This window comes from Pinus tabuliformis, chromosome 6, assembly GCF_031772625.1.
Source record: "Pinus tabuliformis cultivar Carrire ecotype Pingquan chromosome 6, CPIR1, whole genome shotgun sequence".
Classification (NCBI taxonomy): domain Eukaryota; kingdom Viridiplantae; phylum Streptophyta; class Pinopsida; order Pinales; family Pinaceae; genus Pinus; species Pinus tabuliformis.
Window position 1 is genome coordinate 459,433,799 of NC_142292.1, and position 72,089 is coordinate 459,505,887.

The 72,089-nt window shown below is 38.5% G+C and overlaps 1 pseudogene; it reads right to left on the minus strand.

Annotated features, from left to right (window-relative positions):
• Window positions 1-17,066: 17,066 nt before the first annotated feature.
• Window positions 17,067-26,682, minus strand: LOC149259293 (26S proteasome non-ATPase regulatory subunit 1 homolog A-like; annotated as a pseudogene).
• Window positions 26,683-72,089: the final 45,407 nt, after the last annotated feature.

The window sequence follows — 72,089 nt, forward strand, 5'->3', positions numbered from 1 at the left end:
GCCGCTTGGAATTTAGGGACGTGTAATAGCTCTTTGGAAATAAAAAAATTATTCTATTTAATATGGTGTAGGTCTCATGGAATAATTCTGCCTCTAAGGCAGCAAAAAGTATTTTTTAATGTGATTGATATTTATTAGTGCAGAAATATAGGACAACAACAGTCTTTCATAGATGGGCTTCTTCTTCATGGATGATTCCTTTGTTAATTGTCTTCACAATTCATGTCCTTGTCTTCTTCAATGTAGGGCCACCATCATTATGCCCTTGATCATGTCCTTGTCTTCATGTCATTATGTATTTTCCCTCTTCATGTTCTTGATTTCCTTATTACTTAACTTCTTCAACATAGGGCCATCATCATAGTCTCGTCTTTCAATGTAAGATAAGTCATCATAGTCTCAGCATAGAGGGTAGTCTTCCAATTATTAATCATCATCATGGTCCATATTAGAAGTAGAACATGTCATCATGTATATTTTCTAGACCTTCATCAAGTGTAGTGATATGGTAATCCTTTATTATGATCATCAAGGTACAATATTGTTACTTCATTTGTCTTCATATATTAACAAGAGCTATAGTCATCCTTTGGCATCTTCAAGAATATTTGGCATCTCGGTCACTGCCATATTGATGATCAACTATTGACATCAATGAAAACCTAGATTAACAAGCTTTGGTTGGCCCATCTCCCATCTTTAGCTAGTGTAAGAAAGCTTGAATTTCAGCATCTTAACCTATAGAAATTTTCAATTTTAAGAGATTATCTCAACTTTGTTTCCCTAACTTGAGTATATTAAAAGAGTTTCCTTGCAATTGTGTAAAACCTTGTTACAACTGCTTCATTATAACCTTGTGTTTTTTTATTTTAAAATTTAATATCAAACCTCACATAGCCTTGCACTCAAACAATGACTCTTGTCTTAACATCTCTCTTAAGTGCATACAACTTTCATTTTCTCTTGGTCAAGGAATCAAATTCCAATTACACTTAATAATGTCAAGAAGGTTGCTTCTTTTGAGATATATTCAACATAAGTCCTAAATTTTGAATCTTTTCCTTCATTAGAATCCAAGAAATGGGAAAAATAATATGTTGGTGATTCAAAAGGGTGAGCTCACATAAACCATGCATCGACTTTATATGCCCATGGTTGAAGAAGGAAAAAACTTTGCTTTGATAGTGTGGCTCTATCTAGCCTTTTCAAACTCTTTTAGACCAAGTGAACCATGTTGTAGGTGAGTCCATATAACATTACAATCATACATATTGAGTATAACCTTAAGGACATTATATGCCATATGTTCCCTTGGTGGAATGCAATTAGATAGTATATCATTTTTATGGTCTCTATTTTTCCACTAGTGCCTAAACATTATGGGGATCCCGAAGACAGTGCCATTCAACCTCTTGAAACTATTGAATTTAAGGTGTTGTATTGAGACTGTTAGTACAGTTTCACACTTCTATTAAACAACCACAAAATTCATATCTACAATGCTTCTTGCATCTCTTGAAAGCTGGTATTAGATATGTTGTATGTGTTGCTTGTGAGTTGTCCAAGTAATTGACCTCTAAATCATGATTCCATAACTTCATTTAAAAAAAAATACATTCATTGAGACAACATCGCACTTGTTTTGCAACATTTCAGATTGGGTTAGGTCAATTTTGAAGCCATATATAAGTCACTAGTTGATGATGAGGCATGATACTCTTTTGATAGAATCAGGGATCAAAATTATCATTATCATTGGATAGTAACAACCGTAACTTTCCACATAAAGTAGGGTAGATTGTGGATAAAGGTGTAACATGTTTCTTCATAAGATGAATACCCCTATTCTACATAAGATGAATCACATTTTCAACCTTTATTGATTAATAATAATCTCCAAATTTTGATCCACCAGAAGAAGGACATTACTATTTACAAAAAACACAAGAAAAATAGTGAAAAAAGAAACAAATAAACACATATCACCATTCTCCACATATTAAATGCCACCAATATGTTCATCAGTACTTTTATAATTCATTTTTAATAGAAGCTTATCCTGACAAAACACACCTTAATTGTTGGCATTATGAGACAAGCGTTGTACTTGATGGCAACCCTTTCATAGAAGAACATCTCAATTACATATAACTAGATCAATCTACAGATGTGACTAAATGCATGGGATGCAGGACAGCTCAAAGGAACAAGAAGATCAAGTTCTAAGTGTGACAAGTTAGCTTTGCCATCAAGTCCAAAGGGGGAGATTGTTGGCATTATGAGACAAGTGTTGTCCTTGATGGCAAATCACACTGATGACAAATCATATTGCAGAAGGATTGTTATAGACATTTTTGTGCCTTACAACTATAAGCATGAAATGTCCATAATCTAAGGGATCCAAAGTCCTTAAACATGTTGTTCCTACCCCTAGAGGAACAAGGCTAACAAACCAAACAATTCACAGAAGTTCTCCACCAGAAACTGCTAAAAAACAAGTCAATTCAGGATCAATTCAGAGGCTCCACTAGCTGTCTGTGCTGAAATGCAAAGTCTGCACTGGCTACCTGCACTGCAACGCAGGTAGAAGCACTACTAGGGTGTGCTGAGCGGGAATTGACAAATGGCAAGTTCATTCAACGAGGTGTCAAGACCCTGGAAGCTTCCAGAACCTTCCTCAATGACACTTGCCTCAGTGAATTCGACTAGTGAGGAGTAAGAGGTTCCCAACCTCCAAGTGGAAGCAAGAACCTCCAAGTGGAAACAAGAACTGACAGAGGGAGAGGACACTAGTCAGGTCTCAAGCTGACTCATCCTCTCTCCAAACATCTATATATGGATCTCTCCTCCATGAGATCTAAGAGGCTGGAATTTTGTTATTGCAAAGAATTGTTGTTGGTTTGAGACTGGAATCATTGGGTGCTTAATGCTTTGAAGGGAGGTGAAGATAGGAATTTCATTTGCTGGGAAGGAGATGCTGGATTGGAGCCCTCTAGGTTGTATCTCTTCCTGAACCTTGTTATTCATAAATAAAGCTATCTTGGTTTCTCCTATATACTGATGTATCTTTGATGTATGATTGCATTAGTATGTTTAGTTTATTTCTAATCCTGAACTAGTTATGAATATGAATCTATGTCTTTGTGTAGTGTTCTCCTCTTGTGATCTTGCAGGAACCTGTTGAAGCTGGGCGAGCGAGAAGGAAAATAGCTGGGAACTCTCAAAGAGAAGAGAAACCGGATCGAGGGACAAACGGAAGACACCGGTTAGTCCATCCATCTCTCTTCATTCTTAATTCATAAAGGAAGAATACTAGAATAGCTGTCTCTGTTTGTTGCTAAGGCACTGTCACACCTTAGGTGGATAGGATCGTCCTGCATAGGCTTTTTTCCCCACAACAAATTGGCGACTCCGCTGGGGAGATCTGTTTAGTCATTTTATTTGTGTTTCTATCATTGTTTGTTTCATAGACTCAACAGCAACAATCGAACTGCATCTGCTATTCTCAGATGCAAAGTAGACAGCTGCTGCTTTGATCCAATCACTGGATTTGTCTATGATCTGAACAATGGACTCACAAATGATTTGATGATCCTTTGTGATAGATCTTAGCCCTTCTTCAAAGCATCCCTTTGATTGTACCTTGCTTGTTTCTTTTATTTGGTCTGAAACCGTATATTAATCAGCAAACTGTGACCCAGAACCTAGTGAGAAACTCTCGTTTCTCCTTCAGCGCAGACCCTGTGAAGAGGTTCTGCATTTCAACGCAGGTCCCGTGAAGGCTACCTGCGCTGAATGTCAAAACCCCTGTGTTGAGGGTGCGTTGATCCAGTTAGGCCTTGTGCAACTGGGGTTCTCTGCTCTGTTTTGCCTTGTTTTGATCTCTTATTTTTGCAGCCTGTAACCAGCATAGGTACCTGTCTGATAACTCCTTTTCTCTGCTTAAATTCCGCCTCCTTTTGTACAAAAAGACCATGAGTGTTTTTATGTGTTTGTGTCGTCATTTACAGTTTTCATTTGCAAGAGTGAAATAATCATCCTATAGCCCTTGATTCAGAACTGTTGATTGTGATCTTAGGAGAGAGTTCATTGGCTGTTTGCAGTTGATTATACATTTACTTTTGCTTTTGGTTTGAGTTTGTCTCTTTTAAGTGTCGAAACAAGTGTTCATTTCGAAAGTCGTAAATTGTTGTATTCTCTTCTACCCTTTCTGGTTTCGAAAAAGTAAACTTGTTTGCATTTGTCATTTAAAAGCAAATTCAAAGTTGTACAAAAAGCTTTCTTTTTAGGCATCAATATTAAGAAAGCGGAAAACAAACACCTGCATTGTGCATTTGCATCTTGATAGTTTGCATGCTTGATTTAGGAAAAGTGCATTAGAGTGTGCTGATTGCTCTTTGAGAAAAGATGGTGTCTTTCTTTTCCCTTTGTAGCTAGGATTTTCATGGTTGAAAAGATATAAAAAGCTTGCTTATCATCTTTAGACTGCATTTAGGAATTGTATCATACATCTCGTGGTGAACCTCAAAAGGAAAACTTCTAAAAAGATCAACCTAAAATAAATTGAATGAACTTAACAACGCTTTGTAACTTAACACACAACATAGAGGTCTAGGCTAGAGACGTGTTCCGGCGTCGTAAAGCCTGGTGACTGTCGATCTCACTGATGGTGAGTGATTCCTCCTGAGGGACGATAGCGCCAGTACGGATTGTGCTCCCACGTACCGTCGAGTATATATTGGGAGACCCCTATAGGCATAAAACCTTTATCCTTAGGAAGCCGTGTCGGCCGCCCTACTGATCGCAATGCACTGAACACAGCATTCAGGAAGATCGACCACCCGTACCTTAAAAAGTATTCTGCGGTTTTGCGAAAAGTTTGGCACACCCTCTACCTAGAACTCCAGAGCAGTTCCTTTTGGCCTTTTTCAGACTCTATAACAGAAAAAGTCCATCCGAGCATTTGTCACTTCGGGCTCGTTAAAACATCGAAGGAGACTAGAGTCATCTTTAGCTCTTTCTCGACTCTTTAAAATTGAAAAAGAAAGTTGTGTCTAAAGCGTCGTTAAAATTTATTTTAAACGGAACAATCACCCTTCTTCCTGCGTTGATCTTTAGGTTGAGAAAATGGAGCACACCAACCAAGGAATTCCCCTTGGTGGAAATCCTAGTCCCTTCTCCTCTTGGGGAGATGTTGGTGCGCCCCACATGGCCACATTGTCGCTTCCAAGACTGACAATTGGCTTGCCGGTCTGGCTCTTCTCAACCAATGTCGTTCAGAACACCACTATTCCTGAATAGTCGAATCAACAGTTAGACCAGACCAGAGTTGCCCACCAGCCTTCTACTTCATCTAATTCTTCCTCTCCTCCTTCCTCTTCGCTTGACGGAGCTAGTAAAACAAAAAACCAAGTTCCTAAGGAGAAGAAGGAAAAGAAGAAGAAAGAGAAGAAGAAGAAGCAGCCAAAAGCGACTAGGGGCAAACAAGTGTCGTCTGACAAAAATCCACACACAGCACTGACTAGGCCTAAATCGCCATGTGTCATATGCAAGGGAGACCACTTCCATAGAGATTGTCCCTGCATCCCTCGGATACTAACGGACTGGTCTCCCTGTTTGCACAATTCGGTGGCGTCAACCTCTGATAGTCATGTTGACAGCGCACCGTCAACTAGTGAAAGTGAAGCCACAGGACAAAGAGGGAAAGCTAGATTTCCCTGCAAACTGTGTGAAGGCGACCATGCCATCCACTGTTGTCCCTTCTTAGACGATGCTAAAAGAGTTTTGGAAGATCGCCCGATTTTACGAGCGCAACTTCCTCCTGGATATGAAAAACTCCTGCCAAGTCCTTCACCAGTTGAGAACCCGGCTGGCCCGCTCAGGTGGTCAGCCGAAGCACCTATCATTGAGGATGAACCGTCTGAATCCATACCCGATGAAAGTCAAAAGGTTGAGGCGGCAGTTGAACCGGTTTTGCCTTCAGAGGCTCTATCTTCGAATGATACCATCACAGAGGAGAATAAAGACGACACCGTCCAAATTCTCTTCATCAACACAGACTCTGACGAACAAGGGGGCAATTTGCCCATTCCTTTATCGCAGGAAGGAACTTTGTCAGAGTCATACCCGGCCATCTATTCGGTCCCACCACCAAGCAACCTAGTTGTCTCGTTCGACTGGAACCAACTAGGCAGACCCCGTTTGCCAGCAAGCATACCATTCAAAATTATCATTCAAATATACAGAATGGTAATGGCTGGAACCATCATTGATGAAGGGGCATCTGTGAGTATCCTTTCCTCTATTGCTTGGAAAGCGCTTGGTTCGCCAGCACTTTTGCCTGAAATGAGAAATCTGACAGGCTTTGATAAAGGAACCAGTGGACCTTTAGAGATCCTCCCCAATGTGCCTCTCACATTGAAAGGGAAGACCGTTCAAATGAACGTGATGGTCGTTCAAGGACCTTTGGATTATAACCTACTCCTTGGACGAGACTATATATATTGCATGGGAGCCATCGTCTCCTCACTCTTTAGAGTAATGTGTTTTCCGCATGAAGGAAGAGTGGTCAAGCTCGTGGACCAGCTTTCATTTCCTGGATCACGCATCGCAAATAGTCATATACCATCCCTAAATGGTCTCTTCACGCAAGAAATGTCTCAACCCACGGTTCATCCTCCTGATGATTGCAAGTAATCCGGGAGGATATGACTGGAACCCAGGGGGCATGCGTCCTGGTCTGCTTCGGCAGGAAAACCTTAGGTATAGGGTAGGTTTCCACGGGGGAATATGACTAGTCTGTACCCCGTCCGTCTTGGAAGAGGGGTTATTCTAGAATAAGATTCTTTTGTCAAAGTTACGCGTTTGGCACTAAGGTCATTCACCTTTGTCTATCTCGGTAGATATCGCCGAAGGAGTGTTTTGTTTGAAAGATTAATGAAACAATCTTTGGGTAGCCTGAAAGAGGTAGGCCTTTCCTGCTTAAACAAATGTTTAGGCGGACAAAGTAAGGGTAACCTTGAAATCATATTTTATACCTGGGGGCATGCAAACCTTTTGGAGTGCAAGCAAGGGGCGACTATTTATTTTTTTTAGATTTTTAGGTCCTCCCTTTAAACCTGTAGGTCTAACCCTTTAAACTCGTAGGATTAGTCATTTCCGAACTTTCATAACGAAAGGATCTGGAGCAAAGCTTTGTAAGATGAAGCTCCATAAAAAATAGAATCTTAATGAGACATTCTTATCATATGACTGGGTTAATCGAGCAGTTTTAGCACACAGTTCATGCTCGTTAAAAAATAAACGCGAGATTCGAGCAGTTTTAGCACACAGTTCATGCTCGTTAAAAAATAAACGCAAGATTCGAGCAGTTTTAGCACACAGTTCATGCTCGTTAAAAAATAAACACAAGATCCGAGCAGTTTTAGCACATAGTTCATGCTCGTTAAAAAATAAACATAAGATCGAGCAAATGTTTCCACCCACGTTTAAGCTCGTTAAAAAATGAACTATTCCGGTAAATAACCACTGCGAACGTAAATTATCAGCCATTAAAGCCTTGGTCGTGTTTGCACCGTCACCTCCACTTTTCCATTGGCCGATCATTCACCTCCATTTGATTGTTTACCCATTTTGAGGAACAGCTGCGAAGAGTGATTTCACTTAGCCATCCTTGTGACACTGCCGTGATTGGAAAATTCCAAGCCTTACCTGGAATCAGCTGCTAACCCGTTTCATCACTCATTCCTCAAAAGACGAGTCTTCTTTAAGCTCTTTTCATATGACTCGTAAAATATGAAAAGATTGCCGAGTTTTGGCCTTCCAGCTCGTTAAAGCGTTCGGAGAGCTATCCCTCCTCTAGATTTTAATATTTTTGGACCTGAGGGATTATTGCACAAAAAGATCGAGCGCTTGTTTTGTTCGGCTCGTTAAAACTATCGAAAACTCATCCCTTCTGTATTGTTTTATACTTTTTCGGACTTAAGGGATTAGATGACGAAAAAGGACTTTCGGAGTTGACTTTACGTACCTTTTCAGACTCTCTAAAAATGAAAAGGGCCGAGTTATCTTTGTCGCTAGACTCGTTAAAATCATTAAATAGCGACAAACTTGTCTTTAGACGAGAACGAGTTTCACTATCGCTAGGCTCGTTAAAACATAGCGATGGGCTTGCCCGAAGGGCAAGTTATAGAACAAGCATATGTTATCCTCCTCAAGCTTGACAAAAATAAAGAGGTACTGGTCAGCAATGACTGGGGAAAAATTGGGAGAAACTCAAGAAAACTTTGAGGGTAGCAAGTCGCTCTTGAACATGACATTTTTCCTCCGTACCACAATTGGGTTGAGTTGTTTCATTCACTGGTCACGTCACCATGGTCTCGCCATACCATCCATATTTGGGGTAATGTTACTGATCCATCGCATAAGTTTCGCCATATGTTCAAGAGAAGTCGTTCAGAGAAGTCAACCGTGTCCCATCCACTGCCATACATTATCCTTCATCCTTTCATGACCGCCACCCTGAATCATATATCATCAGATCGTTTTCACCTCCATCAAAATCATTTGCTCCGTTCCGTGTCACTGATGTGGGATACATTAAGGCCCTCCTTTGACGGATCACTTCTTGTCGACATCAGCTCATTATCCAAGAAGTTGATCTAGGAACACCCCTTCAGTACTTTGAAGCTTGCATGCCTCAATGGCAAGTTTCTCACTTCCGGCGACAGGTATACATCAATGACCTTCGACCGAAAGATTTTGCGTGGTGTTCGACGCCAAGTCCTTTATTCACACCACGTGAATTGTACTGCAGTACCTTGAGGGTCATTATCATTATCGATGATTCCTCTCGCGCTTGTTAACGGTTTACCTCATTGACCGGTAATCAAGTGATGTCTTTCCATGTTCGACTTCAGAACATTTCTCACATGGATCGACTTGTACTTAGAGTGAAGATCGAACGCGTTTGAAGACCCCGGATCTAGTTTCATCCATCCGGGTTGCGATATATATTCAGGAAAGATAAAGACATTGACATGTACATCATTGCAGCAGATAATCATCCTACCCAAAGGATGATAATTTCATCAAAATTATCAGTCTACCATCATACGATTGTCTGTTCTATGTACAAAAAAATGAATTTATAAAGCTGAGCATGGGAATGCCCACCTCAGCTAGATCATGAAAGCAGTATGAAAAATAATGTATTGTATTTTATCTTATTACAGGTCTCCTCCCAGCATTGGATGAACTTAGGATCCTCCTGATAAAGCATTTCACCCGATAAACGACCTCATACTTTAGGGGCAACTGTTATAGACATTTTTGTGACTTACAGCTATAAGCATGAAATGTCCATAATCTAAGGGATCCAAAGTCCCTAAACATGTTGTTCCTACCCCTAGAGGAACAAGGCTAACAAACCACAGCAATTCACAGAAGTTCTCCACCAGAAACTGCTCAAAAACAAGTCAATTCAGGATCAATTCAGAGGCTCCACTAGCTGTCTGCGCTGAAATGCAAAGTCTACACTGGCTACCTGCACTGCAACGCAGGTAGAAGCACTACCAGGGTGTGCTGAGCGGGAATTGACAAATGGCAAGTTCATTCAACGAGGTGTCAAGACCCTGGAAGCTTCCAGAACCTTAATCAATGACACTTGCCTCAGTGAATTCGACTAGTGAGGAGTAAGAGGTTCCCAACCTCCAAGTGGAAGTAAGAACCTCCAAGTGGAAACAAGAACTGACAGAGGGAGAGGACACTAGTCAGGTCTCAAGCTGACTCATCCTCTCTCCAAACATCTATATATGGATCTCTCCTCCATGAGATCTAAGAGGCTGGAATTTTGTTATTGCAAAGAATTGTTGTTGGTTTGAGACTAGAATCATTGGGTGCTTAATGCTTTGAAGGGAGGTGAAGATAGGAATTTCATTTGCTGGGAAGGAGATGCTGGATTGGAGCCCTCTGGGTTGTATCTCTTCCTGAAACTTGTTATTCATCAATAAAGCTATCTTGGTTTCTCCTATATACTGATGTATCTTTGATGTATGATTGCATTAGTATGTTTAGTTTATTTCTAATCCTGAACTAGTTATGAATATGAATCTATGTCTTTGTGTAGTGTTCTCCTCTTGTGATCTTGCAGGAACCTGTTGAAGCTGGGCGAGCGAGAAGGCAAATAGCTGGGAACTCTCAAAGAGAAGAGAAACCGGATCGAGGGACAAATGGAAGACACCAGTTAGTCCATCCATCTCTCTTCATTCTTAATTCATAAAGGAAGAATACTAGAATAGCTATCTCTGTTTGTTGCTAAGGCACTGTCACACCTTAGGTGGATAGGATCGTCCTGCATAGGCATTTTTCCCCACAACAAGGATAGCAGCAAGGAATTGATGATCAGACTATAAGAAGAAGAGAAAATTCATATACGCAGGTTCATTAAGCCCAAGTCACATATACACGCAGGTTCGCTATATACCAAGTCGCGTATACGCAGGTTCGCTATATACCAAGTAGGGTATACACGCAGGTTCATGAATGGAAAAGAGCGTACGTGTCGGAAAGCTTACTTTTGGTCCGTGGTAGTTAGTCCTCGGTACTTGAGCCTATGTTTTTGGACCAAAGTATCTCGACAGACGTGTTGATCCCTAGTATTGAGTTGATGGTATTGTTTTACTATGGTTTTGGACCGTGGTATTATGAAAGGCCTAAACCTATATAAGGATAAGATCATTAGGCTAAAGGAAGGTAGTGAGTAATGAATATCTGATGAAGTGTGAGATCCAAATGCTGGTTATGGGTTGGTGATCTGAACCATGGTTTCACTCATGTGGAGGATGATGAACTATGTAACGGGATCTCAAGGCTTGGAATGATTATCTTTATATGGTTTGACTGTGGATAGACTAGATTTATTGACGCATGTTTATTGTTATGATCTGGGTATGTTTTGATGTCTGATATAGCTGCGGAATTATAAGTTAGGATTTGCAGATCTGTACGCAGGTTGTCTTTGGCAAAAGAGCGTATACACGTAGGTTGGGTTTGTCCAAGTAGCGTATACAATGTGAAGTATGATATTTGAAGATGAAGTTGGATCTGGTTACTGTTATGTTGTCTATGTTGTTGACAGGGTTTCAGTGATTCAGTATTGGGTGATTTAGAGATTGATGATGCAGGTTATTTTATGGATCCAGTATGAAAATGTATGAAACGTGGTCCCAGGAAGATCATAGAGTTCAGTAGGCTAGCACCTACGTACTGGTAAACATATCAGCCAGTACAAGAGCCAGGGGGTTGTAGCTCCCTTCCAGGAGCAGCTGGAGAACGAGTAAAGGTTGGAGCATTCTGTAGGCAGGAACCTACGTACTAGTAAATGGATCGGCTAGTACAAGAGCTAAGAGGGTTGTAGCCCTCTGCAGGTTGTAGCCTGCGTGCTGGTAAAGGACTGCACCAGTACATTGTAAAAGAAGTTTCTTATTAAAGGAAGACAGAAACAAATTGCAGCAGGTGGTTTTCACCCACATCGGGTTTCCACCTTATATCATGGTGTTCATGTGTGTGCCTTATGTGTGATGATCTGTTCTGTTATATTGCACCTGTTTACTGTTAATATGGTTAATAATGTTCTGATGCGTTTACTGAAGATAAGATAACTGAATATTAAGATTATTGCATGTACGCTAGTTGCCCTTAACGAAGTCGCGTATATACGCTGATATACTTAACTGAAGCTGCGTGTATGAATCTGAGTATGAAATTGAAAAATTTTTATCTGATCTGATAATACTGATTCACCCCCCCTCTCAGTATTATTTCCAACAATTGGTATCAGAGCAGGTCCTTTGATAAAAGCTTGATCGCTTGAAGGAGATCCGTGGAACAATGGGAAATAAGCTTAAGAAGAAAGCTCATAAGAAGAAGAAGACATCTCAGAAGGACTATGACAGTGGGAGAATCGATTGGGGATTAGGTATAAGAAGCTCTTCAGATTCAGAATCAGATTCAGAATCATTATCAGGTATGAATGTGTTATCCTTTGATGGTCCAGCTATATTTCCTTGTGAAAGAGATGGAAGTGATAGTGAAACTACTGAACTTGCTCTTATGGGTGAACAAGAAGGATATCAGATAGAGGCAGTATTTAGAAGGCTTACAGACAAAATTAGAGATCAACAAGATCTATTGAACAAAAGGGAATGTGACTTCAAAGAAGAAGCTACCAAACTAAAGGCCCAACTTGAAGAAGGAAACAAGGTAAGAAAACTACTCAAGGACAAGGAAGCCCAATGTCAAAAATTGCAGCATGAAGTGACATCATTAAGAAAAGAAGTCAATGAAAGAAGCACAACCATCAAGAAACTCAAAGATAGATCCAACTACTATGAAAATCTTGAAGCTACAATCCTCTCACTAAAGGGAGATCTTGAAGAATCAAGGAATCATAATGAAGATCTACATCAAGCAATTGAAAAACAAGACAATGAAGTCATCAGCTTAAAATCCCAGCTGGAATGTGCCTTCCAAGTTCGTCAAATGCAGCAGGATCTGAATGAAGAACAAGAAAAGGAGATTCTCAAACTAAGGGAACAAATGGAAGAAGGAAGAAAAGCTGAAGAAGATTTGAAAAAGCAATCTCTTGAAAAGGAAGAACAGCTTCAGGATGAGGTAAATATCTTGAAAGGTAAAATAGAAGAAAAGGATAAGCTTTTACGATTTCAAGATAGCTCTAAAGTCTTGGATGATATTCTTAGTAGTCAAAGATCTCCTGCTATAAAGACTGGTCTTGGTTTCCATGAATCTATTGAAGGTGAATCTATTTCACAAGGTAAGGCAAGGAACTCTAAAGAGAAATCTAAAGTGATCAATGAAGAAATGAAAGATCCATCTCATCATCAACCAAGGAAAGAGATTCTTCAAAGAAAATCTTTTACTTCTCCTATGAATAATGTTGAATGTTATGTATGTCATAATCTTGGACATGTTGCAGCCAGATGTGGAAGAAGAAGAGTTCAAGACCATCATGCAGAAAGATCATCACATTCAAGGTACTTTAATGGATATTGCTTTGCTTGCAATAAGTTTGGTCACAAAGCTGCTGATTGCTACAGGAGGAATATGAAACATGTAAGATGTTATGCATGTAACAATCTTGGACATATAGCAAAGGAATGCAGGAACAAAGGACGGACATCACACCAAAAGGAGAAAACATCATCACACTTGAAGATATGGAAGAAGAAGGAAGTTCAGCCAGAAAGATGTGGCACAGCACAAAATACTCAGGTTCAGCACAACACAGACATAATAAACTCAGAGGGAGCTGAAGGTGTAAAACTTCAGTGTCCTAAAACTCATACGCAAGTTTCATAAATTGAAGTCGTGTATATACGCGAGTTATACACTGCAAAGTCGCGTATATGTCAGTCTGTGGAAAAACAGCGGGGACAGGCTCAGAAAAGGGGTCTGATATGATTCAATCCAGTATCTGCTCTATTGGTTAACAGTTACAGTCTGCTGAGAATGTCTAGAAATGACTTGATACTTGTAAGATGCTAGAAGTGTTTTAATCCTAACTTGATGATGATGATTTCTTGATGCTTACTACTGATGTATGCATGTTCAGATCTAACAGCAAATAGATGGCACAGGTTGAGGGGGAGAATATGCCTTTAATATTGCATTGTTGGCATTATGGATTAATAGTCCTTGGTGATGTTACTTCTATGGCTAAATGATATATCTTTCTATGATGTGGTTGTGAGTAGTCCATGATAAAATCTCATATGATTCTTGGGGTTTCATAGTTGATGTTCAGATCAGATTTATGGTTGACTCATTGATGATGCATTTATGGTGCTTACATGGTGATCTTCATAAGGATAAGGAGAAGTACAAAGCTTGAATACACATCTTCCTCACTTGATGATGAGTCACTCATATGCTGTTGTCATCATATGCATAAAGATCATACAGTTATGATGTAGGCACTCATGGGGATAAGGATTGTTGTTGTTGATGATATCAAGAAGTTTTGTCAAAAGAGTTTGAGCTCAAGATACATAGTGCTGATACATGGATGACTCCTCAAAGTCACTTTGTTGGAGACATGATAATGAGTTCATATCTATATGATGATAGGCTGATACTTACATATGTTGGTTGATGCAGATGTTCCCAAGTAATGATACTTGGATCATGTAGAGCTTGATGAGATGGCTATGGTGGTTTCACACATGATATAATGTGAATGACTCTGAATTCTGGTCAAAGGGATGAATTGATGCAGACATACCTTGTTATAGGTTGATGACTTATTCTCTACTGGACATTTACAGGTTGCTGATATGGAAATTTGTGTACGCGAGTTGGATAAGGACTATCCGCGTATATACGCTTGTTTATGTAGATACAGTCGCGTATATGATAATTTGAAGGAAATCAGTGGGTCAAACTCAGAATGAGAAGATTCTGATATGGGTCTAACAGAGACCATCTGGCACAGGTTCAGGGGGAGCAGATTAACATCTAATAATGCATTGTTGGCTTTTGGTTCTAGTTCACAACTGTTGTTGGTTTCAGGTGGAACAGAGGTAGATGGAGAATAGAAGGAGAACATGATTGCTGATATATACAGTGATTGACAGATTCTCCTGATAGTAGTTATTGATGATTTGCATAGTCTTGATATTTCATCTCTATGTCATATATCTCTTTTATATGGTGTCTCTTTCATGGTGTCAAGGTCATGTAACGGCCTATATTGGTTTCCCCACTATGCTTGGGATGAAGATGTAATGTAATTGGTTGTCATATGTAAACTTCTGATGTATCCCCACTTAGTTGGGAGGTTGATCCCCACTTGGTTGAGTGAAGGATGTATGTATGAGTCTTTGGTGTTAGGAAGGTCACTTATGATGTATAGAGTTGTGTTCTTTCTTGTAGAACATCTTTTTGTAGATCTTGCCTTCAGTCAGGAAGAGCATGAACAACACACTTCAGCAGTACAGAGACTTGGCATGGACAGATTGGTACACTTTGGCATATACAAAGGGGGAGCACATTTGGAGATTTCAGCAGGTACTCAGGGGGAGTATGGATAGCAGAATGTTTATCAAGGGAAGAGAATATCTTGGTCCACCCTTTGCCCTTGATGTCAAAGGGGGAGAGTGATTTGGTGTTGTTGCCATCAAGTCCAAAGGGGGAGATTGTTGGCATTATGAGACAAGTGTTGTACTTGATGGCAACCCTCTCATAGAAGAACATCTCAATTACATATAACTAGATCAATCTACAGATGTGACTAAATGCATGGGATGCAGGACAGCTCAAAGGAACAAGAAGATCAAGTTCTAAGTGTGACAAGTTAGCTTTGCCATCAAGTCCAAAGGGGGAGATTGTTGGCATTATGAGACAAGTGTTGTCCTTGATGGCAAATCACACTGATGACAAATCATAGTGCAGAAGGATAGCAGCAAGGAATTGATGATCATACTATAAGAAGAAGAGAAAATTCATATACGCAGGTTCATTAAGCCCAAGTCGCATATACACGCAGGTTCGCTATATACCAAGTTGCGTATACGCAGGTTCGCTATATACCAAGTAGGGTATACACGCAGGTTCATGAATGGAAAAGAGCGTACGTGTCGGAAAGCTTACTTTTGGTCCATGGTAGTTAGTCCTCGGTACTTGAGCCTATGTTTTTGGACCAAAGTATCTCGACAGACGTGTTGATCCCTAGTATTGAGTTGATGGTATTGTTTTACTATGGTTTTGGACTGTGGTATTATGAAAGGCCTAAACCTATATAAGGAGAAGATCATTAGGCTAAAGGAAGGTAGTGAGTAATGAAAATCTGATGAAGTGTGAGATCCAAATGCTGGTTATGGGTTGGTGATCTAAACCATGGTTTCACTCATGTGAAGGATGATGAACTATGGAACGGGATCTCAAGGCTTGGAATGATTATCTTTATATGGTTTGACTGTGGATAGACTAGATCTATTGACGCATGTTTATTGTTATGATCTGGGTATGTTTTGATGTCTGATATAGCTGCGGAATTATAAGTTAGGATTTGCAGATCTGTACGCAGGTTGTCTTTGGCAAAAGAGCGTATACACATAGGTTGGGTTTGTCCAAGTAGCGTATACAATGTGAAGTATGATATTTGAAGATGAAGTTGGATCTGGTTACTGTTATGCTGTCTATGTTGTTGACAGGGTTTCAGTGATGCAGTATTGGGTGATTCAGAGATTGATGATGCAGGTTATTTTATGGATCCAGTATGAAAATGTATGAAACGTGGTCCCAGGAAGATCGTAGAGTTCAGTAGGCTAGCACCTACGTACTGGTAAACATATCAGCTAGTACAAGAGCCAGGGGGTTGTAGCTCCCTTCCAGGAGCAGCTGGAGAACGAGTAAAGGTTGGAGCATTCTGTAGGCAGGCACCTACGTACTAGTAAATGGATCAGCTAGTACAAGAGCTAAGAGGGTTGTAGCCCTCTGCAGGTTGTAGCCTGCGTGCTGGTAAAGGACTGCACCAGTACATTGTAAAAGAAGTTTCTTATTAAAGGAAGACAAAAACAAATTGCAGCAGGTGGTATTCACCCACATTGGGTTTCCACCTTATATCATGGTGTTCATGTGTGTGCCTTATGTGTGATGATCTGTTTTGTTATACTGCACCTGTTTACTGTTAATATGGTTAATAATGTTCTGATGCATTTACAAAAGATAAGCTAACTGAATCTTAAGATTACTGCATGTACGCTAGTTGCCCTTAACGAAGTCGCGTATATACGCTGATATCCTTAACTGAAGCTGCGTGTATGAATCTGAGTATGAAATTGAAAAAGTTTTATCTGATCTGATAATACTGATTCACCCCCCCTCTCAGTATTATTTCCAACATTAATAATAACAGTAATTACTTGCATTGGTTCACCTTCCTTATCACTAGAGTTTGGGCCCTTTCCAAAGCACATTACACCATTATTAGATACAAGTGTATTACCATCATCACCAGTTATTGTTTCAACTATACTTATATTATCTATTTATTTTTTTCCTCTCGTTTTAGCCTTTTCTAATTTTGAAAAATTAGTGGTTTGCAACTTTGCAGCTGAAGTGGTTGCTGGAGGTGCCATTGGATGAGGATACTCGAATAATGAAGGTTTTGCATAAAATATAAATTCAAATTTTGGGGTCTTCAAGTCATAGTTAAGCCCAATAAAATAAGTTGGTGCAAAATACAAGCTCAAAAAGGAGATGAGCTGATACCAATATGAAAACTGTGTGAAGATTTCCATTCCAATAACTGCATTCATTCTATCATACTTATATCTGGAAAGTACTTTAATAGCCACATTCCTGCCACTTGCATCTAAAATACCAAAAGCCAAAATTTCACCCATCTTACTCTTGGTATCCTCATGCTTATCGAGAATTATTTTCTCTAGTTGACACCTGAAACAATATCAAGAAATCATTTCAGCTTGGTGAAAATTGAAATAAATGTATATACCAACATTTTGAAAACAATTTGGTAAGCGATGGAAATATTTTCTTTTAAAATTTGAACTTCCATGAAGTACTCCTAAGCCATTGTAAAGTCCAGGGGAAAACATACTTGAAGTTACCTACACGTGATTCACATGATTCATTTGTTTGAACAAGAACCATAACCGTTGCTATTAAAGCTCCTTGAACAAAATCAACTACATATGATGTCAGAGGCTCTAACAATGAAATGGCTTCACTCAATCCTGTACCAGCACAAGAAACACCCACTGCTATAGTTGCTCCATACCTAACATGTGGATTGTAAGACTCAGAAAGAAAAGATACAAATTGTGGTGTATATGAAAATACAAGGAAAATTGTCAAATCAACATAAGAAAATAGAAACAATAGTAGTGTTGCCGACATATTTATGCAAAAAATTCCACTTATGATTCTGACTAGAAAAAGATAATTCATCGAGATGCCTAGACAAAATTAACCTACTTAGATTCTGAGTATAAAACAAACCCAAGGGCCAACACTGTAGTTTTTCTCACATCCTCACTGACATCTGAGACAACAAAGTGGAGAATGAGTCAGATAGCCTTGTTATTGGTTGTTCCACTTATGCTAGGATGAGTGCATACATTCCACCATATCCCAAAATAGGATCTTGATCCCATGTTATTTGTTCAATAAGTGTATCTGCCTCCTCTTCTCTTCCATAAACAGTAAGGGCTATTCCAAGTGCCAAACCCCTGCATGTCATTTCTAAATTGGAATCATATCTTCCAGGTAGACCAAGGAAAAATAAGAAAATTTAACAGTTTCAAGTAAAAAACTTATTTGAAAGTAGAGTTATTTGTTACATAAAAAATAATTAATACTTGATAATCTTCTCATGTTGTGTCATGTGCATATGCAAGCATTTCACTAGCTTTTTCACTTGCAGTCCCAACCATAAGGAGACCCATGCTAATACCTACAACTTCCCCAACAACTGCACTATCTAAATAGATAATATTCTTGATATCCTCATAAATTTCTTCATCGACAGTTCCTAAAGCTGCCAATCCCAAACCCAAGCATGCACCATGTTGAATTACCTGTAGAAATTACAACACACATCTGTAATGGCTCCCTTCAGAGAAAAACATGCTGGAAAAATAGGGTGAATCAACTTTTTATTATAAAATAGTGCATATTTGCAAAGGAATGAGATACTTCAAGATTTGCACTGTGTAAGCTTTCACGAAGAAACTGTTTGATCCCTTCTCCATGATTTGCATGTATAAGTCCCAAGGCATATAGGGCTCCACCCTTAAAAAAGGGACTTCCACCTCCACTAGCACCATTCTAAGGAAGATAAGGAGCCATCAAAGAACATCCTTGTTGAAGATGACCCCTATGAATGACTCCCAAGCTAGCCTTAGCACTAAATTTTTCCCAGTTTGTGGCTCTACTTAGCCATTCCTAGTAACATAGTAGATCAAAACCATAAAATACCACAATATAAATGCAAAATTATGTAAGAAATAGTTAAATGTGAACACAAACTTATTGTAAATATAAAATCATAGTTGAATCACCAAGTTTTCCCTGAGGAAAGTGTTTGCAGTTGTTCCAACATGCATCAATGCATTGGCATAAATGGTCGCATTATGGCATACACTATTGTGCATTTCAATATATTGTTTTATGGTTTACAATATGAGGAGATCTGACCTACATAGAATAAATATTGATTTGGGTTAGAAAAATCTCTTGCATTTAGAAGTAGTAACATTGACATATCTAAACTTTCAATTTTAATTTTCAATTTTAAAAAAATAAAATAAAAAAAATCCAAGCAGTAGTAAAAATAGAAACCTATCCATCATTATCCCATCCCTTGGAAAAAGAAAATTACAAAACTAATTGGAGTATTGCCAATATCGAAGGTATTTAAACAACATTAAATTATATTATATGATTTACAAAAGAAAATTGATTCACCAAGGCCAAGAAGGATAAAATATTTTGACGGGATCTTTAATTAAATGGGCTTGTTATTAAATAGTTGGTCACTTTAATCTATAATATGAAGTTCCCAACATGACACAAGTACTTAAAGATCATAGCATCTCTCTTGTGTTGGCCTACAAGCACTTGTAAGGGCTAAGGCCCACATTGAATTGTTGGCCTCTCTTATCTCTCATATAAATAGAGGAAGGAGAGTTTTTCCATTAAAATATGTGCATTCACACTGGTGCACATTTCACACCAGGAGAAATCTACAGGTCTAGGTTTAATATTTATCCCTTGGATATTAGAGATTAGGGTTTTCTGATCAAACCCTAGGGCGGAATTGTGAAGAAGAAAATGAAGAGAGGACCTCTTGATTTAGAGGATGTGTTAGAGTGATGCTTGCATATTGGATCTTCTTGGAAAATAAGGCCATTATCCTAGTGGGAGAACAAGATATCCATTTTCTTGACAATGATTTCAACATCTCAATCCCAAGTATTCCTTAGCACCACAGCCAAGCCAAATGCTTTTCAAACGTTGAGATTGGGAAAGTGACGAGAAATAGTGAAAGCATATCAAAGAGGATGATGGGATGGAAAATGAGGTTATCACTAACACCAATGGGGGAACTAGAGATCCATTTGTACCACAGTGACATCAATGTCTCAGCTCCAAGCATTCCTTAGTACCACAACCAAGCCAAATGCTTTAAAGTACATATCTTGTTACCAACTATATATGTATGTAATCCCAACATTTCCAATAGCTGCAACTTATGAATTCTCAGTTGTTAGGTTGATTAGCTTTCATTCTTTTCAGAAGCTTAAAGGACAAGGGAAGCATGGATATCTGGATATAGAGTTATACTCTTGTTTCTCGGTTGTACAGTTTAATAGTGATATTTTTCATGTCCAAGTAAAGGGTGCTTCGTGTTTCCCTCAACTTATATATGTAATCTCCAGTTCCAGTATTAATATAAATCTTCGTCGTTGTTAAGAGAAAAACAATAGAAGAACTGTGACCATTTGAATTTGATGCTTAAGCTCCCTACTATGTGCCCAGCTATATTTTTAATGATGCCTTTGGACAAAATACCAATATAATATACTCACAACATTCATTCATAGAACTTAGAACAATATTGTCTTCTCATTATTTTAACATTGTTGCATACTAGCTTCATTAAAAAATCCAACTACAAGTTAAAGCACACAAAAGTCATAAATGAAGATCAGGGAATACTAAATCAAATTGCAAAAGAAATAAATTGACATTAAAAAACATTGCACAAGATGAGACTTCAGACCTATTGTTACTATACAAAAACTGCAATATTAGAAGTATAACCATTTCACTAGACAAAAATCCTTTAATCTTTACTAGTATTTCTACATTAATGACTTCTATTATATCCAATTTGTTATCATCTCCATTGGGAACAATAGCACCATTTTTCATTTGGACACCATCATAGGTATCCATTGCAACAGGTGTTTAAGCCAAAGCATTGTTTCCATTATTAGAAACATCACCCAGAACTCCTAAAGATTGTCCAACATTTGCACTTCTAGTGCCTTGCTACTTGAGTTTGGGAAGTTGGTTTCTAACATTTATTAGCAAAGCATGATCCTCATTTTCAAGAAAATCAAATGCTATTTGAAAGGCCAACAATGCATCATCCTACAAAAAAGGGAGTAAAAATATTGGTTTCAATTATAGACAATAAACATGCAACCCAATGTCAATTTAAGTTAATCCATTATCAAAATTTCCTTAAATAGAGGAACATGCAATCACTATCAAGATTTCCTGAAACATTACTTTGTCCCCTCTTAGGAGTTTCTCCAATATACTTGCAACAATGTTAGGTTCCTTCAGAAACACGAGGCATTGACAAATGCTTAAATAATTAGGTGAGGGTAGTTTTTGATATATTTTCACAAGGAGTGCAAGAATCTACAAAACCAACATAGATTTTATAAGTCAAATAACATGTTGCATGTCCTATAGTTTGGTTATTTGACTCCAGATAGTTAGGGGAAATTAGAACATTAAATTGAATTAACATATATGAGTCCCAAAATGGAATAACTTTAGATGATGAACATCAAAAGAAAAGCATGACATTTACTGCAAAGAAAGTGAATTTGTAGTGGCTAAGAGTGAAATTATAAAAGAAAATCCAACCATGTTGATTCTTTATGAACATGGCTTGTAATTTACCAATATAAAACCATATATTTAAAATGGTGCCATAGATTTTTTAATGTACCACCCTTCCATGTTTTTATAAATAAAGTTCATATGTTAATTACCATAGGAAAACCATGCACATGTCATGGCAACTTCCCAATGTAGAGAATACCAATAATTTACTAAGCATATTCATTTATAGGTAGTGCCTTTAACTATTTTTATACATAGAGTTTATTTGCTAATTATCACAGGAAAACCATGCAAATAAGATAACTTCCAACAAAAAAAAATGCCAATGTTCATTTCTTGAAAAATGAATACATGAAATGTTTAAAGACACTTGTAATTATTGAATTAAGGCTTCTCTGATTCATATCAAGTTTTTGAGACATGTTTTCAGCGATAATCACATCAATATTCATTTGTCGATGCATTTTGAACCTTCAATTATGGTCCATCGTTAGGAAAAGATGAAGAATTGGACCATGGTAGCGAGTTAAATAGAGAGACCAACCATTCAGACAACTAGAAAGAAACGACTACATTTGACTGGGCTTCAACTACAATTGACTGGACCAAGAGTAAGGGGAAATTTTTATTAATTAATTAATTAATTAGTTGATTTGTTTATTAGATTTATTTATTTATTAATTTAAATATATAAATAACTAAATATATATGTTTATAATTAACTAAAAATATTTTAATTATGTTTATATGTAAAGTTATTTATTATAAGTACCATGTGTAATTGAATAAAAACTAATTAAAAACTTAAAAATATATATATTAGTTAAATTTTATTTATATTATAAATATATATAACTAAATATATATGCTTATAATTAACTAAAAAAAAATTAACTATGTTTATATGTAAACTTACTTATTATAAATACCATGTTTAATTAAATATAAACTAAATTGAAAATATCTATTGGTTAAATTATATATACCTAAACCTAATACCTAATTATTAAGGGAAATTATTCTCTTCTTGTCAATTTAAAATATATATAAACCTATATTAATACTACTATAGTAATATTACGAGGTAAATTAGAGTTAAAAATAAATCATTATATTAATATTAATAAAAATAATAATGAATAAAAAATATAAATAACAAAAAAGGAAAACCAACAGATAAATAGAAAAGGGAACATAGAGGAAATTCAAACAATTCAAGAGACGAGGGAAAGAAATCAAAACTGGAAAAGAAAATAGCAAAAACAAAGGAAAAACTTTGGGGGGGGGGGGGGGGGGGGGGGGGGGTGGCGCGAGGCGCTCTAAGAAGAAAGGGTAGGTATCCAATAGCTGTTGATTTTCCATCATCACCCCTGTTAAGATTACTCTTCCTCCTTCAATTTAAATGGCCTCCCTAAACTTCTGGTGATGAAAAGGAGCAATCCTACCAATGAACCGGGCCTCCTCAATGCATATATGATGCTTAGTCTTCTCCACGGGTTTTGCTAAAGCTGAAGACTGGGTCCTCCCATGCTTGATATCAACTGCGTGCTCATGAATCCTCTGATTAATAGAGCACCCAGTTTCACCAACATAGGGGGTCCCACAAGAACATGGAATAACATAAACACCTTTCATATCCTTGGGGTCAACATGGTCTTTTACAGATCTTAAGGAGCTACGAATGGTGTTAAGGGGTCTAAAGGTTGAGGGAACATTATGCTTCCTTATGATTCTTGCAATCTTGTCAGTGGTTATCTAGATAAAAGGGAGATGCACCCCTGAGATTCGATCTTTAGGGTCTTTCTTAACCTTGGGACCTTTGCTAGCTTTGAGGAAATCTTTAAGACCTTGGTGTCTACCGTATGCATTATTAACAAAAACATTAAGGAGATGGGCTTTCTCTTTGTAAAGGTGGTTTTCATTAGAGATTCTTGGTGCACGAGTAGTTATCATGTTGAGAACACAATTTGGCAATACTGCGCTTTCATCCTCAAGAAAACAAAGGCCCCTAGGAGCAACATTAACAAGGATGAATTTAATGCCATAAAAGCCTTGAACCAGAATAAGGACAATCGTTCTTAAAGATGAAAAAGGTGGGGCTATTGTGATCCTTCGCAAGGTGGATTATCACAGGAAGATGTTGTATCACCTATGTAATAGCGAAAGCTATAAAAATCTTAATAAGAATACCCTGAAAGGTTCTCCAAAACAATCTCTCTAGCTATAAATTCCAGTAGCACTATGGGTACCTTTTGCTACAAGCTTATTGAGAGTAGCCCAATCACTCCAAGGATCTATGGGCTTCCAAAGATCCACAAATATGGCCCCCCCCTAAGACCCATTATCAACACCATAGGAGTGCCAACCTACCTCCTAGCCAAATACCTAGCCTTGAAGCTTAAACCCCTTGTTGGACATACAAAGTCATTCGTCAAAGACTCTTCTTCGTTTGTTAATGTATTAAAGGGATTATTGAAGTTTGATCATGGGGACAATCATGTTAGTTCTGATGTAGTATCCCTTTACACTAACATCCCTATTAAGGATGCCATTGAGGTCATCAATCACCTCATTGATCCTGATACCACTAGATTAGTAGAGATTTGTCTTACTTCTACTTTTTTCTGCTTTGAAGGGGAATTCTATGAGTAGACTTGCGGGGTTTCCATAAGCTCCCCATTATCCCTGGTTGTTGCTAATATTTTTATGGAATAATTTCAATCGAAGGATTTGGCCTCAGCCCATTTCTAGCCTAAGCTATGGAAAAGTTTTGTAGATGACACTTGTGTCATATGGCCTCATGGCCAAGAAAAGTTAGATCATTTTTTCCAGCATCTCAACAATCAATCTACCTCCATAAAGTTCACTATGGAGTAGGAAGTTGAGGGGTGCCTGCCTTTTCTTGATGTTCTCATTTCAAAGAAGGATGATGGTTCTTTCTCCCACCAGGTGTTTCAGAAGAAAACTCACACTAAGCAGTATCTTCATGCCAAGTATCATCATTTCCCGGCTCAAACATTTGGTGTTCGCAACACGCTAGCTACCTGTTTGTTGAGAATCTCTGATGAAAACCACCTTTACAAAGAGAAAGCCCATTTCCTTAATGTTTTTGTTAATAATGGATATAGTAGGCACCAAGGTCTTAAAGCTTTCCTCAAAGCTGGCAAAGGTCCCAAGGTTAAGAAAGACCCTAAAGATCGAATCTCAAGGATGCATCTCCCTTTCATCCAAGGAACCACTGACAAGATTGTGAGAATTCTAAGGAAGCATAATGTTTCCTCGACATTTAGACTCATTAACACCATTCATAGCTCCTTAAGGTTTTTAAAAGACCTTGTTGACCCCAAGGATATGAAAGGTGTTTATGTTATTCCATTTTCTTGTGGGACCCCCTATGTTGGTGAAACTGGGCGCTTTATTAATAAAAGGATTCATGATCATGTAGCCAATATCAAGCATGGGAGGACCCGGTCTTAATATTTGGTGAAATACGTGGAGAATACTAAGCATCATATATTCATTGAAGAGGCCTAGGTCATCGCTAGGATTTCTCCTTTCATCACCAAAAGTTTAGGGAGGCCATTGAAATTGAAAGGAGGTCAAGTAATCTTAACAAGGATGACAGATGGAAAATCAATAGCTGTTGGATCCCTGCCCTTTCCTCTTAGACCGACCACCCCCCCCCCACCCCCCCTTGTTTTTCCTTTCTTTTTGTTGTTTTCGTTTCCATTTTTGAATTCTTTCCCTCATCTCTTGAACTGTTTGAATTTCCTCTGTGTTCCCTTTTCTATTTATTTGCTGATTTTCCTTTTTTGTTATTTATATTTTTTATTAATTATTATTTTTATTAATATTATTATTATGATTTATTTTTAACTCTAATTTACCTCATAATATTCCTATAGTAGTATTAATATAAGTTTATATATATTTTAAATTGATAAGAAGATAATAATTTCCCTTAATATTTACGTATTAGGTTTAGTTCTATAGAATTTAACCAATATATATTTTCAAGTTAGTTTTTATTTAATTAAACATGGTATTTATAATAAACAAGTTTACATCTAAACATATTTAAAATATTTTTAATTATAAGCATATCTATATATTTATATCTATCTATATATATATATATATATATATATAATTTAACTAATATATATATTTATAAATATATATAATTTAACTAATATATATTTTTTATTTTTGAACTAGTTTTTATTTAATTAAACATGGCACTTATAATAAATAACTTTACATATAAACATAGTTAAAATATTTTTAAGTTAATTATAAACATATATATTTAGTTATTTATATATTTAATTAAATAAATATAATAAACAGATTAACTAATTAATTAATAAAAATTTTTGCCTAAATCTTGGTCTAGTCAATTGTAGCTGAAACCCAGTCAAATGTAGTCGTTTCTTTTGGTCAAAAATAGTTGTTTCTTTCTAACCGTTTGAATGGTCGGTCTCTCTATTTAACTCAATACCATGATCTGATTCTTCATCTTGTCTTGATGATGAACCACACTTGCTGGTTTGAAACGTGTCGACAAATGAATTTTGATGTGATTATCGCCGAAAACATGTCTCAAACACTTATAATTCTCTTTTAGTACTTTTCTTATGATTTGAGAAATAATACAAGAAGAAAGCAATATAGTTGAATAAGACTACCTCTTCTAATCTTAACCAACATCTAGAGTATTCAACAATGCTTGTAAAAGTTTGTGTCCTAAATTCCTAATTACTAGTAAAGTCCCATGCAAATGATTATAGATTAGTGAAAAACACTAGAAGGTTTAACAATCAACTAAGAAAACATATAATTTCTTCGTAGATACACAAAATTGTTAGATATCTTTACCTCATGTCGACACTCTCTTCTACCAACAAATCCATGAGAAACATTAATGCAGTATGAAAGCATTCGAGCAACAATATTACAGTAGTAGGACCCAAATATAAGGGAATAATATGTTTCCATTGTCACAAGAGAAACCCAATAGCTACTTTCTCACACCATACATATTGTGCTACAGTTTGAATTATATTCAAAAGAAATTTGTTAGTACTAGTAGTTGTATTTGAACTAGAAAATATTGGGGGCTACAACCATTCCTATACAACCTGAGACAAGATAGCTAAGTTGAGCTGACGAAATCCTATCTCTCTGCTTCCCCAAGCCAAATTAGGGAGAAGGACTAATTTTTTTACTTGAACTTTGTTCACTGTCATGACTAGTACAACATGAGTATTGTCCAAGAAATTGATTACATAGAAATATACACTGACAAAAAAATACCTAATATACAAATGCTAGTAAAGAATAGTCAAACTTGGCAAGCAAACGCTAGGAAACCAATGTTTTATTCCACTCAACTTCTCTTTTGTGTGATTCTTTTCTTATTTTTCTTCCTCTCATGATAGGCGGGGAACTAGTGGTCTATTTAACCACTCTTGCATATGAAGAATTCCTCTCAACACCCTAGACAGGAGGATCCTCCTTTGGTGGCTTGGAATCATAATTCAAAGTTTGTTCAACTTAAATATTCTCTGTCCCCTCCAGATCCTTTCATTTTCCTCATGGACCACCAAAGACTTAACTTCTGCTTCTTCTCCTTGTTACTGCTCACCTAATACCTTGAAATTATTGTAGATTGAGCAGAGGACCAACAATTTGGTTTGATTGGATTGCAATAAAGGTTGTCGACATCTCCTCCTAGTCATTGTTCACATCAGTTTCTCTTTTGATTGAGTCTAGGTCACTAGCCTTTCTTATAGTCTCTTTTGAATGATCATTTTCATGACAAATGTTGCATTTGAAAAGGAGTTGTTTGTAACCTAGTCTATGAAGGTGACACCAATGGTTTGAGTTCAATTGAATGGCTTCAGGCAGACCTTTCGCCAGCTATTAAAAAGTATTTGGGACTACTCTATACAAGAATTTCCCAATTCTATTTCATATAAGCTAGTAGGTCAAGTCACCCAAAAAGTGAATGACAAGTGCAAGACGTGAACCCACACTGGAACTATCTTAGAGATGTCCTCTTCTGAATTGAAGTCCAAAAACCAATGATTCAGATACAGACCTTTCGATCCCAAGAAATAAGGACCACTCCAAAATATCAGATCTTTGTCTTCCCTTAGTTGGAACAAGAAGATGATAAATCCAACAACCATGAACAAAGAAACTTACTCACCCCTTCATCAGCGGAAGCCAATATAGAGCTTAAGAAATTGGAAACAACCCTTCATCATCTACATACTAGTTTTTAGAAAATTATATATTACAGAGCAATGGAACACATAAAATATTGTAGAAATATAAACATAGAAAACACATAAAACAAGAGAGACACAGATATATGTGGTTCACCCAATCTGGGTTACGTCCACGGAGAAACAACTAGTCCTTGTTATAGCTCCAAATACCACCTTATGTATTTGTGATGCTTGGTTTATAGCCTAGGGCAACCCCTCCTTTCAAACTTGGTCCAAATATTCAAAAAACAGTGTTTTACTCTCTGTACATGACTTTGCCCTGTATTAAACACGTGTACACGCACATCAGTCTATACTGAACCTACATATATGTCTTCAAACACTTAAAAAAATTAAATTTCCTTAATTATGGGTGGATATCATGGGTTTTACATGTTGATTACCTATTAGTGCCTGTGGCCCAACTGTTCCCAACTGTTTCCCAACTAAAAAACTACTTTTGGAGAAGTATAAAAAGACTTCAATGGGAAGGCCTTAAGGAGGAGAGAAAATAGATAATTACTCTGCTGAGATTATCCCTTGATTAAGTCTGAAGATCCATGTGCTTCAAGCACTTCCCCAAGTTCAGGAAACCCTTGTTTCCTTGAGAGTTGATATACTTTCACTTATGGGAGATATCCTTGTGTTGGTTATGGAAGGAGGCTTTTGAAGACCAGGACTGGATGGACCTGGAGGGTGGTTCCGATTGGAGCCGGAAGAGGAAGACTCAGGTGAACTCTTTCTATGTTTTGATTATAGTTATCTGCAATAAAAGAAACATTGTCTTGTTCCTGATATCAACTTTGTTCATGCATCCGACATTATTGTTATGGTTTATGTATGAATGACTATTTCAATGTATAACTAACCATCTACTTATATGCTATAAAGTTGATTTCACTATAATGCTTTATCTATATGCTGTTGTGTGTCTTTGAATTGGTTGTTTTGCAGGTTCAAAGATCGTGAGGAGTTGCAGAGGGTTTGAACCTTGGCTGGAACTACCCGAACGAAGGACCCCCGGGTATGTACATCCTCGCATAGTTTGCTCGTTTAAGCATTTTTCCTGAGTTATTTGCTTGTTTCTTGCTATAGATTACTCCTGCTCTACTAGGGTTCTGACCCAAAGCCCTAGGGGACTTTATCCCTTAACAAAATTGGTGACTCCACTGGGGACAACAATCTTGTTGTTCCTAGTTTGGGTTATTTAGTGCCAATCAGGGCTCAACTTTTAGTTTTCTTGCTGTGATTGTATTGTCTACCCTTGTAGGAACTCAGACTTCAAGTCTGATCCTTTTCATCAGGCATCATTTTTTATTTCTCTTGTAAAATTTTATATACACATCTTTGTCGGGTTACCAAAGCGTATACACACTAGTTTCTCTAAATTGAAGCTGCATATACGCGAGTTTCTTTTGGCTGAAATGCCTGTACACGAAACAATGTAGAGACACAGTTGCGTATACATTTGTTTTGCATGATTTTTTCAAGTCTTTTTATCTGGAAATATTTGTTTCTTGGCCTGTGTGCTTCCTGAGTGGTCAGTTTCTGTTTTCAGATTTTAGTTTTTCAGTGAGCCTACTGTTTCAAGTTCTCTCTTGCTTTGAAGAGTTTTTGGTCTCAGTTTGCTTTACAATGACTATGATCATTTGTGTTTGAACACACAAGGCTTCTTGCAGAGGCTCTTGATTGTTCTGGTTTTTCGGAACAAAATATTGCTTGCAATCTTTGTGTCAAACTTCATTTTTATGGTTTACTTGCTTTGCTTCCCATTAAGTTTGTGGCCATTCACTTCTTCTTGCTTTTCGAAAGTTGTTGTTGACAAATTTGAAAGTGTTCTTTTCCTGATTTCTTGATCAGTGTCTCAAAACTCTTTTTTCTGCTTTTGGATCATTTAATGCATCTTGAAACACTTATTTTGTTAAGTTTTCATTCGTGTTGAATTGACAACTTGCAAAGTTTCCTTATTGTTTTCTTTCGGTCTTTGAGTCTTTGGTAGCATTTAGAGTGCTTTCGAAAAGTTATTTTGATTGTTTCTTGAAAAAGAAAAAGTCTTTAAAAACATTGTTTTTCTATTCTTTAGCCAAGTTTTTGGTTCCTTTTTCATTTTTTGAAAGAGAATTGTGATCTTTTGTAATCTGTCCTTCTTGTTTGAAAAGAATTTTTGCATTCAAAATTTATATTATCTTCAATACTTAAGTTGGCTTATTAATCATTATAAACAATTGCTTTCATTTCTAAAGTGATTTAGGATCTTGCATCTTCATTACACCTTGCATTAGGATAGTTTGCATTGTTAAAGAATTAGTAATCTTTTTAGTTTTTGCGTGTGTGAAGTGTGTTGCAAGAAAAGAAAAGAAAAAGTTTTTGCTTTATAAAAGTTTCGTAGAACCCACATAGAGATCTCTTTTCATCAAAAGAAAAATGATTGCATTCATGTAGTTACTTTTTCATTGATTTTGGTTGAGTCATACACACATCATTAGTTTCACTCCCATACCCTTGACTTAAAAGAACAACCACTTAAAATCAAGCGCTAATAAAATAAACTAGAACTTTTTATATTGTCAATAAGTACACCAACAAGTTTTAGGTTATCTAGGGCCTTGGATTAGGAAAGAGGAAAGTAAACCCTCCAAGGCCACTCTAAATTGTCAAACATAGAAGTTTGAATAAAGAGTGAAAATCCAATAGCGTTAGGGAGACCGGGAAAGCTCCGTGACTGGGAGTTAATCACGAGGGTTTTTGAAGATAAGGACGAGAGATACCCCCTCTCTTACTTGTCCGATCTTACCTCACAACTATTCCGCTCAGCTTCTGATACGAGTTGGTATCTTTAGTTGCCTATCCTAGGGATCTACACAGGTGGTTGCAGAGGGGAATCACATGGTACCTGAGGTTGACGTTGCATGACGTTCAACAATACTTTTGGAGGGAACCCTTGCAAAGCTTAGGGGCTTGCATAGGCAAAATTTGTTGTCTGGAGGTCAGTGTAACTACCTCTGATACCTTCGTTGGTAGGCCTGGGCCATCATTATCCTAGACTATCTTCAGAAGGTCCCTTACTTCACTTTCTTGTATTTTGGTGTCTGGTCCTCATCACCCAGTGCATAAATACTTGGAAGTTGCTTGATTGGTTGTGTCTTTAGGGACTTAATAGTTGAGTGCTCTCTGCTCCTTGTATATAGTTGGCTTTAGGTATTTTTGTTTGGTCACTTTTGGACTTTATATTTTGAGTGGCTTACCACTCCGCTGATCTTGAAGGACTTTTGGTCTTTATTTTGAAATTTGTGGAGTTGCCTCCTCAAGGGAAAAGGTTTTGATTGTGCATCTATCTTCCCTAAAAAGTCATTTGTACATTCCCGTAAGGGAAGGGTCTGCGAATCGGTTAGATATGGCCCATATTCTTGTGGAAACCAACCAAGGTACCCTCCCGAAAGGGGATCCTTGTGCTTTTCCTTTCTTTGGAAATGTTGGTATTCCCTTGATGGCCACTTTGAATATTCCTGGATTGAATGTTGGACTACCCATTTGGCTGTGGTCCACTCCTAATGTTCCAAATGCTCTTGAAGCTTCTTATTTGAACGCTTTATTTTAGGGGCATCACATGGATGTTAATTGTTCATCTTATTTCAAAGATAAATCTAGGATTCCTCTTTCTCCTCCTTCTTGTAATAAGAAATCTAAAAAGAGGAGAAAGAGGAAGACAAAGAAGAAGAATAATACTAGCAAAATAATACTAGCAATTCATCTTCAACCTCTGCTAGTCATGTTGAAGATGAGCCATCAGTCGCTGCAAGTCATGCTGGGGGCTAAGTCTAGTCACTGCGAGTCATACTAGCAATTCATCTTCAACCTCTGTCAGTCATGTTGGAGATGAGTCTTCAGCCACTGCAAGTCATGCTAGGGGCACAAGTCTAGTCACTGCAAGTCATACTAGCAATTCATCATCAACCTCTGCTAGTCATGTTGAAGATAAGCCTTTAGCCGTTGGCAGTCATGCTGGGGACACGAGTCTATTCACTGCGATTCATACTCGCAAAGAGTCACCGACCTATGCAAGTCATGTTCAAGACTCTCTGCAAACCACTGCTAGTCATGTTGGCAGACTTGAGGTTGATAAGAAACTTGGACGTAGAAGTTTTAAACCTAAGTTCCCTTGTAAGATATGCAAGGGAGGCCATCTTACTCATTTATGCCCTGGTATTCCAAAGGTACAAAGGATATGGTCCGAGTCTGAAAGTTCTTCTACTCCTAGATCTGATATGGTTTCTCATCAATCCCATCAGCCATTGGTTGATAATGTGGTAGAGCCAGTGCAATCTTTGGTTGATTACACTCCTCTTTTGGGGGGTGAAATTCCTAACAAAAGAGTCTATTTGATTTCTAGTACAGAGTCTTCTGGTATAGGGGGCATTCTAGTTGCTTCGGATGTTCCCCCTCCAAGTTCTTAGAGTGTCTCCTTTGATTGGGATAGTCTTTTCGAGCCTCATCTTCCTTCCACTGCACCTTTCCAAATAAAGGTTAGAGTTAATTCCATAAACATTTATCGATGTATGGTGGATGAAGGATCCTCTGCAAGTATTATATCCTCTTTGACTTGGAAAGCTTTGGGTTCCCCAAAGTTGTTGACAACTCAGAGTCAGTTGTTAGCCTATGATAGAAGACCTGGTGAATCTATGGGTGTTCTTCCTCAATTTCCTATTACTTTAGGTGGGAAGACTGTTTTAATTGATATGATGGTGGTTGATAGCCCTTTAGACTTTAATATGCTACTTGGGCATGATTATGTCTATGTTATGAATGTTGTGGTGTCTTCACTCTTTCGAGTGATGTGTTTTCCTCATAAAGGGAATATTTTCACTATTGATCAGCTTGCATCTGATAATTACCACCCTAATTCGAATTTACTACAGAATACCCCTTGGTTTGTTCCAAGTGTTCAAGTAGACTCTACCCCACCACAGGTGAATTATGTGGCATTGAATCCTCAATTTTCAATTGCTTCTGAGAAGGATCCTTTGACTTATTATTCTCCTTCTTGGGACTTGGTCCCAGCAGTTGACCGAGAGATTCTTCCTATAGGGACATGGGACCCCTTAATTCCCTCTTTTGATCCTTGTAGTTCTCATGATTTCTCAGAACTTGATTTGCCTTCACAGGAGGAACTCTTTGAAGCCATGAGTTTTGACTACCAAAGGAGTCCTTGGCCTAAGCCCTGCAAGGGGTTTGTCTAGAAGAACTATTATGCGTAAGCTACAAGGTTGCGTGGTTCCCTATACCATATTGTATATATAAGGTACACATTTTCAAGTTTTGTATTCTATAACACAGGATTTTATATGAAGTTTATATGTGGGATGTATTAACTTCTTGTCTAGTGTTCCTATTTATGTCTACAGAACTTGGAAGATTTTTCCTTTGGAAATTGTTATGGTTGATCCATTCAGACGGGTATTGGTTCTCGAAATTGGCATATAGGTTAGGTTTTTTCACTTGCATTGTGCACTTATCAGTTTCCTTTCCCATTTTTGCCTTAGGATCGACCCCACCAAGTTATTGTGCGGAACTTTCTCATTTCTTAGAAGTATCATGACTTGTGTGGTTAAGCCTACCTTATCATGGGTGCCCTAGATAGTACCTTGTTGTCACTTGGCACCCATGTTGACTTTCTATTCCTAGGCTCGAGAGTCCTCTCTAGTCCCACCATGAATTGTGTGTTGAAGACTCATTGCTCTTTGCTTCTTCGCTTCGTTCTGGCCTTATACCCTAGAGGTTCCTTTGTGTTGAGTTCTACTACTGCATTGCATTTTGACTATTTGCACCTTTTGGCCTTGAGCCGGCTTCACTTGGACTCATGTTTAAGCCACTTTTTTGACCTTGACATCTGCAAAATCAAACTTGTAGTCCCTTAGCTTATGAAACTTGGCGCACCTTCAGACCTGTGGAAGGAACATCCCTTTGAGTGTCCTTGACCAGTTTTGCCTCTCTGCATTGAGCATAGGAATGTTCCCATCCCAGGAACTAGATCATCTATTTCACTGACACTCATTCTTTCCACTGTACTATAGAATTCTTTTATTCTTTTTCCAGCTTAAAGAAAAAGACAAAAAAAAAATTACATATTCCAAAAAAAAGCGGGAAGGGGAAAGCATTTCCATTTATTGTTGGCAGCTAGAGTTAGTCGTGTCGCCCTTGAACAAAGCACTCAAAAGAAAGTCTCTCCTCCATTTGGGTAGGATTTAGTTTGACTTAGGTATTCCTTAAGTTTGTTATTGAGTTATTTCTCCTCCGATTGGTTATCTCTTCAATCATATGGATAGTTCATTCGTGCCTCTTGCATGATGAACTTTTATATAGAGTCATCATATGCTGCCACATGGTCATCATTGAGTTGTGCTTTTGTTCAAGGGAAGTAAGCCTAAGTCAGCCTCTCTGCGGTGTCTCTTGACCTATTTTTCTGTCAGCCTCTCTCCGGTGTCTCTTGACCTATTTTTCAATCGGCCATCCTTGGTTGTCAGTGTCTTGACTATCATCACATCAGTTATATTGGTCCTTTACTCGTGCCAGTTTGAGAAGGTCTTCATTGACTTCTTGTTGGCCGGTCTTGTCCTTACTGACAACGACATCTTGCTCTAAGGACAGGCCTAGAGCTACACCCTGGACCTATTTTCATTATTGATAGGTCACCTTGTGCTCAGCATTGATCAGTATCATGGTTCTTTGACTGAGTGGTTTCCCTTGTGTTCAACATCAACTTTCATTATCACACATTGGGATTCATGCAATGCCTTGGTTTCCATTTGACCCTATTGGTGGATTCCTCACCTCTGTGTCAGCTTTCATTATTGGTTGGTTTAGAGTGTTTCTATCGTGCGCTAGCTACATCTTGTGTATGTCGAAAACGTGCTTCGGTCGGGTTACTACATATTTTTCGTCCGATTCCTTCCACATTGTTTTCCTACGGGTTACACTCGCACTAGATTGATGAAGGATGCCTTAATTCCTTCCTCCTAGCGGATCTTTCCCTATCGACTACGACTCATTGCTCTGGGGCAAAGGTATAGAGTCCATTTGGCAGTACCTTGGGGTTTGTAGTCATCAATGGCAGATCCTTCGCTATCGACAGTGGGAAACCATCATTGTCTCCTAATTGATAGATTCTTATAGGTGTTCGACTTCAGCTCATCTATTTTCACTTGTTAGATTGTACTGGGTACCTTAACTCTCATTATCATTATCGGTGAGTAGTCTTGCATTTGTTAACGATACACATCAATGAACAGTAATCAAGCAATTTCTCACATGGTCAACTAAGTATCATTTATTCCCATTGTGTAGAAATGTACCACAGCGGTCGGTGAAGACCTTGGGTTGCATCAACATTCTTTGGTTCACTTGACAGTTACTCCTGTTGCTGCTAGTTGACACCATTCCACATTATATGTTGCAGTCCTTCACAACGACATCCTATATGCTGGCATCCAAGTTGCGATGTAGTACCATCTTACTCCATCATGCTCATTTGGTAATATTGGGATCAATTTTTGACATCAGTGATCAGCTTCATCTTTCAACTTCATTGGTCATCTTCTTATATGTGATATTCAGACATGTACTTGTTCAATCGTGATCAGATGATCCATTATGTACTTTCAATTCCTTATACTTGTATACACAGTGGATCCACTTGTACTTGATATGTGGACATGCTTTACTTTCTATGAGCATGGGTATGCCCGCCTTAGACAGTTATTTCTTTCTGATCTTCTTTTGCTGGCTTGGCAGGCTGAAATCTGGTGAAGTCCTTCCCGATTTTTGATAGGTTTCCTTTCCATATACTAAATAAATTTCGGCCATCATGTTCCCGTTCTAACGTCATATATTAGGGGGCATCTGTTATAGCTCCAAATACCACCTTATGTATTTGTTGTTGGGTGTGGAGCCTGATTATCTTCTATATTCAAAGGTATCGCCACATAGGACCCCAGTTCGAAATGGGGGCGGCAACGCCGCCCGTAAAATATTCGCTACAGGGGGGGGTCCAGGGGGGCCGGCTAAGACCTTTGGGAGCCCCCCCCTGGCGGGGGGGTTTTGGGGGCAGCGCCCCCGAAGCTAAAAACAGCTGTAAAATTGCCTTGTAAAAGTATAGTAATTTCTAGTCAATCTGGGCCGTTCATTAGGCGGATGATCTGACGGTAGAACTTATGTTTAGTTTAGGGTTTTTTGCCCTAGAAGGCAACCCCTCTCTTTGTATGAGGGTATTGTATTTGAGGCTGTGTGATAGATGTGTATTCTATGTGAGCAAGAAACAGAGAGGTGAGACTGTGAGAGAAAACAGAGGATATTACAACGGATTTGCTGTAGGTTGTGCCTCTTCATTTTGCTGGATAATAGAAAGGAAGGACTGGCTGTTCGGGGTGGACGTAGCCCAAACTGGGTGAACCACGTATATCTGTGTCTCTCTTGTTTTGTGCATTTTCTGTGTTTATATTTTTGCAATATTTTATGTGTTCCATTGCTCCGTAATATATAATTTTCTAACATTTGTGATGCTTAGTTTATAGCCTAGGGCAGCTCCTCCTTCCAGACTTGGTCCAAATATTAAAAAAACAGTGTTTTACTCCCTGTATGTGACTTTTCCCTGTATTAAACGTGTGTACATGCAGGTCAGTCTATACCCAACCCATGTATATGTCTTAAAACACTTTAAAAAAATAAATTTTATGGGTGGAAATCATGGGTTTTACCTATTGATTACCTATTATTGCCCATGACCCAACTGTTCCCAACTATTTACCAACTAAAAAACTACTTTGGGAGAAGTATAAAAAGTCCTCAATGGGAAGGCGTTAAGGAGGAGAGAAAACAGAGAATTACTCTGTTGAGATTATCCCCTAATCAAGTCTGAAGATCCCTGTGCTTCAAGCACTTCCCCAAGTTCAGGAAACCCTTGTTTCCTTGAGAGCTAATATCCTTTCACTTGTGGGAGATATCCTTGTGTTGGTTATGGAAGGAGCCTTTTGAAGACCGGGACTGGATGGACCTGGAGGACGGTTCCGCTTGGAGCCGGAAGAGGAAGACTCAGGTGAACTCTTTCTATGTTTTGATTATAGTTATCTGCAATAAAAGAAACACTGTCTTGTTCCTGATATCAACTTTGTTCATGCATATGATGTTATTGTTATGGTTTATGTATGAATGACTATTTCAATGTATAACTAACCATCTACTTATATGTTATAAAGTTGATTTCACTATAATTCTTTATCTATATGCTGTTGTGTGTCTTTGAATTGGTTGTTTTGCAGGTTCAAAGATCGTGAGGAGTTGCAGAGGGTTTGAACCTTGGCTAGAACTACCCGAACAAAGGACCCCCGAGTATGTACATGCTCGCATAGTTTTCTCATTTAAGCATTTTTCCTGAGTTCTTTTCTTGTTTCTTGCTGTAGATTACTCCTACTCCACTAGGGTTCTGACCCAAATCCCTAGGGGACTTTATCCTATAGCATTCCTTCCTTTTATATTATCCAGCAAAATGAAGAGATACAACCTATAATAGATCCGTTGTAGGTCCCTCTTTGACATCACACAATCTCCTCTCTCCTTCTCACTCAGAATATAGAGCTGCATAGATTCAATACAATTCCCTCATATATAACAAGCGCCTTCTAGGTCAAAAAACCATAAATTAAACATAACTTCTACTATCAGATCTTCACCTAATGAACGGCTCAGATTGACTACGAAATTACAACATTTTACAAGGCAATTTTACATCTATTTTTAGCTTCGGGGGCGCTGCCCTTGATCCCCCGCCAAGGGGGGGCTCCAAATAATCATCATCACCCTGCCCCTGGACCCCTTGGAAGCATACATTTTATTGGTAGTGTTTCCGCCACATTACGAAATGGGGTCCAATGTGGTGATACCTCTAAATAAGGAAGATAATCAAGCTCCACACCCAACGTAAATAAATTTACTGAGCCCTTCATCAATGGAAGCCAATATAGAGCTTAAGAAATTGGAAACATTTCATGGACCAGACAGGGGTAGAAGGGATTCAAAATTACTTAGGTTTCAACTATCAGTGTCATTTCTAGGCTTTAATGTATGCAGCAGAGGGAATACCATCTTCCTTTAGGCTTCTTATATATGTTATCAAACCCTCCTTCAAAATTCTATTACTGTTTACTTGTCATTACCAAGTTGATATTAAGAAATTCAGTCTCCCTTTGATTTCTTGGAGATTCTACACTTTTCAGAAGAAGGGAAACAAGCTTGGCTTGATTCCCAAGGAACTATGTTAGTAGCTAAATGCCTTGGCAAGTACTAGTATGACATTGTCTTCAAAATCCTATGCACATCCATGGCATCTCTGATCCTTCCATACTTTGTGACATAGTTAGCCCAGTTGAAACCTTTAAATTATCTGGATCCAGTTTTCATAGTAGAATGTGGTAGGCCGCAGGCTTGGAAGTTGGTATCTAAGAAGTTGCATTGGGATTCTCTAGACTATTGTCAGCAATATAGAGTTTCTCCAGTGATTGAGGACAACTTGGGTAACTTCCCTCTTTTACCAACAAACACCTAATGAAAAAAGGATTTCATATGTGGCATGAATTCTGGGATATGAACAAAGTGTAATGGCTATCTGGGTAAGAACAAATCATTATCATCAGCTTCAACCTGTTGAACACCTATCCTTTACTACAATATGTCAGCTAATTCCAGAAATTGTTAGTTTAAGCTGGCATTGGATGTTCATGGGCTCATTTGGAAGGGACTGGTTATGGTCTTATGGGAGGCCTTGCTGAATTGTGAAATGGAAGATCAGTGGTTCTGAAGCCAGGTGGACGTAGGGTATATTGAGGTGGTTGACTTTTCATAAAAGTTTTGCAATCAAGGATGATGACATCACTCCGGTTTTTACTGATTGAGATGGTTTGGTTTGTGGAAACATGAAACAATCAAGTATGTGTTGACAAATGGTTCAATTGCCTGAACATTCAGGGCTTGAGTAGCTATCGATTATAGCATTGAGTAGCTATTGATTATAGCATTCTCTTAGTTGCTCCCCTCCACTGGAAGGGAGTTCTATTTGGAGGCTAGCTAATGGTCTGGGATGTTAGTAGGTACATGTGATATGTGATCAGAATGATAGAGTTGTTTTTCTTGTGAAGATTTCACTGTCATGTAACATTTCATGAGGTGAAATATCTGATCATCTTGTGTGAAAATTTTACATTCCAATCAAAATTGGCTCTCCAGGTTTGGGCTAGGATTAACATGCTTAGAAGGGATATAGATTCTCTGACGAATGGAGCCAAAGCAGATATGTTAGAGCTCCTGACCTATGTAGGCTGGTGATTCCACTATATTGGATTTGTTAATTTTGATGTAAAGTTTATTGATTTTTTTATGAAAAGTATGTTGTATTTTCAACCAATAAAAAAATTTTCATTTCTAACTTAACACTTACTATATAATTGTAGTAATTAATGCAATATGAAAATCCATGTTCAACAAATCCTCACAATCTTTCAATGAACTTTTTAATTATTTTTTCTTATTGGATCGACTATCTAAAAAGTTAATCTAAGGACTCAAATCAAATATAAGGTTGATGACTAGAAACTGCATGCACCAATAGATGTATGCCAACAGCTACAACCATATTTTATAACTAAATATCTACACATTTATTTGCTCACATTAAATGTGCTTACATCAAAAAATGGAAAAATAATTGACAGAGACCTCTCACACAAATTAGAAATATTAATGATTATATGAGTATTAGATATTAATGCATGGTATTCTATATTTGATAGGTGTTTGACAAAATAACCAAAAAGAGATGAGGTTTCATGGATTGTCATAATTGCAAGATACACCCAAAATGGGTATTGGGAAAAGACATTAAAAAACTTTGGCCAAATGCTACAAGAAAGAATGAAGCCAAATCATTTTACTATTGCTAGTGTCATTGATGTTTGTGCCAATCTAATAGTCATGGAAATTGGAAAGCAGGTCCATTCTTTTGTTATCCAAAGTGGACTTGGCTTAGATATCTCTATTGGAAATGCCATTGCTGACATGGATGAAAAGTTTGGAAGTTTGGGAGATGCCTGAAATGTATTTGATGAATGTGAATGTGAGATTTCCTCATGGAATGCATTACATTAACAATGGAGCATTGTGTGTATATGGGTGACCTTCTTGGCCATGCTGGGCAACTGGATGGTGTTGAGGATTTTATCAATAAATGTGGTTTGAGCTAAATGCTTTGGTATGGCAGACCTTGTTGTCACCATGCAAAGTCCATGGAAATTTGGATGTAGAGAAATAAGCAACATAACATATTCTCATGCATGTGCTTCCGTATTATATACATACATACATACATATATCTATATCTATAGATATATATATATATATATATATATATATATATATATATATATATATATATAGATATATATATATATATATATATATATATATATATATATATATATATATATATATATATATATATATATATATATATATAGATATATATATATATATATATATATATATATATATATGACAGGTGTATTATCTTGCAAATGTGAGAAAAAAATGATGAAAGGAAAAGGAGTAAAACAGAAGCCAGTGTGATGTAGGAATTGTTCCCTCTACGGACAGAGGCAACCCCTCAAATAGGTGGTTGATGAAGTTTCGTTGTGCTGCTCCAACTTCCGTTTCTTCTCCTCAACGAGAAATTAACCTAAAACAACACAAGACATTGACAAAGCACATAACCAGGAAACAACAATGATCTATTTACTCACAAAGTCAAGAAGTCATGAGCTATCAAGTAAATTACATACAAGACATAGGAAAACATCATTGATTGTATTAATAATGAATCAAGAGTAAGCTTACAACCACGTCTTGACGTCACAAGCTTTCTCAGAGGGTCCAGGCAGTATATTTCTCAAGCATTCACTCTTCAAGGATGAATCTCCAAACATACAATGCCTCTCTCTAACTCATAAGATTTAACACAAAGTTAAGGGCACTCCACAACCTTCCACAAGCTATCAACAATCCCAGACTTGTCACACTCACACCAGTTATCTATCAAAATCAAAAGCACTAGCAGCACTGCCCAACCAAAAGAACTAGTAGATGATAGCAATGGTGAGTGATTTTATAGGAGGAGTCTCCATGAAATAAGGGAGAGGGAGCTTATCCTGAGGGAAAGCAGCAAAAAATATGGAGCGACCATGCTGAAGGGGGAAGGGTGACCCAAACTGACCCAACAACCAGGTCTAGAAACATCCAGAAGGCCGACTGTTGGAACGAATTTACCCAATCTGGATCGTCGATGGTCGATAACTAAGCTCTAGCACTAACATCGCTAGGAAGCAATGTATTTAGTCAAACCATCGCTAAAGAGAGCAAATAGCCTCACGCCTGGGCATGAAATCCAATCATCACGAGAAACAGAGGTACTCTTGCGACGGGGTCATGATAGGACTATTTATGATAGGGGTCCATTGCGCATATTAAGTGTATTATCGTGACAACGCAGAAAACTTAGGAAAAGAGGGTCAATTGCCAACATAAGAGAGCATTTGTTAAATATGAGCATGTTTTACTGGACACATGACACAGTAGAAAAACTAGGGTGAAGGCAATGACACAAATTACTATGTAACAGCCAGGATGCAACTAAATTTGAGTCTAAAATAAGGATCATCAAATTTTTTGTGAGACAGATCACACCCATAGTTAGAGGATATATATGCAAAGTTGGAGAGATGAAATGAACAATTAAGGGATTTGGGGTACTTCCTTGCTACAATATTTGTGTTGCATGAAGTAGATGAGTATGAGAAGGAAACCATCCTTCTGCTCATAGTGATAAGCTGGAAATTACATTTGGTGTTATGAAGAAATGTTGAGGACACCTATATGTATCATCAAGAATATTTTTATGTGCAAGGATTGTCATAGTGCCACCAAGCACATTTCCAGGATAGTCTCCCAAGATATATTTGTGAGAGACAAACCATTTTCATTGATTTAAGGATGGTGTGTGTTTATGTGGAGATTACTAGTGACATTCTTGCATAGAGTGCAGACTAAATCAAAGCATTGAATGGATTAGTAGACAAAAAATAAAAAGCATGGAGCAACCACTTTAGAGAGACTTGGATAAAGGTCTCGATCCAAATGTCATTACCTAAGGGGTGTCTTTAGGTAGGAAATATAAAAAAAGTGTATGTACTTCTCAATAACATAATAGGGTGTGGATCCTTGAATTATGTGGATGAGTCTCTCTATGACACTGTCATCAATGGAATTTGAAAGAAAGGGAAATTTGATATTGCTATCAAAGTCTACAATCAAATAGAAAAGGAAATCATATTGCCAAGTATTAGTAAGCACATGTCATTCCTGAGACGACTCATGAAATTGGAAGAAAACTTGGAGCTAATAATCCTGTCAAAAATATTTTGTATTTTAAGTTTGGCTTCTGATTTAATTTGCAATATACTGATTCCTTGTTTGTGTAAGCATGATAAATATGAGGAGGCATCCATTCTTCTCCTTGAAATGGAGAACTAGAGCATTCAACTAGATACATTTATGTTCAAGTCACCAATTAAACAACACTACAAAATATGTCGTATATTGTTATTTTGACCAGAGTTTGATATCTCATTGTGCAAAATTCATCAAATTGCTTTATGATGAAGGAAAGATACAAGAAGCATCAACAATATTGTGGGAACTAGAATTATCTGAGAGTCAAGCTGCTGATATTTCAACTTGATAGATTATGTGATGATAATGAACCTAAAACAACCTCCATGTCAACAACTAATACATATGGGAAAGTATATGAACTCTATTATCAAGCTTTGTAAGGAAGGTAGGATGAAAGATGTTTTGATGCTTCTGATGACATGGTTGAAAAGATACCACTACCAAATTTTAACTTATAGTGTCCTCATTAGTTCAATTTTCACAAATGATAGGCTACAAGCAACAAACAAGGTAATGAAAGAAATGCTAGTATTGCCCATCCATATCACTTCAGTGATGCACACAACAAATTGTGGAAAATGTCTGAGTGGACATATTCTCATTCATTTTGAGGAATATGTGCTTAAGTTGTATTAGGTTGAGATATTTTGTGCTTGACTGAGATAATGAACAGAGGGAAGAGTGTACAACACTTCCACAGATTCTTTGTGTGATGTCAAAGTCTTATTTAATGATCATCACCTTATTGTCACTGGTATGTGGCATGCTTACGGAAGGAAATAAATAAATATTTATATTCATTCATGACTTTAAAATGGGATAAATTTCAGGCCCTTACCTAGTAGTTGAAGCTGACACAGACCAATATCCCCTGATTCACTTGAAATCAGAAGTAGGCACTGGAATGTTGGGCTGAATAAAAAATATCCAAAGCCTCAACCTTGCCACCACCACTACTATGTTGTGATTCTTCTTTCTTTCCCTCAAAAATCCCTTTAAATCCTCCAAACCAGGAGCTACTCTCCCATGGCTTGAGTTGGCTCAGCCCCAGGACCCCCAATATTGGCAGGCATGGGTCCATAGCCTTGAAACCTTGGAATAGAACCCTACATATTAGGCACATATTCAACCATCGGTAGAAATTGTTGTTGCACACTCAAAATATTATTCAGCATAATCCTGACACCCTCTATCAAGGCAAGAAAAACTCCACCAAATATATCAGACCTGGTGGCAGCCTGGGTCCCTGCCAAATTTGGAGAAACCCCCCAGTGGTAGCTATGGTGATTATATAATTCAAGGGATCCTGTTTTTTCCTGATGTACACCACCGAGCATTCAGAAGTCAAGAAAAAAATGCCTCATATTGTGAAGCTTCCACCAATGCAAGGGGCGTTCAACCTCACACCCTACGTGCCACCAAGATACATTCAACCTTCCAGGAATTGTAAATTCCCTTCATCAAATGGAAGACTGATACTCCCATGGCCCCCATGCCACAATCAATTAGGAAAATAAATTTCCAAAGCAAGTTTCATCTTCATAATGGATACAAGGTTTTAAAGGGGATGATGCTAGATACGAGTCGTCAGAGATTGAACATAATAACTACCTCTCAACCCTGGAATAGAAGATAACAAAAGACCATATTATACAATGTAGCCAAGAGAAAAACACAAATATCTTCACACTTGCTATTACATCAGTTGAGCCAATTCTCACCTTTTCCAACCATTTTCCTACCAAGATGACCAGAAAAAATAAGTTTTCAAACTGATTTCCATTTGGATTTATGTAAAATTTGTCAAGCTAGGTAAGAACTAAACACACCGTCATCATTTTACTAGACTAAGATCTAAAACAATTATTTGATGGGAAAATAAGAGGCATCAAGCCTACAATCAAGAAGAGATTGAAAATGATCGGAAATGTTACTTGCCATCTGTGCGAATATTTTGAGCAATTCCACCCTATATAAAAATTTCTCACCAAACTAGAGCCCCACCATTGTGGTTGGCTTGCATCTGGAGATGTTTTTTTTCCTATTTATATATTTTATGGTATTCGAACCTGGTTCCACCAGATTGCATGGGCTTCTCATTAGAGCTCAGCCTGTTTTTGGTCCCACACCTCTGAAATATGTGAAATTATTCATGGGAATGTCAATTGGTTATGTGTCCAACTTCCCGCCAATGTCTCTGATTTAATTCCCTTCTAGAAAGACCATGTACAAAGACCAAAATATTTCATTTGAGGTAATTATTTAAGTTTAGACTTGTATGTAATTATTCTATTTTTTTGTGGGTGTAAAATTGTAGAAAAATGATGATTTTAAGATATTTCATCATAATATCGATGAACGCAGGTGAATTAGACCAAAAAAATTGGCATTATTATTTTAATTTTTTATGGTATAGCCAATGTTATTAATATTGTCATACTATTTTACCAAAAAAAAAATTATATGTACTAGTGGCACTACAACTTGGTGAAATTTTGGCACCAATTTCTACATTAATATTTGCATTTCATTGGAAGGGGGAGGGTTATTTTAGTTTTGAGAGGCTTATTTGGAGATATTTTCCATGGAAAAAAGAGCAGTAAATAGAATTTGGAGGTAGTTGAAGAGGAAGGTTAATTCACAGTTGAAGGTGCCTGCAACTTTAGAGGTTAAATCTCATGTTACACTCTGGTTTATTTTCCCCTCTTTAACTATAACTCTTTGAATCTCTTCTGTGAACTAGTTAAACAATCGGATTGAAGCCCCCTGATTGATTGTTTGGCTAAACCAATGGCGGTGGGTGGAGAAACCAATTTAATAGGGATGTAAGAATATCCATTACCAATTTTCTATTGCTAACCTGCCCCAATTAGTAAACCAACAATAGTGGTTGTAAACCCAATGGCTAATCACTATAATGAACCTTGATTTTTTAATCATGAGAGATAATCACTAAAATGAACCTTGATTTTTCAAGTGAGTTGGCTTTTAGTTATGATCAGATGACTAGTCACGATGAACATTGATTTTTCAATGACAATGATCAATGATTTGTTATTGTTTTATAAATTATTATTTATGTTGTGGGAAATTATTGATTTAGGTTGAAGAATTTGGAAATGATTTTTTTTAGTATAAGTTATTGATTTAGGCATAATATTTTTAGTAATTATTGACTTAGGTGGTGGGAAATAACATAAATTTGTTTTCCAATAAGAAAAAACATCATTTTTGTATTTATATTAATGAAAAGGTGTAATTTATATCATCCAACATATACTAAATATTCTTCACATGTATGATGTGATATTCTAATATGTGCAACATTTAATGTTCAAGCAATATCAAAATCCCCATAGGATTCAAAACAATTTCATAAGAGTCTAGTATTGCTATGTTCATAATGTACGTTCAAACTAGATAAAGAACTTGATATCCAAGTTAAAAACTAGTATCTTAAGTTCAATGGATATGACCCTGATAATAAAAAATGTAAATATGCATGAAAAGTTAAGTCTTTAACTAAAGGAAATGTGTCCTCTACTAATTAACCAACACTTCTCCTTGCAATTATTCTTCATAATGTATTTGACCTAGTTGTAAGTCCACTCCCATTTTGGATAATCTCTCAGTATTTGAATTTAATTCCCTATGAATGTGATCAAAGGATATAACCCTAACGATTCTAATAAAATCCATAACTTTATTCATTCACTGATCCAATAAAAATGTGTTTAAGGAAGTATAACCTTTCAACCAATCTTTAATGGCCTTTGAATACCCTATCACTTGTAAGTTTAGATTGTCGAAGTGACACAATTAAAATGACTAACTTAAATGACTAATTCATATTATTGTAGTACTTGTTAGGTAGTCGTATTTTTGCTCTTGGACTAAATTAGTCATTCACGTTAGTCATTTTTAGTTGTATTACTTAGTATCTAGTCATATATTTTAAACCCAGGACTAAATCAATCATTCATGTTAGTCATTTTTAGTTGGGTCACTTATGATTTCTCATTTTTGTTCGTATTTCACTTGGAAAGGTTGCAATGACTAACGTTTTTGGTCACCTAGTCACTAATTTCTCATTTTCTACTAGTGTCATGGGCCTTCCTCTGATTGCATGCACCACCTGTACAATTTAGATGATTATTTAGCTAATAGTACACTGTACCTAAAATCCAATATCAACTGGATAACTCTTAGATCTGACATGCATGATTTATTTATGAGTGAATCATCAGTTAAATGGTTTAACACATGAAGCAACACCCCACTATCTGACCTACTACTAGTTCCTCCATCAGTGAGGACTAGTTTAACTAACTTTAACTCAGTTAAACTGAATTAATTAATTACAACTCAAAATAAACTCAACCAGGGCTCCTATAATGTAGGAGACACTCTACATGACTCAAGTTAGACCCTCAACTCGAATTAACTAAGCCAACTAAGTCAAATTAACTTAGTTAACTATTACAAGTTGTCATGAGATGTGGAATTACAATTTAATTCCTAATTTAATTCAAGGACAAAATTAAACTAGGATTATCTTGTTGCATTTTCAACACATTCACATACATATGAAAGAATCGTTAACTATCTAGTGAATTAGTTCACATGGACATAACGATCGCAAAAAAAATTACAACACACATTCAATAAGGCGAGTGCAAAAAATAATGAAATAGCTCAATTTCCTTTGTACATATGAACAAAACACATACTAAAAACATATAAAGAATAGTCTTATTACATTCACGATATATGCATGAAAGTGTGTTGGATCAATGAGATTTGAATATTAAGTGAAAGTTCCAAGATACATTGATACAATGAGACACCACTAGCTCCAATAGTGGAGCATTAAGCCACTACTTGCTCTCCAAAAGAACAATCTTTCTCTCTAATTCCTAGGTGGAGAATTCAAGGTGAAAATTCCTTTGTTTGAGTAATGAGGCTTATTTTATAACAAGAGGAGTGACTTTTCATATCCCCGTGACTCTTGAACTTTCTCATGACCCTTAGACTTCTAATGTGATGTTTGGACTTTTATACGACTTTTGGACTTTTCCATGTGACTCTTGGAATTCCAAATATTTACATTTACGATATTTCCAAAAATTAAATTATCATCTTACGACAACATGAAAAATCATAGACATAATGACTTGGACGCATGGTTACCTCTACATATATTTCTTTAAGAAGTGATGACACTGCCACTATGTCTTCAATACTTGTAAAAAATCCTACATTGTTGTTTCCTTCTACCCTCCAAAGCCTCTTGAGAAATCATGGAGTCTACATGAGTCACTTTTATCATTGAAATCCATTATTATTTCAATTGTCGCAACATGATAACTTTGTACCTTTTTGTTGTGTGTGGAGCATGATTGTTCAGAGGTCTTTGTTTTAGCTGGATGTATACCCCAGGAAGTCTTGTACACCCCTCCATGCGGGGGGGTGTGGGGGGGACTTGCCCCCCCACGGGGGTCCGGGGGGGCGGGGGCCAGCGGTCCCCCGAAGCTAAAAACAAATGTAAAATTGCCTTGTAAAAGTATAGTAATTTCTAGTTAATCTGGGTCGTTTATTAGGCGGATGATCTGACGGTAGAACTTATGTTTAGTTTAGGGTTTTTTGCCCTAGAAGGCAACCCCTCTCTTTGTATGAGGGTATTGTATTTGAGGCTATGAGATAGATGTGTATTCTATGAGCGAGAAACGGAGAGGTGAGGCTGTGAGAGAAAACAGAGGATATTACAGCGGATTTGCTGTAGGTTGTGTCTCTTCATTTTGCTGGATAATAGAAAGGAAGGAATGGCTGTTCACGGTGGACGTAGCCCAAACTGGGTGAACCACGTATATCTGTGTCTCTCTTGTTTTGTGCGTTTTCTGTGTTTATATTTCTGCAATATTTTATGTGTTCCATTGCTCCGTAATATATAATTTTCTAACAACTGGTATCAGAGCCGAAGGTCTATTTGGCTGATAAACTCACAGGAAAGAAGGGTTCCTGGTTCGAGTGGGAGCAATGGCGGAAGATGGTAAGTTTAGGGTCGAGAAATTTAACAGCCAAAACTTCTCGCTGTGGAAGATGCAGATGGAAGATTATCTGTATCAGAAATATCTATACCTACCATTGGACGGAAAAGCAAAGATGCCGACGGGTATGAAAGACGAAGAATGGAACATTCTCGATAGAAAGGCACTCAGAACAATACGGTTGTGCCTTGCTGCCTCAGTCGCCTTCAACATTTTGAAGGAAACCATGACAGAGGGTTTGATGCAGATGTTGTCGAAACTATATGAAAAACCCTCGGCCTCAAACAAGGTATTTCTTATGAAACGGTTATTTAATATGAATATGTCGGAAGGTGGATCTGTTGCAAACCATTTAAATTATTTTAATATAGTTACAAGTGAGTTAAGTTTTGTAGGGGTAAACTTTGATGATGAAGTTAGAGCTCTGTTATTCTTGTGCTCATTACCAGAAAGTTGGAATGGTTTGGTAATGGCCATTAGTAACTCTGTTTCTGGATCTAGTACTTTAAAGTTTGATGATGTTGTCGGTGCTATCCTTAGCGAGGAAATGCGACGGAAAAGCTCCGGTGAGACATCAGGAAATGCTTTGAGTGCAGAGTCTAGAGGAAGAAAAATGGAAAGAGGAAAGAGCTCAGAATATCACAGTAAATCAAGGAAAGGCAGATCCAAGTCCAGATCAGGGATAGTGTGCTGGAAATGTGGAAAGAAAGGACACCTAAAGAAAGACTGTAGATCTCGAAAGGGAAAAGAAGGAGATGCATAGCAAGAAAACAATCATGAAGCAAATGTGACAGGTGAGGTGTTACAAGATGCTTTGATTCTTTCTTTCGAAAATATTACTGATTCCTGGGTGGTAGATTCAGGGGCTTCATTCCATGCCACACCTGATAAGAAATACTTTCATGACTATGTTCAAGGAGATTTTGGACAAGTTCGTCTAGGTGATGATAAAACCTGTAAAATCGTTGGAATGGGTAAGGTTCTTGTAAAACAGTAGAATGGAAACCAATGGCTATTAAAGGAGGTAAGGCATGTTCCAGATCTAAAGAAAAATCTGATTTCAACAGGGCAGTTAGGCGGTGAAGGTTGTGTGACAACTTTCACAGATAAAGCTTGGAAGGTCACCAAAGGAGCCCTGGTAATAGCAAAAGGTGAAAAGGTTGGTACATTGTATTTATGCAATGGTATTTCTAACTCTGTTAATGCTTTAACTTCCAAAGGAGCAGATGCAACATTATGGCATCATAGGTTCGGACACATGAGTGAAAAGGGGATGAATATTCTTCACTCAAGGAATTTGTTGCCGGGTTTGAAGAATGTTGATTTGGACTTCTGTGAGAATTGCATTTATGGAAAACAGAAGAGAGTCAGATTTCTCAGAGTTGGGAAAGAAAAGAAGAATGAAAAATTAGAGCTTGTGCATACAGATGTATGGGGACCTGCTCAAGTATCATCTCTCGGTGGCTCTCGTTATTATGTTACTTGTATTGATGATGCAACTAGAAAAACTTGAATTTATTGTATTAAGAATAAATCTGATGTATTTGATATTTTCAAGAAATGGAAAGCTTTGGTTGAGATTGAGACATGAAAGAAATTGAAGTGTCTTAGATCAGACAATGGAGGTGAATATTGCAGCAAGGAGTTTGATAGGTATTGTTTAGAGCATGGAATTCGCAAAGAGAAGACAGTTCCAAGAACACCACAAGAAAATGGTGTGTCAGAAAGGATGAACAGAACAATCATGGAGCGTGCAAGGTGCATGAGATTGCATGCAGGATTGCCTTTATAGTTTTGGGCAGATGCTGTAGATACTGTTGTTTATCTAATAAACATAGGGCCTTCAAGTTCCTTGGATGGCGGTGTTCCAGAGGAAGCATGGACAGGTAAAATGGTAAACTACTCTATTTTAAAGCCTTTTGGTTGTGAGGCCTTTGTCCATATTGATAAAGAAAATAGAACAAAGCTTGAGGCAAAGTCAAAGAAATGTACCTTTATTGGATATGGTGTTAATGATTTTGGTTATCGCTTATATGATTACGAAAATCACAAAATCATTAGGAGCAGAGATGTAATATTCAATGAAAAGGTCTTGTATAAGAATCAGTTGCAGGAAAAGAAACAGGAAAAGGACAACAAGGAATACACAGTTCTTGATGAAATAACTGAAAAAGGAAAGGTGCCTGAAAATAATAATAATCAACAACCACAACAACAGCAACCACCACAACAACAACAGGCACCCCAAACACCTGAAAGTGGTGTTAGAAGATCTACCAGGATAAGTAGACCCCCTGAACGATACTCTCCTTCATTATATTATTTATTGTTGACTGATTCCAGTGAACCCAAATGTTATGAAGAAGCAGTGCAGGTTGAAAGCAGGAAGAAGTGGGAGGTAGCCATGGAAGAAGAGATGGACTCCTTAATGCATAACCAGACTTAGGATTTAGTCAGGTTGCCTGTAGGAAAAACTACATTGAAGAATAAATGGGTTTACAGACTGAAGGAAGAAGATGGAGGAAAACAGAGGTATAAAGCTAGACTTGTGGTGAAGGGGTTTGCACAGAAGAAAGGTTCTCCTGTTGTCAAAATGACTTCAATCAGAACCATTTTAAGTCTTGTAGTAGCTGAAGATTTGTATCTTGAGCAGTTAGATGTAAAGACAACCTTACTCCATGGGGATTTGGAGGAAGAGATATATATGCAGTAGCCACAAGGATATGAGTTGAAAGGGAAGGAGAAACTAGTGTGCAGGTTGAAGAAGAGCTTGTATGGCTTAAAACAGGCTCCAAGGCAGTGGTATCTAAAATTTGACAAGTTTATGTCTGAAAAAGGTTATACTAGATGTCACTCTAATCATTGTGTTTATTTGAAAAAGCAAAATGATGGAAACTGTACTATATTGTTATTGTATGTAGATGACATGCTTGTTGCAGGATCTAACATGCAGGAAATAAATGTGCTCAAAAGAAAATTGGCAAATTCCTTTGCAATGAAGGATTTGGGAGCTGCAAAACAAATCCTTGGTATGAGAATAACTAGAGACAGGAAAAATCGTAAATTAAAATTGTCTCAGAATGAGTACATACAAAAGGTGTTGAAAAGATTTAACATGCACAATGCAAAACCAGTTAGTACACCTTTTGCTAGCCATTTCAAACTTAGCAAGGAAATGTGCCCAAAGACCCAAGAAGACATGGCTTATATGTCTAAAGTTCCATATGCATCAGCAGCTGGAAGCTTAATTTATGCAATGGTCTGCACAAGGCCTGATATTGCACATGCAGTGGGAGTTGTAAGCAGGTACATGAACAATCCAGGAAAGGAACATTGGATGGCAATGAAATGGATTCTCAGATATTTGAAAGGTACCACAAATCAAGCATTATGCTTTGGTGGTTCAAACATCTCCCTACAAGGATATGTTGATGCAGATATGGCAGGTGACAAAGATAACAGGAGGAGCACTATAGGATATGTATTTACTGTTAGAGGAACAGCTGTCAGTTGGGTTTCAAAAATCCAAAGTGTTGTTGCACTTTCAACAACAGAAGCAGAGTATGTTGTTGCTACATAGGCTAGTAAAGAAATGATTTGGTTACAAAGGTTTATGGGTGAATTGGGTAAGGAGCATGATATGGGCATGTTATACAGTGATAGTCAAAGTGTCATTCATCTTGCAAAGAACTCAACATTTCATTCCAGGACTAAACACATATAGCTCAAGTACCATTTCATATGATCAGTGTTGGAAGATGGAGAGTTGAAGCTGGAAACGATACACACTAGCAAGAATCCTGCAGATATGCTAATAAAAGTTGTAACCAGGGAGAAACTGAGAACATGCTCAGTTTCAATTGGTCTTCAAGGATGACGATGAAGATGAAAAACATCCAGGTCCAAAGAGGAGTCATTGTCCAGCAAATGAAGCAGTAGTGGAGTTGCTACAATCATTCTCCAAGTGGGAGATTGTTGTGTGTGGAGCATGATTGTTCAGAGGTCTTTGTTTCAGCTGGATGTATACCCCAGGAAGTCTTGTACACCCCTCCACGCGGGGGGATACGGGGGGGACTTTTCCCCCCCGGACGTGGGGGCCAGTGTTCCCCTGGCGGGGGCTCGGGGGCAGCACCCCCGAAGCTAAAAAAAAATGTAAAATTGCCTTGTAAAAGTATAGTAATTTATAGTCAATCTGGGCCGTTCATTAGGCGGATGATCTGACGGTAGAACTTATGTTTAGTTTAGGGTTTTTTGCCCTAGAAGGCAACCCCTCTCTTTGTATGAGGGTATTGTATTTGAGGCTATGAGATAGATGTGTATTCTGTGAGCGAGAAGCAGAGAGGTGAGACTGTGAGAGAAAACAGAGGATATTACAGCGGATTTGCTGTAGGTTGTGTCACTTCATTTTGTTGGATAATAGAAAGGAAGGACTAGCTGTTCAGGGTGGACGTAGCCCAAACTGGGTGAACCACCTATATCTACGTCTCTCTTGTTTTGTGCGTTTTCTGTGTTTATATTTCTGTAATATTTTATGTGTTCCATTGCTCCGTAATATATAATTTTCTAACACTTTTGTCTTCAAGATGCTTCCTTGGGTAGCTTTTTGGCTTGAGGGGGCCTAACCCAAGTTCGGAGTTGATTAGCCAAACAAATCCCTACACTACTGGCACTTTCGACAAAAGTTCACAAAGCGCGGACTGAGGTCTCACCTGAAGCAGTATGGGGGGATGTTGGAACCAAGTTTCCACACCCTTGAGATGTCTGAGGGGTTGGTTAGTCCAACTGTGAATACCTTCATGCAGGTTACTTCAAACACTGCCCTGATCTACGAGGCCTTTGCAATATGTTATAATCACCTTCGGGTAGCCTTAGCCAGGGCCTGAGATGCATTTGCATTGCTAAGGCAGTGATCTGTGCTAATTCCCCAAGTTACACCACAGATCTTACTTATCTTCTTATAACTGTTAGTTAACTTCGCGTAAACAGATACTTTGTCTTATATTCTCTTAGTCAACATCATCATATAAGTTTGTGCATATAAACAGTAAAATTGCAATTCATACCCAATATACTCAATGCATAAAACAGGAAAAGATACACAGAAATGATATGAAACTTCTCTTTATTACTTCTCCAAAGGTTACAGATTCGACTCGCCTTGAAAACTCAGTTGCAAGGGTCCACGCACTCAACTGCGGACTACTAAGCCTCAGCGCACTTAGCTGTAAAGCCTTCTCCTACTCTATTACCCAAGACTCGACTCTACACTTAGATAAGACTCAATTCTTCATCATGCATTCATCAATTGATTCCCCTTTTTACAACTTAGAGCCTCACTCTATTTATACAATCCCATGGTTCGCGGACCATGGGTAGATCTCTAAAGCCAACATTACATTTACAAAAATGAGGGCGGACAACCCTATGACTCATTTACAAGTTCGCACTCCGTGCCCCAAAAACACGGAGTCTTTACATTGGATTTAGTCAAAACCTCGGCTTTAAGCCCCAAAATGTCCCTTGGGGGATCTTGCACCCAACAGGCCCCCAACACAAACATCATGACTTGCCCTCGAGTCACTCTATTGATGTAGAGATCTTTGCGTGAAGACCTCCCAACTCTGCCTGAACTGCTGCAAGATCGACAACGCACTGAGCAGCTGCCTGCTATACCTCCTGCACACATTGTTCAGAGACCACAATATTTGAACTAATTCCTTGCATCTGCTCTTACGTTCCCTACATCTGCATGAGCTTGGCTTCGATCAAGGCTGTAAAGACAAAGGCCTCATTGGTCCATGGTTGGACGTGCACCTTCAAAACCGCTTCCTTATGTCGCGCTGCGTCTACCTGCTCCTTAAGCACTTTTTCCTATTACATCCACGCGAGCCTCTGTGTAAGGGCCACCATTTGCATGATCCCTTTTATATCATCATATCTTTATTTCATCTCATGCACCTCTTTTTACAAGCATTGTATGGTGCAGTCCTTCATTGCATTGCTGATCTCCTCTGTTCCTGTTGCAATGGCACTGGCGTGCTGTTCCCTCACCTCTGGTGGAGTTGAAGGCTACGCCTTCAACTACAAGTTTGCTATCTAAAGGTTCAGCTCTAGATGAATCTTAGTCATTTCTAATCACACCTCATGCACCCCTGCTACTAACCTCCAGATGTGCACCTCTGTTGGTGCCTATGCTGGGATGGCAGACTCAGGGACCATCTGGCAGGCTTCTTCAACCACCTACACAATCTATCGGTTCTACGCCACAACCTCATCGTGTTGTAGGCTCAATTTCTCCATGTTAATTCATTGCTTATTACCTAGAGCGCGCAGCCCTCCCTAGCTTGCAATTTTGCAGTTACTCCGTCCTTTAGAACATAGAGAATCTCCCGAGGGAGCGTAGCCATGTTGATCCCCACTCATTTTAGTGCACTGACCATAGGTTGTCGGCCTCATTTTTTGTAACCAATGCCCCTTTTGGTATCACTATAGTATTGGTCATGCGAGCACATATCATTTCCTCAGTTGCGGCCATTCCTACTGCGAGGCTAGTCAACAGAGTACTAGCCTGAGGAGTGCGCACCTGCAACTCCTATATCTGTGCTTGGAGGGCCCCCAATGCCATCTGATTTTCCTCTGCGAACTGCTGGAGGGCCTCCACAGTGACGTCGTGCACCATCTACCCTATGTCATGTAGATCCCCCTCAGTGAGGGTGATCTGGTCAAAAGAAGTCTTGGAGGCTTTTGACTTATTCCATAGCCCCACTTGCTCTCTCGTGTGCTGGCACTTCAATTATGTAGATGTTGTCTGTGGGTCTACGCCAGCTTCCTCTGTCTCGAGCTCTTCCTCAAGCGACGGTGACTTATGGCCCTCATGCTCCTTCTCTACTACCTGTTGCTGTTGTGCGGCTGCCTTCTGTTGTTCTGTTGCTACTTTTGCAGCATGCCACACCTCCTACACCTTTGCTGTTGCTGCCTCTTTTCCTCTCTTCTCTACAAACTACGCCATCCATAGTTTCACCTCCTCCTTATTCTTTTGTGCAGCCAACTTCTCCATTTCCAACATGGAGATGGCTAGAGCACACCACTCCTGCGACCACGAATCAAGTACGGCAAATATGACATCCTCCGTGGCTAGGTACAGGAGCTCATTCCACTTCGTCACAGGGTCCTTGCATGCCCTAACATACATGTGGTGGAAGTCCACCTTGAACTCTATGAAGCTTTGTAGACTATTATAGACAACGAGCAATAACCACGGCTTGCGGTTAATCCCCATTCTGGTGTCATCTCCATTAACAACCAGAATATCTTACTGCCTCAGATCCTCTATGCATCCTTAGTGGCCCATAGCGAAGCATACTTCGCTACTTCAAGAAGCACCTACGCAATTGCAGGGAACTGGCTATCCTCAGGAAATTCCCAAGCCACCAGCACTATGGATAGCAGAAGCCATGCATAGTGGAAGGTATTCCCCTATTTGTGTGCCTCATTGTAACTCTCCAGGAACTCCTTGCACAAGTACTCAGACCTGTTAAACTGGACCCCATCTATGCAATGCGCAGCAAGTTCTATCACCGATCCAGGCACCTCATCTGCGCGACACTTTCGCATAACCTTGCCAGCCAGTATCTAGGTAGCAACTCTTATTGCCTTGTTGCTGATACTGGAGATCGCATACCCTCTCTTCGTTTTCTCTAGCTTGAATTTTTCCTTCATGGCCTCCGCGATGGCTAAGTCGTTGCTCTTACCCTCCGAAATATCCATGGGGTCCTCCCCCTTACAAGGGAGTTAGGTAATTCTATGAATCAGGTGGTTCGTGATGGGGATGGGCTCCTCTAGCCATAAACGCCCATCATGCACCAGGCAGAGGAGGTGTCTGATGACAAAGATAGTTACTAGGGCACGATGGTAATACGACACCTAAAGTAGGTTTAAAAACCCTGCTTTCTCCACTCCGTGCAACCACTTGTGCGGCTCCAACTCTATGGCTCCTGTTGCAGTGTTTTTCTTTGGCTTCATGAGCTATGAGGCTGCCAAGTGTGGGAATTTCTTGTGATCCATGAGATCCCAGTCTTCAAACTTTAGACCCGGCACCCGTCCAAAGTGCACTCCTTCAAAAATGATATTGTTAGGTAGTAGAGGAGTCTGCAAAGAGATCTTGCTCTCATCTAGGTCCTTAGGTACCCTTGCTTTCCATTTTTGCAGAGGAACATATGTTGGCAGCGTGGTTAGAGGGTCCGCACCCTAGGTTTCTTCCTCCATTTCTTCATCCTCCTCCTCTTCGACTAGGATTTCCTCAAGGTATTCCTCCTCCTCATCGGTTTCGACATTAACCGCTTTCCCCTTTTCTTCCATGGTTAGTTTAGTTTGCAGTGGGTTTCTAGGAGACACGCGCACCAGAACCATGGGCTACTTATCTTTCTTGGGTCTCGGCGTGCGCGTTGATTTAGGGATTTTTGTGACTATCCCGTTGCTCTCAAGGGAATCTCCTATTGTCATGGCTTGCATGGCCTCTTCAGCAATCATCTCGCCAATATCCATGGCTTCCTCTGGTGTGGTCATACTGTTGTTCCACAAATGTCTCAATAGCTCAGGTAAGTGCTCAAACAACGCCTTCGACTTCAAAAAATCAAACAGATTTAGGTTCATAGATCTTTGGGCACACAATAGCTCAATTCTCAAATTTCCAAGTGTTGTTTGTTGGGAAACCCTTTGCAATTTATAGCGCCTTTTAAATTCGAATTCGACCGTTCCCCCAAAATCTGGTTCATTAATGCTCCCTTGGTAGTATATTTTTCCAAATCTAGCCGATAAATCTTGCCTTAAATTCCTGCCACCCACTTCATTTGGTCTCAAGCCAAGCATCACATCATGAATAGTGACTATAATGTTCACTTTCCAGCCAACCCGCACGGCAGCGCAGCTACCCTTGCACTGTCGTGGACCCTATGACACTTTGCTCTAGCGCGCAGCCCTGACATCTCGTAGCTCCTAGGCAGAGTAGTTTATAGTCCCGTGCCTCCTTTCAAATTCCTAGGGCGCTAAAATTGTGCTTTCCATGGTTAGTCAGGTGGTCGGCCCACCTGTATGTGGCTTTAATCGACTATCGCTTACTTCTCTTGGGGAGGGTCCGCTAGTTGGCTTCACAAACTGCATCGTCCATTTTACCAACTGCATCATGCCACCATCTGTGATCCCCTTAGTAACATATGGTCCAATCCAAGGCATCAAACTTATCAACTCTCAGTGGTAGTCCCCAAATTCGTCAACGTAATCATGCGCATCCTGTTTTATCACCACAGATTTCTTATCAAGAAAGTCCTTTTGTATTCCTTCCTCAAGCTTCTTGACTCCTGCTTCCACCATGGCACTTTTCTCCCTCAACCAAACTCTTTCAGTCATGAGTTCTTGGAGCCTAATATTACTATGCTGGATCTCTTCATCAGGTCCCAAGAGTTCTTCTTTGAGCTCTTCCAATTGTGGATTCCTTCTTCCAAGGCTCCGTGAATAGCCATATCCATGGGAACTGCTATGCATAGAATAGGCATGATATACTCCATTGGAATTACAACGTTCACTCCATAGGCCAGCCTAGAAGGCGTCTGTTCCATTAGTTTCTTGCACGTTGTCCTATAATCCCATAAGGCTGTTGGTACGTGCAGGTCCCAATCACTTCACTGTGGATTACATACCTTGTTCAGTGCTTCACACACTTCCTTAAATGCTTCCGTGTGGATAATATTCTGCGCGATTGTTCTCTCCACACTCTCTTGTTCCAACCCGAGGAATCATTCACGCATTTTCCCCCCAAACACATGCTTATTTCCCATATTTCCCAACACACATTTCATGTGTATCCAAGCAAGTTGTTTACCATATGCCTGTACCCACCTAGACAGATGAACGCAAGGACCATCCTGTTCATTGTATTTATCTGCCAATCGCACTATAGGCTTCCCAAACCGTGTGCATATCATCCTCCTACATGCGCACTAGGCTTCAAATCTTCCTTTGTGCATACCCCACCACCTCGTGGGCATAACGCGTAGTACCCAATTCAAGGCCTAGAAACATTGCTTTTCTGGTACCTCCCTTTCGAATCTATCCAAGAAAGCATATACCTCACCTAATCCATCATAACTAGGGATATCTCTCACTTCTATTGATACGCAACGTAGTGACCTTGTCATCATGTTATAATTAAGCATGGTTACCTCGTGTAACTGATTCTACCATCGTTCTATCTCCTCATCCAAATCTTAAGTGTAGGAGCTTTCACGTTCCCATGATATTCATACATCTGTAGTTGGATTTACCCAGTCTTGTTATCACGCAGTTATCTTGTAGATGAAGTCCAAATCGTCGTCTCTTTCATAGTCACACATCGGCTCTGTATAGCGCAATCCCTCAGCAGGTTCCAATGGTATAACTACGCACGAAGACTTCTTCTCGAAAAAAAAGCTTGCGCTTCTTCAGATTAATCACCATGTTCATGTCAGTGGCCCAATCAATTCCTAAGAGTGCAGGGTAGGGATTGTTGTCATCAACAATCTCTATCACCTCAAAGTCTGCTAGAATGCTTGCTCCCTCAATATCCATGGTGATTCCCTGCAATCGCCCCATGGGTATTATCTTCTGTTGGTTTTCCATTCATAGCTGAATAGGAGATCACTGCAGCGTAGGCCTCCCCATGCGCTTCCATGTTTGTTTTGGCAGAATGTTCGTGTTCGATCTTATGTCCAAAATTACTTGGTCCATGTCATATTCTCCAATTTGTGCAGTTAGCTTCATTTCTCTCCCCGTCCTTGTCTTATGCTTTCCAATCTTTCAGACTACGTGCGGTTCTCCTGGCAGGGTCCCAATGCATCTGTTAATGAGTTATTGTAGTCACTTTGTTATGAAACCAGCTCAAGAAAAGATAGAAAAGATAGATCAATGCCTTAGAATTCAGCCTCTTTGAGGGGGCAACCTCCTTTACATTACATAAATGAACAATTCTTGGATGTTACAAATGAAAAGACCTCCTTTCTATATATAGGAGTCTAAGGGGTCATAACATAATCAGAGCCGACATAACAATAATAATGTAAGGGAACAATAATAACAATAGTGGGCTTCTACATGGGTACATCAATATAATAAGTGGGTTGTACTAATAATAAGGGGTTACACTAGTAGTATAGGGGCCTAACATGCCCCTCTCCTTCAAAGAGCATTGTCCTCAATGCTTGAGTAGTTCTTGATGTTTATGTATAAAATTCTTGTCCTCCCATGTGGAATCTTCAGCAGGTAAGTTCTTCCACTTGATGAGATACTCTGAAATTGATCGATTTCGTAGCTGTCGAGTTCTTTTTTCAGTGACTGGTCCAGGTTCCAATATGATTTTTCCTTCCTCTTCAATTTCTGGCAATATTGTTTGAATTGGGATCTTTTGCAACTTTTGAATAAGTGGCCATACTTCTTCGTCCTTCTTCCATTCATCCCTTGCTTCATTTATCCAATCTGGTTGGATAATAGAAATAGCACAAAACAATGCTTCCACATCCTCCTCCTTGGAGAGTCTTCCCATTTGGTAAGGTCGCGCTTTTTTAAGTGCATGTAGTATTGCCAACATTTCCTTCTCATAAATAGCTTGCTTGAGATGTAGTAGTAAAAATACCAAATTACCTACATCAAAACATTTTTCACTATGATGTTGATCTACCTGTTGTTTCATTTGATTTTGCACCAAAGTGGCATTATCCTTTAAAAGTTGGAGAACTTGTTGTTGATGCTCGATGTGATCTTTCACTACTTGAACCTTTTTCTTATTGATATGTCCTTCTATCTCTAGAGTTTGAGGAGTGGTAATTTCTTCCAATCCTTTACAAGATATGGTCGGATTCATTTCTTGATGCTCGATGTGATCTTTCACTTCTTGAACATTTTTCTTCTTGATATGTCCTTCTATCTTGATAGTTTGAGGAGTGGTAATTTTGACCAATGAATTACAAGATATGGTTGGATTCATTTCTTCTTTCTCGATGTGAGCTTTCAATTCTTGCACCTTTTTATTCTTGATATGTCCTTCTATCTTGAGAGTTTGAGGTGTGGTAATTCTTGCCAATTCTTTACAAGATATGGTCTGATTCATTTCTTCTTTCTCTGGGGTGCGGTCCTAGCATATATCTTCTTCTTTTGATGTTTCTTGATCCTTTTCTTCCTCCTCTTCATATTCTATGTAAAATAATTTCTTCTCAGCACACTTATGACCTTTAGTGCATTTGCTATCACAATTGTAACAAAGCCCTTTTTCTCTTTTTTATTCCAATTATTGCGGTGTAACCCTCGTAGGTTGTGGAAGGCTAGGAGAAACAACACTTCCATCTTTATAGTTGTGAGGGGTATGCTTCCTGGTTTCCATAATTTTGCTTTCCACTAACTCACAAAGCCCTTTTACTCTTTCCAATTGTTGTGGTGTTACTCTAAAGAAGGTGTTGCTCTTTGTATCCTCATAATGTGCTATCATTTCCTCCGTGAAAACTGACCAAGTAACAACTTGTTTATGAGAACAAAGCCCTTCATACCATAAAAATTGATCCGGTTCTAAATATAAAGATGCAATACATACCTTTTGTAATAGTGGTAAACCATGTAGATCAAAATAATGCTGCATCTGAAGTATCCAATTTACCGGATGCTTGCCATCAAACTTCCTCATCTTGCTTTTTCTTGATTTTAGGAGCTCGATCTTGAAACAACTGTAACTCTGTACTTTTGGATCTTTAAGATCTGAAATTGCAACAGGTAGTAGACCTTTGTGTCCTCTTTCCAATGCCACCAGTCTAATCCAAATTGGATTCTCCAAGAAAGAGTTATGCACAATCTCCTAAGATGACCTGATTATAGACCTTTCCAGAAGAGCGAACTTGTATGAAGTGCCACATGTCACTGTTTCAACCTTTGGCTCTGAAAAATATTTACAAGAAACTAAAGTATGTCCTCTTTATATTACGTTTACTAAATTTCAATCCGATGCTCAGAGAGAAAGTTATGACGATTTTCCCCAGGCCACCTGTTTGGAATGTAATTCAAGAGTCTGCAAAAAGACCAACTTCCTCATATCATATCTCCACAAATATAGCGCGAAAAGCTCTAAAATTCGGACCCGAGATTCAACGCGATGTATTCTCAAATGGGTTTTTTTTTAGCTTCTGAAACGTCGCAGAAACAAAGTTATAGCGAAAATTCCACGATGATCTATTTGGAGCAGCGAAACCCTAGAATCCAAAGCTCTGATACCAAATGTTATGAAACCAACTCAAGAAAAGATAGAAAAGATAGATAAACGCCTTATAATTCAGCCTCTTCGAGGGGGAAACCTCATTTACATTACATAAATGAACAATTCTTGGATGTTACAAATGAAAAGACCTCCTTTCTATATATAGGAGTCTAAGGGGTCATAACATAATCAGAGCTGACATAACAATAATAATGTAAGGGCACAATAATAACAATAGTGGGCTTCTACATGGGTACATCAATATAATAAGTGGGTTGTACTAATAATAATAAGGGGTTACACTAGTAGTATAAGGGCCTAACACAATTTACATCCTTATTGTCGTGCAATAACTTCATGCATGTTTCCAGGAACGTCGTAATCATAGATGGGTCCATTTCTGGCTCTGGTCTGTCTTTGCTTCCTGAAGTGGAGGCATCAACGAAGCTCTTCTTAGCTTCCATGAAAGTTTCCTTAGCATGCTCCAAATCAAACTATGCTTCTTTCATCGGAGCCTTGCGAAGCCAAGTACTATCTTTGGGTTGTTTACCTTTATCATCTCCTGGCATGATTCCACTCTGAAGCACAATGTTCACATTTGGATCTTCCTTGCATGGCTCAAACCTCATCATCTGCAGGTTATAAATCAGCGGAGGTGGTAGCGCTCCCTTGTCATGTATCCTAGCTATTATTGTAGGACAATCCTCTATCTCATGATCAAACAAGGTACAATACAGACATGATGGGTGCATTGGATTTGTACAATCACGAACATAATGTCCCGGCCCTTCGCAATTGTAGCATATCAGTTGTCCGCGACCTCTTCCAAGACCTCCTCCACCTTGGCCTCATCTGCGCCCTTGAAATCATGTTCGCACCACTCCTGCATTCAAGTCTAGGGGCCGTGATTTAGCCTGAACTCTATAGGTGGGAGTTCTATGCATCATTAAATCATACCTTCTACAAGTGTGCTCATTGTGTCCTAATGACCTACAAAAGTTACAGAACAACTATGGCGAATTCTGCATATACTTCTGTAGAAAATGGAAGTTGTCTATAGCATGTTTCCATCCTATTTGACAAATCACACACCACAAAGCAGACACCGCACTATGTACCACTTGCACTTCTGGCCTTAACAACATCGGTCCTCCTCCCGCGAGGTAATTCACGAATACTGAGCAGTGGTCTTTGTCATGACCCTGACCCTCACATTTTACGCACCACAACTCTTCATGCACTTCTGGTCAAGCTGCCCTATCTTGTTTCAGACTTTGCATCTCAAGGCATAAAGTTTTCAACTGCGCGTGGATTTGTCGAACTCCCATGTTAGGATGTTGCACTGGGGCCTCATGCAGTCTCATCGTGATCTCCAAGGCTTCTTCCTAAGTCATTAGCCTCTAATGCGACAACGCATTCCTCAAATGAGGCATTAGCGATGCTACAAACCATTCGTAATGTTGTCCATTCGTCAAAGTCATATTAGCTTCGTGAATTGCACACTTTAGCCTCTGATCCAACTCCCAAGGAGTATCACCTTGTAGCATTGTGATATCTTTGACCCAATGATCGACTGTGCTTCTAACTTTGGCCTACCAAATTCCTTATTTAGAGCAGTTTTGATATCTGTGATCCCCTCATTCGGATTGTCATTATAATGCTTAATATACTAGGTTAGCGAGTGGTCCTGCAGGGTGCTAACCAGTGTCGCGTTATTTATATTGTCATCTGTAACTCCCTATGCTTCTCATACGGTGTTAGGCCCCTATACTACTAGTGTAACCCCTTATTGTTATTAGTACAACCCACTTATTATATTGATGTACCCATGTAGTGCCCATATTGTTACTAATGTGCCCCATAGAAGCCCACTATTGTTATTATTGTGCGCTTACATTATTATTGTTATGTCGGCTCTGATTATGTTGACCCCTTAGACTACTATATATAGAAAGGAGGTCTTTTCATTTGTATCATCCAAGAATTGCTCATTTATGTAATGTAAAGGAGGTTTCCCCCTCGAAGAGGCTGAATTCTAAGGCGTGGATCTCTCTTTTCTATCTTTTTGTGAGCTGGTTTCATAACATTTGGTATCAGAGCTTTGGATTCTAGGGTTTCGCTGCTCCAAACAGGTCATCGTGGAATTTTCACTATAACTTTTTTTCTGAAACGTTTCAGAAGTTGCAAACAAAACCCATTTGAGAAGAAATTGCGCTGAACCTCGGGTCCGAATTCCAGAGCTTTTCGCACTATATGTGCGGAGATATGATCTGAGGAAGTTGGTCTTTTTGCAGACTCCTGAATTACATTCCAAACAGGTAACCTGGGAAAATAGTCATAATTTTCACTCTAAGCATTGGATTGAAATTTCATAAGAAGGTACAGAAAGAGGACGGACTGTATTTTTTGTATATCATTTTTAGAGCCAAAGGTCGAACCATTGACACGTGGCACTTCATACAAGTTTGCTCTTCTCGAAAGGTCTATAATAAGGTCATCTTGGGAGATTGTGCATAACTCTTTTTTGGAGAATCCAATTTGGATCAGACTAGCGGCATTGGAAAGAGGACACAGAGGGCTAGTATAGGTAGCAATTTTAGAACTTAAATATTAGCAAGTGCAAAGTTACAGTCGTTTCAAGATCGAGGTCCTAAAATCAAGAAAAAGCAAGATGAGAAAGTTTGGTGGCAAGGATCCAGTAAATTGGATACTTCATATGGAGCAATATTTTGATCTACATGGTGTACCAATGTTACAAAAGGTATGTATTGCATCTTCATATTTAGAACCAGATCAATTTTTATGGTATAAAGGGCTTTGTTCTTGTAAACAACCTGTTACGTGGTCAATTCTCACGGAGGAAATGATAGTACATTATGAGGATACAAAGAGAAACACCTTCTTTAGAGCAACACCACAATAATTGAAAAGAGTAAAAGGGCTTTGTGACATATTTGAAAGTAAAATTATGGCAACAAGGAAGTCTACCCCTCACAACTTTAAAGATGGACGTGTTGTTTCTCCTAGACTTCCACAACCTACAAGGGTTACACCACAACAATTGGAAGAAAAAAGAGAAAAAGGGCTTTGTTATAATTGTGATAGCAAATGCACTAAAGGTCATAAGTGTGCTAAGAAGAAATTATTTTACATATAGTATGAAGAGGAGGAAGAAAAGGATCAAGAAACATCAAAAGAAGAGGATATATGCCAGGACCCGACCCCAGAGAAAGAAGCAATGAATCTAAACATATCTTGTAAACTATTGGCAAGAATGACCAATCCTCAAACTCTCAAGATAGAAGGACATATCAAGAAGAAAAAGGTGCAAGAAGTGAAATATCACATCTAGAAAGAAGAAATGAATCCAGCCATATCTTGTGATTCACTGGTTAGAATTACCACTCCTCAAACTATCAAGATAGAAGGACATATCAAGAAGAAAAATGTTCAAGAAGTGAAAGATCACATCGAGCATCAAGAAATGAATCTGACCATATCTTGTAAAGGATTGGAAGAAATTACCACTCCTCAAACTCTAAAGATAGAAGGACATATCAAGAAGAAAAAGGTTCAAGCAGTGAAATATCACATCAAGCATTAACAACAAGTTCTCCAACTTTTAAAGGATAACGCCACTTCGGTGCAAAATCAAATGAAACAACAGGTAGATCAACATGATAGTGAAAAATGTTTTGATGTAGGCGATTGGGTATTTTTACTGCTACATCCAAAGAAAGCTATTTATGAGAAGGAAATGTTGGCAATATTACAGGCACTTAAAAAATGGCGACCTTACCGAATGGGAAAACTCTTCAAGGATGAGGATGTGGAAGCATTGTTTTGTGCTATTTCTATTATCCAACTAGATTGGATAAACGAAGCAAGGGATGAATGGAAGAAGGACAAGGAATTATGGCCACTTATTCAAAAGTTTCAAAAGATCCCAATTCAAACAATATTGCTAGGTATTGAAAAGGAAGGAAAAATTATATTGGAACCTGGAGCAGTCACAGAAAAAAGAACCCGACAGCTACGAAATCGATCAATTTTAGAGTATCTCATCAAGTGGAAGAACTTACCCACTGAAGATTCCACATGGGAGGACAAGAATTTTATATGGAAGCATCAAGAACTACTCAAGCATTGAGGACAACACTTTTTGAAGGAGAGGGGCATGTTAGGCCCCTATACTAATAGTGTAACCCCTTATTGTTATTAGTGCAACCCACTTATTATATTGATGTACCCATGTAGTTCCCATATTGTTACTAATGTGCCCCATAGAAGCCCGCTATTGTTATTATTGTGCGCTTACATTATTATTGTTATGTCGGCTGTGATTATGTTGACCCCTTAGACTCCTATATATAGAAAAGAGGTCTTTTCATTTGTATCATCCAAGAATTGCTCATTTATGTAATGTAAAGGAAGTTTCCCCCTCGAAGAGGCTGAATTATAAGCCGTGGATCTCTCTTTTCTATCTTTTTGTGAGCTGGTTTCATAACATACAGCTCTTATCATGAACCAAAACTAATTTGGATCCTCATTTCCTACTCCCTTGAACACAAGAAACTTTATCGTGCTCGACATATTGACTCACAATGGTGGCGGAGGTGGTATGAGTGAATATGGAGGTGAAGGCAGTGACGCTGGCGGTGGTGTGGGTAGGGATGGTATCCACAAAATCCTTTTCCTTATTAAATGGATCGCACTTCACAGAGAGACCTTTACATGCTCTTCCTCGTTCCCTCACGGAGGTGAAATCAAAGGGATATTCTCTAGTTCCTTACTTCCTTCGTTTCTATAGGTTTTACCACTTCAGGTAGCTCTAAACATCAAGGTAATTGCATAACCCTCTTTTCACACAATATCATTTTAATCCAAGTATTCAGAGACTTTACGTACTTACCTTGTGGTCCTTTGAGGAAGCATTACTCTGCCTCGCTATAGCTAACTGAAGTATCTACCACGAACTTAGTAATGAATCCTCCTATAATATAATTGAGCTAGTGATCAACAGTGCGCCCGATCTTATCTTTTGATTCTTCTAATCTACGCACCAACTTTGGGGTCCACACAATAGGACCGTCAAGCTTCCACCTCCCTTGGATATCTGCTAGCTTTGCAATCCACTCGTACAGCTCAGTAGGGAAAGATGCAAAGAAGATTTTGTGGATATCTGTGTACAGGTAGCAGTTTAACCACTCTTCCTTTGATAGTCACGGATTCCTGTTCTCCTACGTCGCAAATTCGTGAATTCTCCTATCCAACCAACCTTCAATTTCCTTCTTAGTTGGATTCCAATGATACGACATCAGACATCTCTATGCAGATTCTGGTCCTGGAAACGGAACCATTTGTTGGCTTGAGGGGGCCTGACCTAGGTTCGGAGTTAATTAGCTAAACAAATCCCTACAATACTAGACCTTTCGGCAACAACCCATGGAGCGCGGACTGAGGTCCCACCTGAAGCTGTATGCGGGGATGCTGGAACCAAGTTTCCCCACCCTTGAGATGTCTGAGGGGTCGGTTTAGTCCAATTGTGAATACCTTCACATAGGTTACTTCACACACTGCCCTGACCTGTGAGGCCTTCGTGATCTGTTATAATCGCCTTCGCGCAACCCTAACCAGGGGTTGAGATTCTTTCGCGCTGCTAAGGCAGCGATCTACGCTAATTTCCCTAGTTACACCGCTAATCTCACTTATCTTCTTATAACTGTTAGTTAACTTCACGTAAATAGATTTTTGTCTTATATTCTCTTAGTCAACATCATCATATAAATTTGCGCATATAAATAGTAACATTGCAATTCATACCTAATATACTCAATGCATAAAATAGGAAAAGATACACAGAAATGATATGAAACTTCTCTTTATTACTTCTCCAAAGGTTACAAACTTGACTCGCCCTGCGCACTTAGGTGTAGCAGTCTGCCACTCAGCTGCAGAGCCTTCTCCTAGTCTATGACCCAAGACTCAACTCTACACTTAGGTAAGACTCAATTCTTCATCATGCATTCATCAATTGATTCCCCTTTTTTACAACTTATAGCCTCGCTCTACTTATACAATCCCATGGTCCACTGACCATGGGTAGATCTCTAAAGCTGACATTACATTTACAAAAATGAGGACAGACAACCTTATGACTCATTTACAAGTTCACGCTCCATGCCCCAAAAACGCGGAGTCTTTACATTGGATTTAGTCAAAACCTAGGCTTTAAGCCCCAAAACTTCCCTTGGGGGATCTCGCGCCCAACACAACCCTTCTTGGAAAATCTCCTCACACATTTTTTACATGCTTTTTTGAACACCTGCAGCTATAGATCACTCATGGTAGACAAAAATCAACCCAAAAATATCTTATTCTATCATGATTCATGTAAATTTTCTAACTTTGGCTCAACAATTTGCAAAGGAGATAGGGAGAGGCCTTCTAGGAATAGAGCACACTTATACAGGACATAAGAGGGCTTCACTGCTCACTAAGACTGTGCCATGTTTACCTCTTAAGGATGAGGAGGCATGTTCGACGTAGGGTTCACTTGCAAGAGACAATGCATCAAGGGCTACTCACTAAAAATGTGCCATTCGCTAGGGAAGAAGGTCAGGGCCACAAGGAGGATGCAAGGAACTCTTGCAAGGCATAAAGGAAAGCATCACTTACCACCAGAAGTGTGCAATGTGCTCAACTAGGAGAAAAATTATCGGGGTGGATATTGGTAGCCACCCGCCTATTCCACTTGGACGCCCACCACTATTTCTTTCAATTTTTTAGTTTCCTTAATTGTAACATAATTTACTATTTTTGAAAGTTTTCGAGTCATTAACTTCTGAAGCCGTTTTGAGGCCCTAAACAACAGTTGTTTTGGAAAACAATAAAACATGAGTCTTTGATTGATTTTTTCATTCGAAAGTTGTAGTCCTCGGACAGATATTTCTAACGAGGTATTGTGCACGTCAAATGAAGATCATATGCCAAAGTTATGACCCCGGGAAGTTGATGTACCAATTTACCCAAACAGGGCACAAAGTTTTGGCGCTTCATCTCCTAGGGTTAGGTTTTTGGATGTTTAGGGTTTTCCATTGTTTCTCAATAATAAACAAGCCTTTGAGCCTCATTGTAATACAGTTTAGAGGCATGTAGCCACTACTTCTCTTCTCATAGATAAGATACCATCGCCCAAGGTAGTTTATTTCCATTTCTGTATGTAAGCATATTTTAGTTCTTTGATATTAATGAAATGAAGTTTTATTTCTACTTCTTCTCTATGTATATGTGTATTTTTTTATTTTGTTGCTTTCCTTCATAAGTTTGGATCACAAAAGATTGATTAGCACAGGATGGAGAGAAAAAGGAGGTTATATTGACTAAAAACGTGTTGTGCACTAGAGGGAGAGGAAAGGGCTAGGATGTTGTAGGGTGCAGTTATTACTAACATGGAAGGTCTCCCCTAAGCCTTATAAGTGTGTAGTGTGCTTTTCCTAGCCTAGAGAGCAGACTTGCAAAGCCAGAAAAATGGCTTAGTACAAAATGGTGAAACATGCGAAAACAAAATGAGTTAGAGGTATAATCAAGAACGACATATCTCAATTCATTAGTGAAACTTAAATAGGGTCCAACAATGAGAAATGTACATCAAAATTCCAATTCACAAATATTCTTGAAATGTGACAGAAAAAGTATGTGCAGTTGTGACTAATAAGTGTCATTTTGTGACTAGGAAGTTTATTATGGCTCCAAAGTGGGTTATCTCTAATCTTGATGATTCAAAAACACTTACGAAGGGACATGGACACTTGAAACATGTGTAAAAACATAAAAATACACTTGGACACTAAAAGTGACATTTCACATGATGGAAGATAGGCTCCAAAATTGGAATATATAAAAAATTTGGAGGGTGTTGTAGTAGAAACACCATATAGAAACTTTCTTGGTTGTTAGGTGACTCCCTCCTAATCTATCCTGTAAGGAGAAGAGAAATATTGTTATAAAAAGTGCCCCTTTCACCTAGATTGGGGGAAATCTCTTCAAATTGGGAATATATTAGATATTCAGGAGAAATGTATTGGAGGGTGAGGTTTTTGAGATCGTTTTAGCATGCCATGATGGACCCTGTGGGGGCCATTTTGTTTCTAAGAGGACAACCTTCAAAATTATCCAAACTATCTATTACTGGTCCACTCTACACCAAGATGATAGGGGATACACTACCAGATATGATGATAGCCAAAGGATGGGTAAGCCTACACTTAAGGATGAAATTCCCTTGCAACCTCAAGTGAATCTTGAACCATTTGAGAAGTGGGGCATGGATTTCATTGGAACAATTGATCCCCCATACAGACAAAAGGCATACATCATTGTGTGCACTGACTATTTGAAAAAATGGGGTGAAGTAAAAGTAGTAAAAGAAATAATAGAGAAAAAGGTTCCAAAGTTTCTAAGGGAGAATATATTTTATAAGTTTGGATTCCCAAGGGATATGGCCATTGATCAAGGAGCTTAGTTTACTTCAAATATGATTAAGGGAATCATGGAGAAACATCACATAAGGCACAATAAAGCCATTGCCTATCATCTTCAAGCAAATGGGAAGGTGGAGGTCATGAACAAAGCTTTGGAGAACATCTTGACTAACGTTGTCAGTAACAAAAAAAAGGATTGGGCACCCCAAACTGCGGAGGCCACTTGGGCCTATAATACTTATTGGAAAACCACCATTAGGTTCACTCCCTTTCATTCAGTATATGGCAAGAAGAAATTTTTGTCCATTGAGTTTGAGTACAACACCCTAATAATGGCAACACAATTGGACCTAGACATCACCAATGCTCAGCAAGAGAGGCTGTAATAGCACAATAATCTTGATGAGCTTATATTGTAGGCCCTCATTCATGCTAAGGTGGTCCAATTACATAGGAATATTTGGCATGAATAAAACATCAGAGAAAGGGCCTTCCAAGAGGGTGATTAGGCCCTACTATATGACTCCAGATTCAAGGACTTCAAGGGAAAGTTGGTGAGAAGATGGTTGGGCCCTTATCTGGTGGAAAAATGTAATGAGAATGATTCTGTCCATATCAGAAAAATTGATGAAGAAGAAATTCAACTTTTATTCAATGATTACCAATTGAATCTCTACAAGAAACCTCTGCCAAAGGAGGATTTTACCAACTCAATAAGGAAAGGGTTGAATGTAATTGGGGGTCTCACAACTCTCATTCCAGCCAGCCTCTGATCAGCAAAAGAAGAAAAATGAAGAACACACAAAAAAGAAAAAGAAAAAATAAACAAGAGGAAAAGAATAAGAAGCCTCGTTGAATACCTCCATGAGGCACCCAAGGAAAGCTCTAGAACTAAAAACCTCAATGAGGCACTCCAAGAGTAAAAAAATGATAAAATAAAAGATCCCTAGGTGAAAACCTCCTTTTCAGGAACCTCGGGTAGTCCTGTATGTTGAAAACCTCCTTTGAAAAAGTTTGTAGGTATCTCAAAAAAGAAAGAGAAAAATGAAAAAGATAAAAAGAACAAGGGAAAAGTACTAGATCCCTTACATCAATGTTTCTAACATGTTATTTTCAGGTTTCCAGTCATATCCCAACAAGGACAGTAGACATGAAAAAACTTCAAAACTCCAATTTTTCATCCACCAAGCTATCTCTCTGCATGTGCTCCATTATTTCATCAATTGCGCCAAGTTCCTCCATCACTTGGTCACCAATCTCACTCAATTCTACCTCAGTTCTAAAGTGGTACAATATTTTCCTGAAGTTCTACAAGATTGTGATTGACATAGAAAAGGGGATAAGATATTATGTTTTTCATAGAGGAACAAGAATGGGTCCTTATCCATAGATTAATAATGAATTATCAATGTTTTTGAAGGCATTATCTAAAGTATATTATTATCCTAGAGGGGTTTGTGTGACTACTACAGGAAGACACATAGTCATGTATTAGTCTACACAAACCCTACTGGAACTTAGTTGGAAACACCAAAATGAAGAATCAAGCATCATGAAGGCATTGTAGAGTCATTTCCTTGATTTTGGGTAGCCACAAGACCTCTTCAAAGCTACTTAAGGGTCACCAATCACCTTCAACAACAACATTTGATCCACCTCCTCCAGAATCTATGTTTTCAAGCTTCGATAAGTCAGTCACATTTCAAGAAACAATTCACAAAAAAAAAGTTTAGAGAAGAGTCAATGCATTGAGAAACAAACATGATAATATGACACCTCAAGAAGC